Raw genomic sequence first — 72,089 nt, 5'->3', positions numbered from 1 at the left:
TATAATCTAAGACTCTAAGCTAAAAACTCGAAACTATGAATCAAAACTAAACCAAACTAAAACTATAACAAAAAACTCTATGCTAACAAACTAAGCTGAAATTATAAGCTCTTAACTAAAACTGTACTAGAATTAAAACTAAAAATATAATAAATCGATCTCATTTAAAACAACAAAATATTAAATATAAACATAATAAACTATAAATATAACAAAAACTCTAATATTAGGGTTTAATATAAAAAAAACCTCTAAAATCTTAACTAAAACTTTACCAAACTAAAACTCTAAGCTAAGTCTCGAGGGTAAAACTCCAAACGCTTAACTATATCTAAACTAGAACTCTAACAAAAACTCTAAGCTAAGACTCTAAGGTAAAACTCTAAACTCTTAACTATTACTAAACTATACTTCAACTCTAACAAAAACTCCAAGCTGAGACTCTAAGCTAAAACTCTAAACTATTAACTAAACTAAACTAGAACTTCAACAAAAAAACTTTAAGCTAGGACTCTAAGCTAAAAACTCTAAACTCTTAACTAAAACTAAAATAAACTAGAACTCTAACAAAAACTCTAAGCTAAGACTCTAAGCTTAAATTCTAAACTCTTAACTAAAACTAAACTAGAACTCTAACTAAAAGTCTAAGCTAAGACTATAAGGTAAGACACCAAACTCATAACTAAAAGTAAACTAAACTAGAACTCTAACTGAAACTCAAAGGTAAAACATCAAACTCTTAACTAAAATTAAACTAAACTAGAACTCTAACAAAAACTCTAAGCGAAGACTATAAGGTAAAACTGTAAACTCTTAACTAAAACTAAAATAAACTAGAATTCTAACAAAAACTCTAAGCTGAGACTCTAAGCTAAAACTCTAAACTCTTAAGTAAAATTAGAACTCTAACAAAAACTCTAAGCTAAGACTCTATGCTAAAACACTAAACTCTTAAATAGAACTAAACTAAACTAGAACTCTAACAAAAACTCTAAGCTATAGCTAAAACTCTAAACTCTTAACTAAAGCTAAGCTAAACTAGAACTCCAACAAAAAAAACTCTAAGCTAAGACTCTAAGGTAGAACTCTAAACTCTTAACTAAACTAGATTTTCAACAAAAACTCTAAGCTAAGACTCTAAGATAAAACTCTAAACTCTTAACTAAAACTAAACTAAACTAGAACTCTAAGTAAAACTCAAAGCTAAGGCTCTAAGCTAAAAACTCTAAACTCTTGACTAAAACTAAACGGAACTAGAACTATAACAAAAAACTCTAAGCTAATACTCTAAGGTAGAACTCTAAACTCTTAACTAAACTAAACTAAACTAGATTTTCAACAAAAACTCTAAGCTATGACTCTAAGATAAAACTCTAAACTCTTAACTAAAACTAAAACTAAAACTAGATTTTCAAGAAAAACTCTAAGCTATGACTCTAAGATAAAACTCTAAACTCTAAACTAAACTAGAACTCCAACAAAAAAAAATCTAAGCTAAGACTCTAAGGTAGAACTCTAAACTCTTAACTAAACTAAACTAGATTTTCAACAAAAACTCTAAGGTAAGACTCTAAAATAAAACTCTAAACTCTTGACTAAAACTAAACTAAACCAGAACTCTAAGTAAAACTCTAAGCTAAGACTCTAAGCTAAAAACTCTAAACTCTTGACTAAAACTAAACTAAACTAGAACTATAACAAAAAGCTCTAAGCTAAGACTCTAAGGTAGAACTCTAAACTCTTAACTAAACTAAACTAAACTATATTTTCAACAAAAACTCTATGCTATGACTCTAATATAAAACTATAAATTCTTAACTAAAACTAAACTAAACTAAAACTATAACAAAAACTCTACGATATGACTACAAGCTAAAAAAAAACTCTAAATTCTTAAATAAAACTAAACTAAAATATTACTATAAACCAAGTATTGGAGGTAAAACTCCAAACGCTTAACTATATCAAATCTAAACGAGAACTCTAACAAAAACTCTAAGCTAAGACTCTAAGGTAGAACTCTGATTTCTTAACTATTACTAAACTAAACTTCAACTCTAACTAAAGCTCTAAGCTGAGACTCTAATCTAAAACTCTTAACTATTACTAAACTAAACTTCAACTCTAACAAAAACTCTAAGCTAAGACTCTAAGTTAAAAACTCTAAACTCTTAACTAGAACTAACATCAACTAGAACTAAAACAAAAACTCTATGCTAAGACTCTAAGCTAAAAACCCTAAACTCTGAATTAAAACTAAACTAAACTAGAACTCTAACTAAAACTCTAAGCTAAGACTCTAAGCTAAAAACTCTAAACTATTAACTAAAAGTAAACTAAACTAGAACTCTAACAAAAACTCTAAGCTAAGACTATAAGCTAAAACTTTAAACTCTTAACTAAAACTAAACTAAACTAGAAGTCTAACAAAAACTCTAAGCTAAGACTCAGCTAAAACTCGAAACTCTTAAATAAAACTTAACAAAAATATAACTTTAAGACTCTAAACTCTTAAGTAAAACTAAACTAAACTAAAACTCTAAGATAAGTCTCTAAGGTAAAACTAAAAAATCTTAACTATAACTAAACTAGAACTCTAATAAAACCTCTAAGCTAAGACTCTAAGTTAAACTCTAAATTCTTAACTAAAACTGAAATGAACTAGAACTCTAACATAAACTCTATGCTAATACTCTAAGCTGAAACACTAAACTTTTAAGTAAAACTAAGGTAAACTAGAACTCTAATTAAAACTCTAAGTCTAAGCTAAAACTATAAACTAAACTAGAACTTAAACAAAAAATCTAAACTAAGACTCTAATCTAAAAACTCTAAACTCCTAACTAAAACTAAACTAAACTATGAATATAACAAAAACTTTAATATAAGAGTCTAAGCTAAAATTCTAAACTCTTAAGTAAAACTGAACTAAAATAAAACCCTACGCAAAGTTGCTCTGGTAAAATACCAAACTCTTAACTATAACTATAACTAAACTAAAACTAAGCTAAAACTCGTAGCTAAGTCTCTAAGGTAAAACATCAAACTCTTAACTATAACTAAACTAAACTAGAACTCTAACAAAAACTCTAAGCTAAGGCTCTAAGCTAAAACTCTAAACTCTTAACTAGAAGCAAACTAAACTTGAACTCTATCAGAAACTCTAAGATAAGACTCTAAGCTAAAACCTCGAGACTCTTAGCTCTTAACTAAAACTAAACTAAAACTCTAACAAAAACTCTAATCTAAGACTCTAAGCTAAAACTCTAAACTATTAATTAAAACTAAACTAAACTAGAGCTTCAACAAAAACTCTAATCTAAGACTCTAAGCTAAAAACTCTAAACTCTTAATTAAAACTAAAATAAACTAGAGCTCTAACAAAAACTCTAAACTAAGACTCTAAGATAAAAAACTCTAAACTCTTAACTAAAACTAAACTAAACTAAAACTCTAAGTTAAGTCTCTAAGGTAAAACTAAAAAAACTTAACTATTACTAAACTAAACTTCAACTTTAATAAAAACTATAATATATGACTATAAGCTGAAACTCTAAACTATTAACTAAAACTAAGCTAAACTAGAACTTCAATAAAAACTCTTAACTAAAACTCTAAGCTAAAAACTATAAATTCTTAACTAAAACTAAACTAAACTAGAACTCTAACAAAAACTCTAAGCTAAGATTCTAAGCTAAAAACTCTAAACTCTTAACTAAAATTAAACCAAACCAGAGTTGAGGAAAGTAAAAAGGTAATAACCCAAATATCCCAAATCATAGGTTTTAGACATCACACACCAGTGAATTACAAAGAAACCTAGTTATGAAAAGTCGAAAATAGCGAATTACACACCTCAATCATAAGCTTTAGTCAACACACACATATGAAATACTAAGATACCTTAGCTCAGAAAAGCCTGAAATAGCAAACTACTCATCCCAAATTATAGGTTTCAGACAACAAACACCTATGAGGGACTAAGAATCCTAGCTCTGAAAAGTCCAAAAACCAAACTACACATTCCAAATCATAATTTTGTGACAAGACACACCTATGAAAGGCTAAGAAACCTAGCTAATAAAAACCGGAAATAGCAAATTAACCATCCCAAATCATACGTTTCAGACAACACACACCTATGAATGGCAAAGAAATCCAACTCAGAAAGGTCAAAAATAGTAATCCACCCATCCAAAATCATAGGTTTCAGACAGCACACACCAACGAAAGACTAAGAAATCTAGCTCAGAAAAGCCCGAAGTAGTAATTTACATATCCCAAATCATAAGTTTCAGACAACATTCGCCTACGAAATACTAGGAAGCCTAGCTCATAAAAGGCTGAAATAGCAAGCTATTCATCCCAAACTAGGTTTCAGACAGCAAACGCCTATGAGAGACTAAGAATCCTAGCTCTTAAAAGTCCAACTTGCAAACTACACATCCCAAATCACAATTTTCTGACGACACACGCCTATGAAATGGTAAGAAATCCAGCTCAGAAAAGTCAAAAATAGCAAACCCCCCATCCCACATCATAGGTTTCATACACCACATACCTATGAGAGACTAAGAAATTCAACTCAGAAAAGTCAATAAATAGCAACCCATACACCCCAAATCATAGGTTTCAGACAACACACACCAACGAAAGACTAAGAAATCTAGCTTAGAAAAGCCTGAAATAGTAATTTAAATATCACAAATCATATGTTTCAGTCAACACACACCTACGAAAGGCTAAGAAACCTAGCTCATAAGAGCCTGAGATACCAAACTACTCATCCCAAAATATAGGTTTCAGACAACAAACAACTATGAGGGACTAAGAATCCTAGCTGTGAAAAGTCCAAATAGCAAACTACACATCCCAAATCATAATTTTCTGGCAACACACACCTATGAAAGGCTAAGAACCCTAGCTAATAAAAGCTGTAAAATAGCAAATTAACCATTCCAAATCATAAGTCTCAGACAATACACACCTAAGAACGGCTATGAAATAAAGCTCAGAAAAGTCATAAATAGCAATCCATCCATCCCAACTCGTAGGTTTCAGACAACACAAACCAACGAAAGACTAAGAAATCTAGCTCAGAAAAGCTCGAAATAGTAATTTACATATCCCAAATCATAAGTTTCAAACAACACACACCTACGAAATACTAGGAAACCTAGCTCATAAAAGCCTGAAATAGCAAACTATTCATCCCAAACTATAGGTTTCAGACAACAAACGCCTATGAGAGACTAAGAATCCTAGCTCTGAAAATTTCAACTAGCAAACTACACATCCCACATCATAATTTTCCGAAAACACACACCTATGAAAGGGTAAGAAATCCAGTTCAGAAAAGTCGAAAATAGCAAACTGCCCATCCCAACTATAGGTTTCAGACAACAAAAACCATAAGTGACTAAGAATCCTAGCTCTGAAAAGTCCAAATAGCAAACTAAACATCCCCAATCATAATTTTATGACAACACACACCTATGAAATGATAAAAAACCTATATAATTAAATCTGGAAATATCGATTTAACCATTCCAAATCATAATTTTCAGACAACACACACCTATAGATGGCTACGAAATTCAAGTCCGAAAAGTCCTAAATAGCAATCCACCCAACCCAAATCATAGGTTTCAGACAACACGAACCAACAAAAGACAAGGAAATCTAGCTCAGAAAAGCCCGAAATAGTAATTTACATATCCCAAATCATAAGTTTCAGACAACATTCACCTACGAAATACTAAGAAATCTAGCTCATAAAAGCCTAAAATAGCAAACTACTCATCCCAAACTATTGGTTTAAGACAACAATTACTTATGATAGACTAAGCATCCTAGCTCTGTAAATTCCAACAAGCAAACTAAGAATTCCAAATCATAATTTTCTGACAACACACACCTATGAAAGGCTAAGAAATCCAGCTCAGAAAAGTCATAAATAGCAATCCACCCATCCCAAATCATAGGTTTCAGACAACACATACCTATGAAAGACAAAGAAATCCAACCCAGAAAAGTCAAAAATAGCAACCCATACACCCCAAGTCATAGGTTTCAGACAACACGCATCAACGAAAGACGGGGCCCGGGGAGGGTCTTTGAGGGTCTGGGGAGGCCCTTGAGGGCGGGGTGGTCCTTTGGGAGCTTGGGGGACCTATGAGGACGGGGGGCTTCCTTCGGGGTTGGGGGCGAGGGATCGGAGCCCTTTGGGGTTGTGGTCGGGGACCTCACGACACTGTTCAAATACAACTTGTGTATTATAACGACCACAGAGTTTCACCCTCAAATCATCTTCTAAAATCATCTTTTAAAATGTCTCTAACTGTTTCGCCGAAATAATTCCATAAAATGTCTGAAAATGGTTTCGCCCAAATAACCCCTAAACGTAATTTTAACGTCTTCGTTTTGTTTTTTGGTATCTCTGCACTGTCATATTTCAAATTACTGAGAAACTTGATTCCCGCACTAAAGTTATTCATCGCTAAGTTGTTTTTTGGAGAGTTGTTTCCATGACGTTTGGTTATTATTATCTTTAGGAGTTCAACCAGTAGAATTGTTTCCGAGGCAAAGACATTAATGACATGGATCTATTCCTGGAGCAGTACCTGTCAGACATTATTAAACTTTGCCCGGAAACAATTTGATTAATGACTGACAGCAAAGTGAGAAAAATACTGTTTTTCCATTCTCACTGACAAAAACCATAAAACATACATAAATTGCTGTTGACATCCATGAAAGTGAGAAAGTTCCCGTTTTTTTATTCTCACTGACAAAAACCATAAAAAATACATAAATTGCTGTTGACATCCATTAAAGTGAGAAAGTTCCTGTTTTTCCATTCTCACTGACAAAAACCATAAAACAGACATAAATTACTGTTGACATCCATGAAAAACATCAAATAAATTGATCAACACACATAACCATTCAAGAAAACATCCATCAAAGTGAGAAAATTCCTATTTTTTCATTCTCACTGACAACAAACAGACATAAATTATGTAAAAAAAAGTTGTAGGTGGCAGCAGGGGTGGGCAATCGCGCTGGTACCCCCCCTTCTACTATTTTAGACAAATCAGAGACTACGCTATTGCGTTGCCTATAGTAAATTTCATAAGGCTTCAATGTTTTATTATTTATTATTTTTCCCCCAGAGGTGCTTCATATGGAAGCGGTGGTGTATAAACTCCAGAGGGGGCTTATTGGATTAGAAATCGGAATTTTTTGTGTCTTTTTTAAGAGTCAAAATGAACCGGAGAGCAAGTAACCCCCCCCCCGTCCAATTTTCTCCAAATGCATCCCATAAAAAATTTGAGATAGCCATTTTGTTTAAAGTAGGCCACAAGTCAAATAACTATGCCTCCAGGGTGGACAAAGCCCGCGGGGTTGTAAGTTATGCAAGTTGCCTATTGTTAACGTATAAGATTTTTATTAAAGGGGTAGTCGTATGACCTTCGGAAGAGGCTTATTTGATTCAAAATCAAAAGTCTTGGTTCAACCAGCTCCCCCCCCCCCACCCCTTCTAAGCTCTTTTTCCCCCAAATATTTCCGATCAAAACTTTAAGATCAAAATAGTCCAAAGATCAGGTAACTATGCATTCTGGTTAGAACCCCCCCCCCACACCTTAGGGACAAGGGCCATAAGTTATGCTTGTTGCTCATTGTTAACATAGAAGACTTTTATGGAAGGGAAGGTCTTACAAATTTTGGAGGAGGCTCATTCAACTGGATATCGACAGTTCTAGTGTTGTTTTCAAGAGTCGAAAGTGATCAGAGGGTAACCAGCCCCCTTTCTTCACGTAATTTTTTTCCTCAGAGGTATCTGCCATTAGATAGCCATTTGTTTAGGATAGTCCATAAGGCAAATAACTATAACTAAGTGGTTGAGATATCCCCCCCCCCCTACAGCACCCAGGGCAAGGACTGTAACTTATGCAAGTTGCCCATTGTTAATATATAAACTTTTGAGGCACTCAATCGATTGGAAACCGAAATTTCTAGTTCCTTTTTTAGAGTCAAAAGTGACCAAAAACCAACCAGCCCCCGCCTACGACTTTTCTCCTCAAATATATCCAATCAAAATTTTGTGATAGCCATATTTTCAAAACAGTTGAAAGCCCAAATAACTATACTTCCGGAATTAAACCCACGCCCCCTCGCCAGACCTGTAAGCTATGCAAATTTCTTATATTTAACATATAAGGTTCTTATAAAACGGGTGATCCTATAAACTTTGATTGGTAATCCAAAGTCTTAGTGTCCTTGTTAATGTGTCAGAAGTGATCAAAAGGCAACCAGCCCCCCCCCCCATTTCACGCTTTCGCCCCCTCCCCAAATGTATCACATCAAAATTTATGAGATATCCATTTGGTTTAAAATACAGCAAAGGTCGAATAACTATGTCCTTGGGGTTAACCACCCCCCCCCAGTCTCCGGGTAAGGGCTTTAAGCTCTGCAATATGACCCTTGTTAACATATAAGGCTTTTTATTGGAAAAGAGGGCATGTTTTATCCTGGGTCTCCAAAAAGGCTTAGCTCATTACGGCGGAACTCTAAGTTAATTTTGAGAGGGATGCCGAACATAATCAAAGCACTATGTGAATTTTGGTTGTGAAAAAGGAATAAAAGCAATATCTAAAGAAGGATTGAGGGTTGTTAAAAATCCCAAGGTATGTTTAGGAGATCTTGAAGATATATATATTAGGGTAACCATGCCCCCCTCCCTTATTTCTCTTTTTAGGTGCCCCCTCTGCCCAATACTGACCGAAGTTTTGGAATTGTCATTCTGTTCTAAATAGTCAAAAGGTCTAATAGCTATACTTCCATGACTGGTACGGTCTCTGAGGGCGATTTGAATGATGACGGGCTAGCTAAGCAATCTGCCTATCGCTTACAAGCAGGATTTATCATTACTAAAGGGAAAACATTTGATTCTGGGTATATCCTAGAAGACTAATTATATTACAAATATTTTCTTTTATACTCACAACATTGAAAATTTACCAAAAATTAGAGTGAAATAAAATCGTGAACTGATGAGCTTCCAGCAATTAAAATCATTATATAACAAATATTTAATTTAATTTATTAATTATTTCCAAGAACTGTTAAAATAGATAAAGTTTTCAAATAAACCCAAATGTCACAATAGGCTTTAGACTTTAACAATTAGGGAAAGGGCAGACGGGGGCAGTAACCAAGCCCTTATTTGTAGTGATTTCGTTCGTTTTACGTTTGATTTGAATATTCAATTTAAATTTCATTCCTTTTAAGATTTCCTTATTCATTTATATTAGTACCTATTGTATGTTTGTTTGTTATGATTGTTTATTTAATTTCTGGTTGTTTTGGGTCACAGTAGCAGCTACAGCTAGTAGCAGCCATATTTAGTCACACTCACTATGTAAAGCTTTCACAGTCATAGGGACAAGTAGTTGCATATGCGGTCGTAAGCAGTTACACACGCAAGAAGTTTTCTTATATAAACAGAACAAACAAGTTTTTCAAATGAGATTAAATGAAAAACAGAACAAATAAGTTTTTCAAATGAGATTAAATAAAAAACAAAACAAACAGAACAAATATGTTTTTCAAATGAGATTAGATAAAAAACAGAACAGACAGAACAAACAAGTTTTTCAAATGAGATTAAATAAAAAACAGAACAAACAGAACAAATAATTTTTTCAAACGAGATTAAATAAAAAACAGAACAAACAGCACAAATAAGTTTTTCAAATGAGATTAAATAAAAAACAGAAGAAACAGAACAAATAAGTTTTTCAAATGAGATTAAATAAAAAAACAGAACAAACAGAACAAATAAGTTTTTCAAATGAGATTAAAAAAAGACAGAACAAACAGAACAAATAAGTTTTTCAAATGAGATTAAATAAAAAACAATTGTTTTCTTAGCAACATTAAAACTTAAAAGGAACAAAAATTATTTTGTATGTAAGGGAACTGCCCCCTCCTCAATCCCTTGCTCGTTACGCTATAGTCTTAAAGTTCTTTCAAAATATTTATCATTCAGACTCAACAGCCCTCGTGTTTTAGCAGTCTTCTTTGTAAAACTGTGACAAAATGTGGAAATTAAGCGCAAAGACTGAAGGGTCGAGGAGTTGGACTTACTACTACCAAGGCTAACGGGATTGAGGTGAAAATTCCGGAAACATTGAGGGGGAAGCTTACCTAATTTAAAACACACTATATGCACATAGGCCGTCAAAAGAGCGTATCAGCAATATCTTAGGAACGGCTTAGGGTATTAAGTTGAAACTTACATGGCGTGTTTTGAGGGATGTTGAACTAACCAAAGGCGATTTTTGCATTACATTACTACTGATTCTTCGGATACAACCTGCACTACTACTGCTCCTACTGATACAGCCTACATTACTACTGCTCCTCCTACTACTACTACTACTACTAATCATACTACTGCTACAACTATTACTACTTCTGCTACTACTACTACTACTACTACTACCACTACTACTACTACTACTACTACTACTACTACTACTGCTACTACTACCACTACTACTACTGCTACTATTTCTACGACTATTACTGCTGCTACAACTTCTACTAATAAAGCTAAGGGTAAACATTTTAGGGAATGTTAAGGAGAGGATGAACTAAATCAAAACTACCCTCATATATGGAAAAATTTATGTTCGTTTTAAGTTTTATTGCTGCTAACTTACTTTCAGGTGAAATAAACTGATGTTTTTTTAATCAAGTAAAAAAATTGAAGCATTAACCGAATACCCAAAAAAACCAAATATCCGAAAATCAGGTATTAATGAGTTTTGAACATTTTGGGCTCAACATTTTGGAGCAATTTTAAAAAATAATGCTCTATACTTAATGCAAGACTTAGAAGTAGACCTAATGAATTGATGTCCATAATTTACTGATTTTCTCGAAGGCAACAGCAGAATCTCTGTTAATAGGCAAACATAATGCAATAGCCTACATATGTACAATAACAGCCCCAAATACTTAATTATGTTATTATTTCAGATGAAATTCCCCAGCTTTTACCTTTGTGTTTCCCCCTTTTCTAGTTTACAATATCTTTTTTTTGCCTTTTTTTTATTTTACTTATTTTCTAATCAGCATGAAGCACAGATTCCTCTGGTTTATATGTTCTCTTTTCAGAAATGACAAGACTTACTCATTACTTCCCGTTTATACCTTGTGCTTTTTCAATACAAAAGATTGTCATTATACTAGTTCGAGTTCTCCAATCTTATACTGACTGTACATAATAACAGTAGGGGAGAGGTAATAATGTAAAAAATTATTGGTTTTTGCAAATGCGTGGTTGGTAATAATAATTGAAAAGATTACGCTATCTTTACTTCAAATCACGTTAAAAGTATCCGATTGGCAATTAGCTATAAATTTTGTCTTGGCAATCTAAACCCTAATATCCCTTTTTTGTATGTTAGATATGTAAAAAAAAGACGTGAGATGTGTTGTTCCTCGCGTAACAAGCGAGGGATTGAGGAGGGGGTTAGTTTCCCTTATATACGGAATAATTTTGGTTCGTTTTAAGTTTTAATGTTGCTAAAAAAAACTTGTTTTTTATTTAATCTTGTTTGAAAAACTTGTTTGTTCTATTTATATAAGAAAACTTCTTGCGTGTGTAGCTGCTTATGACAGAGGACGCAACTACTTGTTACTATGACTGCGAATGCAGTCATAGTGACTGGACACCACAGGTTAAAACAGGACAGGGTAGATCAGAACAAGACAGGAAACGAGAGGACAAAACAGGACTGGACAGGATAAAACGGGACAGGACAGGACAGGACAAGCCAGGAGAGGAAAGGACAGGACAGGACAAGACAAGACAGGACAAGAAAGGACTGAACAGGACAGGAAAGAACAGGGCCGGACAGGACAGGACAGGAGAGTACATGACAGGACAAGACAGTACAGGACAAGACAAGACAGGACAGGACTGAACAGGAAAAGACAGGACAGGACAGAAAAGCCAGGAAAGGAAAGGACAGGACAGGGCAGGATAGGAAAAGACAAGACAGGACAGAACAGGACAAGACAAGACAAGACAAGACAAGAAAGGACAGGAAACACCAAGAAAGGCCAGGACATGACACGACAGGAAAGGACAAGGCAAGACAAGAAAAAACAGGACAAGACAAGAAAGGACAGAACAGATAAGGACAGGACAGGACAGGAAGGACCAGACAGAACAGGACAGGACAGAACAGGAAAGGACAGGATAAGACAGGACAGAAAAGGACAGGACAGGACAAGACAGCACAGGACAGGACAAGAGAGTACAGAAAAGGACAGGATAGAACAGGACAGGACAGACCAGGACAGGACAAGACAGGACAGGACAGGACAGAACAGAACAGGACAAGACAGGAAAGGAAAGGACGGGACAAGGCAGGAGAGGAAAGGACAGGACAAGACAAGACAGGACAAGAAATGACTGAACAGGACAGGACAGGAAAAATCTTAAAATTGATAATACTTAAATTGAATATTCAAATCAAACTTAAAACGAACAAAAATCACTAAAAACAACAGTTTGGCTACTTCCCCTTTCCCTAAACATACAATAGATATTAATGTAAATTAATAAATAATTCTTAAAACGAGTGAAACTTAAATTGAATATGAAAATCAAGCTTGAAACGAACAAAAATCACCACAAACAAGAGTATGGGTATGACCTTCACTCGCTATAAAAGTCTAAAACCTACTGCGTCATTGGCGCTTTACTGAAAACCAATTTTTTGACAAATATTTTCTTTTGTACTTCATATTGAAAATAGACATTAAAATTATAGTAACATTTTGAACTGATGAGCTTTCACCAATTAATATCATTATACGTCAAATATTCAGTTTAATTTATTAGCTCTTTTTAAGGTTGTTAAAGACGAATATAGTTTCACTACAAACAACTGCTTGGATACAGCCTCCTTTCCTAACTGTAAATAAAATCCAAAAGCCTACTGCGTCATTGGTGCTTAACTGACAACGGATTATATTACAAATATGTTCTTTTCCAGTTCTCACAGCATTGAAAATAAAAATACAATTACAGTGAAATAAATTCTTGAACTGATGGTCTTCCAACAATTAATATCTTTATACATCAAATGTTCAATTTGATGTTGTTTATACTTTCCAAGGCTGTTCAAGACGCATATAGTTTTCAGTAAAGCGCCAATGATGCCGTAGGTTTTAGACTTTTACAGTGAGAGAAGGAGGTCATACCCAAACTCTTGTTTTTGGTGATTTTTGTTCGTTTCAAGCTTGATTTGCATATTCAATTTAAGTTTCACTCCTTTTAAGATTTATTTATTAATTTACATTAATATCTATTGTATGTTTGTTTTCATTGATTGTTTATTTAATTTCTGTTCGTTTTAAGTTTCATTTGTACTTCAATAGGAAAATATTTTTTTCATCTTAAGCTTCATTTTCATATTCAATCTAAGCATTACTCGCTTCAAGATCTTTTGATTTGTTTATATTATTGCCTGTTGTATGTTTTTGCTATGATTTTTGTTTAATTTCTGTTCATTTTGGGCTTCATTTATACGTTAATAGTAATTTCTGGTCGTTTTGAGTTTGAATTTTAAAACGTATTTGTATCTGCTGAGCTTAACTTTAAAATGGCCTTTACTTTTCTTTGAAAAACTTATTTTTCTGAAATTTTTTTTAATTAATTTTTGTTCGTTTTCTATTGCAAAAAAATTCAAGTTTTTAAATTTCCTTATTTCAAAATCAAACTTAAAATAAAAAATCAAGTATTCAGCAAAGTATCAAAACTGATATCAAAGTAACAATATCAAAGGGAAAAATGGGTTTGTGTCAACTTCGGAGTTTTTATTATCTGATGTTTGAACTATTTTTAAAAAAAATTGCTATCTCACAATTTTTATCGGATGTATTGGCGTAAAAAGGGCGTGGGGGACTAGATTAAGTTTGGTCTCTTTTGACTCTTTAACAGTTAACTAGAACTTTCTATTTTCAATCAAATGAGCCCTCTCTGAAGTTTATACGAGTATCCCTTCTATAAGAACCATATATATCCCCAGAGTACAACTTACAACGCCTGTCCCTGGAGTTTTAATATCTGATGGTTGAACTATTTTTAACAAAATTGTCACGTGAAATTTTATCAGATGGGTTTATCCATCCGATACACCTAAGAGCGTGGAGGGTGGGAGGGGCTAGTTGCCCTCCGATATTTTTTCGCTATGAAAAAATGAACTACAACTTTTAATTTCCATTCAAATGAACCCTCTCTGAAGTTTATACGAGCATACCTTCCATAACATATATGTCCATAACATATGGACATAACATATATGGGTAAAAAGGGCGTGGGGGACTAGATTAAGTTTCGGTCTCTTTTGACTCTTTAACAGTTAACTAGAACTTTCTATTTTTAATCAAATGAGCCCTCTCTGAAGTTTATACGAGTATCCCTTCTATAAGAACCATATATATCCCCAGAGTACAACTTACAACGCCTGTCCCTGGGGTGTTTTAATATCTGATGGTTGAACTATTTTTAACAAAATGGTCACCTGAAATTTTTATCGGATGGTTTTATGCATCCGATACACCTAAGAGCGTGGAGGGTGGGAGGGGCTAGTTGCCCTCCGATATTTTTTCGCTATGAAAAAATGAACTACAACTTTTAATTTCCATTCAAATGAACCCTCTCTGAAGTTTATACGAGCATACCTTCCATAACATATATGGCCCCAGAGCAATACTTACAACGCCCGCCCCGGCCCTGGGGGGGGGGGGGTTGTGTCGACACAGGAGTTCTTCTTATCTGACCTTAGAACTAGTTTAACGAAATGATCATGCGTAAAGGAGTTTTTGTTATATGATCTTTGAACTATTTTTAACAAAATGACTACCTCAAATTTTTTATCAGATGTATTTGGGGAAAAAGAGCTTGGGGGGCAGTTGCCCTCTGATCACTTTTGACTCTTAAAAAGGGCACTAAAACTCTCGATTTCCAATTGAATGAGCCCCCTTTAAAGTTTATACGACGACCCCTTCTATATGAAGTGCCTCTGGGAAAGAAACAAATGGAGTGTGGGGGGAGGCTAGCTGCCTTCCAACCACTTTTGACTCTTAAAAAGTGAATTACAACTTTCAATTCCCAATCACATGAGCCCTCTAGGAAGTTTATACGAGCATCCCTTCCATAACAACCATGTATGCCCCCAGGGCATAACTTACAACGCCTACTCCCGAGCTTTGGGGGGCCGTGTCGACACCGGAGTTTTTTGTTATCAGAACTTTGAACTATTTTTAGCAAAATTTCTATCTTAAAACTTTTATCTGATACAATTAGGGCGTGGAGGAGGGGGGGCTAGTTGCCATCCGATCTCTTTTGACTCTTAAAAAGTGAACAAGAACTTTCAATTTCCAATCAAATGAGCCCTCTCCGAAGTTTATAGAAGCATCCCTTCCATAAGAACTATATATGCATCTACATCATTACTCATAACGTCTGTCTCCGGGCCCTCGCGGGTTCCGTCGACACAGGAGTTTTTCTTATCTGACCTTTGAACTCTTTTTAATGAAATGGCCCTTATAAAAATTTTATCGGATGGTCTTGGAGAAAAAGGGTGTGTGTGAGGGGGGGGGGCTAGTTGCCCTCTGATCTCTTTTGACTCTTAAGATCTGAACTAGAACTTTCAATTTCCAATCAAATGAGCCCCCTCTGAAGTTTATACGAGCATCCCTCTCATAAGAACCATGTACGCCCCCAGGACAACACTTACAACGCCTATCCCCCGGGCTCTGGGGGCGTTTTTGTTATCTAATTTTTGAACAATTTCCAAACACTGGCTATGGCTAAAATTTGTAGCGGACGGGTTTGGGGAAAAAAGAGCGTGGGGGTGCTAGTTTGACTCTCTTGACTCTTAAAAAGTGAACTAGAACTTTCAATTTCCAATCAAATGAGCCCTCTATGAAGTTTATACGGACACCCCTTTCCTAAGAACCATACATGCCCTTAGGGCATAACTTACTTAGAACGCCTTCCCCTGTGCCCTGGGGGGTTCTTTTGACACCGTATTTTTTCTTATCTGACCTTTAAACTATTTTTAATAAAATGTCTATCTCAAAATTGTCATCAGATGGGTTTTGAAAAAGAAGGCGTGGGGGGGGGGGGGCTAGCTGCCCTCGGATCTCCTTTGACTATAAAAAAGTGAGCTCGAACGTTCAATATCCAATCAAGTTTATACGACTACCCCTTTCATACGAACAATATAGGCCCCTGGGCATAACATACAACGCCTGCCCCCGGGCCAGGGGGTTGGTGACGACACCTGGGTTTTTGTTATCTGACTTTTGAGCAATTTTTAATTTAATGGCTATCTCAAATTTTTTATTGGATGCATTTGGGGGAAAAAGGGCGTGGTGGGGGGGGGGATGGGGGTTGCTAGTTGTCCTCCAATCTCTTTTGACTCTAAAAAACTGAACTAAAAATTTCAATTTCCAATCAAATGAACAGTCTCTGAATTTTACGAGTATCCTTTCAATAAGAACCATATATTCCCCCAGGGCATAACTTACAACACCTGCCCTCGGGCCCTGGGGGGGGCTGTGTCGACCCCTGAGTTTTCGTTATATGATCTTTGAACTATTTAAAAAAAATAACTCAAAGTTCTTATCGGATGGGTTTGATGAAAAAATTGCGTGGAGGGGGGGGGGCTAGGTGCCCTCCAGTCTCTTTTGACTCTTAAAAAGTGAACTAGAACTTTCAATTTCCAATCAACTGAGTCCTATTTTAAGTTAATACGAGCATCTCTTCCATAAGACCTATATATGCCCCCAGGGCATAACTTACAGCACCTGCCCCTGGGCCCTGGGGGTTTTGTCGACATCGAAATTTTTGTTATATGATCTTTGAACTATTTTTAACAGACTAGCTATCTAAAAATTTTATTGGATGTATTTGAGAAAAAAGGGTTTGGGGGGGGGGGCTGGTTACCCTCCAATATCTTTTGATGCTTAAAAAGTGAACTAGAACTTTCAATTTCCAATCAATTGAGCCCTTTCTGAAGTTTATACGAGCATTCCTTCCATACGAACCATATAAGCCCCCAGGGCATAACTTATAAACCTTGCCCCTGAAGACGGTGGGGGAGTATCCTGCTCAAACATATAATTTTCAGAAATTTCAACTACGTTGAACAAAATGGCTATATCAAAATTTTGATTGGATGTGTTTGGGGAAATGGTGGGCGTGGAAGGGGTGTCAGTTGCCTTAGAATCACTTTCGACTATTAGAAAGGGAATTATCTATTTAAATTTCCAATCGAATGAGCCTTTTCTGAAGTTTCTACGACAACTTTGTCAATACAAAACCTTATATGCCCCCAGGGCATAACTTACAACCCTTGCCCTGAGGGCTGTGGGGGAGTTTTCATCCTCAAAGACCTAAATTCCAAAGCTTAAAACTCCGTTTAATAAAATGACTATCTCAAAATTGTGATTGGATGTGTTTGGGGGAATGATGGGCGTTAGGGGGGGACTAGTTGCCCTCCAATCACTTTCGACTAATAAAAAGGGCACTAGCCATTTGAATTTCCAATCGAATGAGTAGTTTTTGAAGTTTCTACACAACGCCTTCTATAACAACCTTATATGCCCCCAGGACATAACTTAAAACCCTTGCTCTGAGGGTTGTTGGGGAGTGTCCTCCTCAAAAACATATTTTCTATTTGGAAATCAACTATACTGGACAAAATGGCATTCTCAAATTTTGATTGGATGTGTTTAAGGGAATGATGAGCTTGGGGGGAGAGGGCTAGTTGCCCTCCAATGACTTTCGACTATTAAAAAGGGCACTAGAATTCTCGATTTCCAATCGAATGAGTCCCCTTTGAAGTCTATACGATGACCCTTCCATATGAAGTGCCTCTGGAAAAAAAAATAATAATAATAAAACATTGGAGCCGTATGGCCTTTACTATAGGCAACGCTATAGTATTGCCTCTGGTTGCTTATATTCCTTTTTCACAACCAACAATCACATAGTGCTTTGATTATATTCGGCATCCCTCTCAACATTAACTTATGGTTTCGCCGTAATACTCTAAGCCTTTTTGGAGACCCAGGATCAAAAATGCCCTCTTTTCCCATAAAAATCCTTATATGTTGGTAATGGGCAAATTGCAAAGCGTATAGCCCTTGCCCCTGGGGTGTAGATCTGGCATTTTTATTGGGGGGGGGGACAATTTTTCGCTCTTCAACTTTCTTAAATTTTTGTTTTCAACGTAATGAATGTACAAAAATTATAAATCTTAGGAAAATTATACACAAATTGTGGAAAGCAGATTTCACCTTACAGTCATGCTTAAGACGATTAAGATAGACCAGCCGTATTCTTCTCTAAATTCTTAACCATTCTTATTCTTCAGCCAAAACCCATTTCTAACCTATAAGCTGGTATTTAGGTGAATGAGAAAATATATGGAATTCCACTTTAGCTTTATTAGCGCTATTCGTCTTACTTATACTTTAGCCAAAATTCAAGGACACGTTGGCCCAGGTGTCAAAGAACAGGTATGCGCAACTAGGGGCACTAATGCCATATTGGCTTATTTCCCACCAAACTGGCATATTTTGATAGTGACTGGCAGGAAAATTTTGAGTCATCCAGCCAGGCGTAAATGTTGGTGTATTTTAATTCAACTGGCGTATTTTTGGCGTGAAATGCTTTATCGGAAAGAAATTATTTTCCTCATTTGGACCCAATTACTTTGTGTCATGTAACAAAGCTGTAATAATTGTAATACAGAATTGATCAGTAGTAATGTATCTATTGAAATGAATTACACATGGAATTACACGAGAACCCTAGAAGAATATGCTCAAAAGTGTAATAGATACGAAGGATACATTGGAATTGCGCAAGAAAAACCCATGCTTGAGACACTGTATTTACGCGTGAACATTTTAAAAGTTGGCACACTAAAGTCGAGGTTTTTTTTTAAACTTGGCAATGTATAATGTAGTCAAGCATGTTTTTAGAGTTTGGTCGTAATAATATAATTTAAAGCAGGTTTTTTTCTGTTTTTGCTGACAAATGCACAATGAATGTACGTCATGAATTCACGTTTACATTCTTAAAAAAAAACAAAAACTGGTGTGATATAAAGAACCCACATTTTTTAATTGTTTGATTGACGTGTTTGGGGAGATTATGTTCCTTGGCACCCTTTCAGAGCATGTACTTATGTAATGCTTTATCAGCATCCTTTGTCGGATATGTCGGATAAAACTGACAAAATCTAAGTGTTAGAGCGAATAAATTTTTTTTATCAACATCCTCAGTCAGAAACATCGGATAAAATAGACAAAATGTAAGTGTCAGAGTGAATAAATTCATTATCAATATCCTTTGTCGGATTTGTCAGATAAAATTGACAAAATACAAGTATCAGATTGATTAAATTCTATATCAACACCAATTTCTCGAATACATGGGATAAAATTGACAAAATCTAAGTGTCAGAATGAATAAATGCTTTATCAACATCCTTTAAATGCATTATCAACATCATTTGTCGGGTATATCGGATACAATTGACAAAATCTAAGTGGCAGAGTGAATAAATTTTTTTATCAACATCTTTTGTCAGATACAACGAATATAATTGACAAAATCTAGTTATCAGAGTGAATAACTGCTTTATCAGCATCCTTTGTCGGATATGTTGGATAAAATTGACAAAATCTAAGTTTCAGAGTGAATAAATTATCTTTATCAACATATTTTGTCAGATACATCAAATATAATTGACAAAATCTAGGTATCAGAGTGAATAAATGCTTTATCAGCATCCTTGGTCGGATATATCGGATAAAATTGACAAAATCTAAGTGTTAGAGTGAATAAATATTTTTTTATGAACATCCTCTGTCAGATACATCGGATAAAATTGACGAAACCAAAGTAACAGATTGAATAAATGCTTTATCAACATCATTTGCTTTATATGTGGGATAAAATTGACAAAATCTAAGCATCCGAGTGAATAAATGCATTATCAACATCCTTTGTCGGGTGTGTCGGATAAAATTGACAAAATCTAAGTATCAGAGTGATTAAATTCTATATCAAAATCTCTTTCTCGGATACATGGGAAAAAATTGACAAAAATCTAAGTATCAGAGCGAATAAATGCTTTATCAACATCCTTTAAATGCATAATCTAAGTAACAGATTGAATAAATGCATTATCAACATCCTTTGTCGGGTATTTCGGATAAAATTGACAAAATTTAACTATCAGCGTGAATAAATGTTTTATTAATATCCTTTAAATGCATTATCAACATCATTTGTCGGATATATCGGATATAATTGACAAAATCTAAGTATCAGATTGATTAAATTCTATATCAACACCCCTTTCTCGAATACATGGGATAAAATTGACAAAATCTAAGTGTCAGAGTGAATAATTTTTTTTATCAACATCTTTTGTCAGAATTAATGAATATAATTTACAAAATCTAAATATCAGAGTGAATAAAGAGTTTATCAGCATCCTTTGTCGGATCAGTTGGATAAAATTAATAAAATCTAAGTGTCAGAGTGAATAAATGTTTTTTATCAATATCCTTTGTCAGATGCATCAAATATAAGAGACAAAATCTATTTATCAGAGAGTGAATAAATGCTTTATCACTATCCTTTATCGGATATGTCGGATTAAACTGACAAAATCTAAGTGTTAGAGTGAATAAATTTTCTTATCAACATCCTCAGTCAGATACATCGGATAAAATTGACAAAATCTAAGTATCAGAGTGATTAAATTCTAAATCAACATCAATTTCTCGGATAAATGGGATAAAATTGACAAAATCTAAGTTTCAGAGTGAATAAATTATTTTTATCAACATCTTTTGTCAGATAAATCAAATACAATTAACAAAATCTAAGTATCAGAGTGAATAAATGCTTTATCACCATCCTTGGTCGGATATATTGGATAAAATTGACAAAACGTAAGTGTTAGAGTGAATAAATATTTTTTTATGAACATCCTCTGTCAGATACATCGGATAAAATTGACGAAACCAAAGTAACAGATTGAATAAATGCTTTATCAACATCATTTTCTGGATATGTGGGATAAAATTGACAAAATCTAAGCATCAGAGTGAATAAATGCATTATCAACATCTTTTGTCGGGTATATCGAATAAAATTGACAAAATCTAAGTATCAGAGTGATTAAATTCTATATCAAAATCTCTTTCTCGGATACATGGGAAAAAATTGACAAAAATCTAAGTATCAGAGTGAATAAATGCTTTATCAACATCCTTTAAATGCATAATCTAAGTAACAGATTGAATAAATGCATTATCAACACCCTTTCTCGGGTATGTCGGATAAAATTGACAAAATTTAAGCATCAGCGTGAATAAATGCTTTATTAATATCCTTTAAATGCATTATCAACATCATTTGTCGGATATATCGGATAAAATTGACAAAATCTAAGTATCAGATTGATTGAATTTTTTTATCAACATCTTTTGTCGGATACAATGAATATAATTTACAAAATCTAAATATCAGAGTGAATAAGGAGTTTATCAGCATCCTTTGTCGGATATGTTGGATAAAATTAATAAAATCTAAGTGTCAGAGTCAATAAATGTTTTTTATCAATATCCTTTGTCAGATGCATCAAATATAAGAGACAAAATCTATGTATCAGAGAGTGAATAAATGCTTTATCAGCATCCTTTGTCGGATATGTCAGATAAAACTGAAAAAATCTAAGTGTTAGAGTGAATAAATTTTTTTATCAACATCCTCAGTCAGATACATCGGATAAAATTAACAAAATCTAAATATCAGAGTGAATAAATTCATTATCAACATCCTTTGTGGGATATGTCGAATAAAATTGACAAAATATAAGTATCAGAGTGATTAAATTCTATATAAACATCAATTTCTCGGATACATGGGATAAAATTGACGAAATCTAAGTATCAGAGTGAATAAATGCTTTATCAACATCCTTTAAATGCATTATCAACATCATTTGTCGGGTATATCGGATACAATTGACAAAATCTAAGTGGCAGAGTGAATAAATTTTTTTATCAACATCTTTTGTCAGATACAACGAAAATAATTGACAAAATATAGTTATCAGAGTGATTAATGCTTTATCAGCATCCTTTGTCGGATATGTTGGATAAAATTGACAAAACCTAAGTTTCAGAGTGAATAATTTATTTTTTACAACATCTTTTGTCAGATACATCAAATACAATTAACAAAATCTAAGTATCAGAGTGAATAAATGCTTTATCAGCATCCTTGGTCGGATATATCGGGTAAAATTGAGAAAATCTAAGTGTTAGAGTGAATAAACATTTTTTTATGAACATCCTCTGTCAGATACATCGGATAAAATTGACGAAACCAAAGTAACAGATTGAATAAATGCTTTATCAACATCATTAGCTGGATATGTGGGATAAAATTGATAAAATCTAAGCATCAGAGTGAATAAATGCATTATCAACATCCTTTGTTGGCTATATCAAATAAAATTGACAAAATCTAAGTATCAGAGTCATTAAATTCTATATCAAATCCTTTTCTCGGATACATGGTATAAAATTGACAAAATCTATGTGTCAGAGTGAATAATTTTCTTACCAACATATTTTGTCATATACATCGAATATAATTGACAAAGTCTAAGTATCAGAGTGAATAAATGCTTTATCAGCATCCTTTGCCGGGTATATCGGATAAAATGTCGGAAATGTCGGATAAAATTGACAAAATCTGTTAGGGTGAATAAATTTTTTTCCTCGACATCCTCTGTCAGATACATCGGATAAAATTGACAAAATCAAAGTAACAGATTGAATAAATGCTTTATCAACATCATTTGTCGGATATGTCGAATAAATTGACAAAATCTAAGCATCAGAGTGAATAAATGTATTATCAACATCCTTTTTCGGGTATCTATGTGTCAGAGTGAATAATTTTTTTAGCAACATCTTTTGTCAGATACATCGAACACAATTGACGAAGTCTAAGTATCAGAGTGAATAACCGCTTTATCAACATCCTTTGCCGGGTATATCGGATAAAATTGACAAAATCTAAGTATCAGATTTATTAATTTCTTATTAAATGATTTATTAAATATCAACATCCCATTCTCGAATACATGGGATAAAATTGACAAAATCTAAGTGTCAGAGTGAATAATTTTTTTTATCAACATCTATTATCAGATACAACGAATACAATTGACAAAATCTAAATATCAGAGTGATTTTATTTTTTTATCAGCATTTTTTGTCAGATACATCAAATATAATTGACACACTCTAAGTATCAGAATGAATAAACACTTTATCAGCATCATTTTTCGAATATGTCGTATAATATTGACAAATTCTATGTGTTAGATTAAATAAATTTTTTTCATCAACATCCTTTGTCAGATACATCGCAGAAAATTGACAAATATAAGTATCGGATTGAATAAATGATTTATCAACATCATTTGTCAGATATCTTGGATAAAATTGACAAAATCTACGTATCAGAGTGAATTAATTAATTATCAACATCCTTTGTCGGATATGTCGGATAAAATTGACAAAATCTAAGCATCAGATTGATTAAATTCTATATCAACATCCCTTTCTCGAATACATGGGATAAAATTGACAAAATCTAAATATCAGAGCGAATAAATTTTTTTATCACTATCTTTTGTCAGATACATCGAATAAAATTGACAAAATCTAAGTGTCAGAGTGAATATATTTATTTTATCAACATCACTTGTCAGATACATCAAATATAATTGAAAAAATCAATTATATTTGAAATGAGGAAATATAATTTTCCTCAACATCCTCTGTCAGATACATCGGATAAAATTGACAAAATCTAAGTATCGGATTGAAATAAATGTTTTATCAACATCATTTGTCGGGTATCTCGGATAAAATTGACAAAATCTAAATATCAGAGTTAATAAATTCATTATCAACAGCCTTTGTCGGATATATCAGATAAAACTGACAAAATCTAAGTATCAGAGTGATTAAATTCTATATCAACATCTCTTTCTCGGATACATGGGATAAAATTGACAAAAATCTAAGTATCAGAGCGAATAAATGCTTTAACGACATCCTTTAAATGCATAATCTATGTAACAGATTGAATAAATGTCTAATCAAGATCTTTTGTCAGGTATGTTGGATAAAATTGACAAAATCTAAGCATTGGGGTGATTAAAGTCTATATGAACATCCTTTTCTCAGATAAATGAGATCAAATTGACGAAATCTAAGTGTCAGAGTTAATAATTTTTTTTTTCATATGAAAAAAAATTGTAAGTAAGTAAGTAACAAACTCTTTGTTGAATTCGCACCAGGGACCAAGGGAAAGAGACACGCAAAAAGCTAGGTTCATTTTTTTACTAAATCAATTGCTACCATCCATTTCAATTAAGCAATAAATGGCTGCGCAACTGATTTTTCCTTCACCCGGGCAAATGCAGCCAACCTACAATACCATCTTTTTTAAATAACTGCATACACGTTAGGTTCATTTAGGTTCACTTACCGTGGCGCGCCACGCTAAGTGATTCTAAATGAACCTAACGTGAATGCAGTGCCCGGGTTAAGTAAAAATGGGTCAATTTTATCCGAGATATCCGTCAAATGATGTAGATAAAGCATTTATTCAATCTGACATTTAGATTTTGTTTATTTTATCCGATATTCCCGACAAATGATGTTGATAGCGCATTTAAAGGACGTTGATAAAGCATTTTTCACTCTGATACTTAGATTTCGTCAATTTTATCCCATGTATCCGAGAAAGGGATGCTGATCTAGAATTTAATCACTCTGATACTTAGATTTTGTCAATTTTATCCGATATATCTGACAAAGGATGTTTATAATGAATTCATTCACTCTGATACTTAAATTTTATCCGACAAAAGTACCCGACAAAAGATGTTGATAAATAATTTATTCATTCTAATGCATAGATTTTGTCATTGTTATCTGACGCATCTGACGAATGATGTCGATAAAAAAAATTTTGAATAATTTCGAAGTCCGAAACAAATTTAGTTTTAAAAAAAAGTGCTACTACAAACATTATTTTTATAATAGTAAAAGTTACGACTAACATTTCTATATCATTCTCATTTTGAATTTGGAAAATATTAAATGTGATTTTTTTATGTTTTAAGTATGTTACATGTCATTCTAAGAGATGTAAAAAAAGTTGAAAAAATATATCATGTAAAAAAAAATAATAAAAAAAGAAGTTGAAAAAAAACTTCAAAAAAAGTATACAAAATTATAAACCAATGGGGACCTTTGGAGGTTAAGGTCCCTGGTGGTTAGGGTTATTGGTGCTTATGATCCTTGACGGTTCACATTCATATACACTTCACTACTTGATTTGCAAGAATTTCCAAGGGTTGTTCTGAATTTCATTATTAAAATTCTTTTCTTGACATCTACATCTCTATTAGTATCAACTTTTTAGTATACTATAACGTTAGACCGTAATTTATATTGACAACATTGTTCAAACGGTACTTGTGTATTTTATAGAACACATCGGTGAAGTAAAGCTAGGTCAACTCACAGGGCCATTTTATCATCGTTAACCATTCCCATAGATAGATGCTATTCCAAATTTATAATATATTGAGTACGAGTTAACAACCCCTTCAGGGCTACCTTAACTGGCAATCAGTTTAACCCTTTTCTACCACCTTCATACAATCCGATCACTAATTAGGATCATTCTCACCCCTATTATTCAATCAACAAATCAGATCGTTCATAAAGTCCAATTCGCAAATGCTATACCTTTTTCGCAAATATAGTTATTTTTTGACGGTTGACGGTCAGATCAACAATTCAGAAGTCAGAGCTTTATAAGATGGCTTGCAAAAGTCTTGATCCTGATGATTTATCAAAATATAAGCATTATAAGAATGTGTTAACATCAACAATTAGACTAGCTAAGAAGAATTATTTTTTGTTGAAAATTCAGGAATGCAAAGGTAATGTACAGAAAGTTTGGAGTGTATTTAATGAAGCTTTATCTCGTAGGAAACATTCAAAGAAACAGCCTACTGCCTTCAAGAATGCAGATAGTTCAACTATTGAAAAAGCAACTGTGCCTAGTGCCTTCAACTCTTACTTTACCAACCTAACAACTGTTAAGACCCCCTCCTTTCCTAAACTAGGTAAATCTTCACCAACTGAGAGAAGTATTTTTCTAACTCCTTGTACAAGCATAGAGATCTGTGATTTTATTTCTTCTTTAAGTAGCAGTAACACAGCTGATGCGCTTGGACTAACAAACCATGTACTTAAGTCTGTTTCTTCTTATGTTGCTGAACCTCTTACACATATTTTGAATACATCTATTTCAAAAGGTGCATACTCTGGTTCGTTTAAAATTGCCATAGTAATCCCTCTTTTTAAGAAATATGAGCTCAAATTAGTGTCAGATTATCGACATATATTACTTCTCCCAATTTTCTCGAAATTAAATGAAAAAGCTGCGAATAAGAGGCTTTTTTTCATTCATGTTAGCTGGTGCTTCAATTGGAAGCGGTTCTGTTCTGTCTGATCACCAGTATGGCTTCCGACCTAAATTCTCTACTGCATCTGCTCTAGTTGACATTACAGAATTCCTGCGTGTTAACATAGACAAGGGTCGTTGTGTTCTAGGACTATTTCTTGATTTTTATAAAGCTTTCAACATGGTAGATCATTTTGTCTTACTGGGAAAACTGTCTCTACTTGGAATTTGGGGAATTGCCTTTGAATGGTTTAAATCTTACCTGTCTAATAAATCACAGTTTGTGTGTTATGGTGAGAATTATTCTGATCTAGCCTCGATTTCTAAAGGGGTACCTCAAGGTTCAGTTTTGGGACCAGTCCTCTTTCTTATTTACATTAATGACCTTCCTCCATCTCCCAACCTTGATACCCACACTGTTATGTTTGCAGACGATAGTAATTTTTTCGTGGTTTCCAATGATCTGCCCTCTGCTGTTGCTAAGGCTCAGCTTCTGCTCAACCATGTGCGTGATTGGTGTGAGCAGAACGGATTGCTGTTGAATAGCTCTAAGAGTCGTATTATTCATTTTCGAACCCCATACCACATATCTGAACCTTCCCCAACAATCTTTGTTTTTTATGGTACTGATATAATTCCCTAGTGCTCTTGTGTTAAACTTCTTGGTGTGCATGTTGATTGTTTTCTTTCTTTCAAAACTCCTCTTATTTCCTATACACATTCTATAATTTCTCGTCAAGTGTCTATGCTTCATCGTGCCAATCAATTTCTTCCTCCTGATGTAATGCTTTCTCTTTACTATGCATTTGTCCTTCCTTATCTTTCTTATTGCTTCAGTGTATGGGGCAATACTAACTATTCTTCCCTTCGGCAACTCCGAACAGCACAGAATAGAGCGATAAAGGCAACTTTTCGCCTACCCCGACTCTATCCTACAGCTGATCTTTACAGTGATACAGGTCTAGATGCCTTAGATGTGGTTATCAAGAAGCAGAACCTAAAACTAGCTCATAGCTCATCGAGCCTTCAATTTCTCACTTCCTCCAAACATCTTATCCTACTTTGATCTAGCATCAACACGTAAGTGCCTGACTTTGCTTCGGAGCTCTGTTCACCAATTTCGGCTGCCTAAAAGGGTATCCTCAGCAGCTCAGAGGTCACCAATTTATAGAGCAATTACTCTTTGGAACTCTATTCCCAATGAACTTTATCTTATCAAAAACTCTTCTTCCCTTTTCAGAAAAATATTCTCTAAGTCTTGAAGTAATTTCTTTTTTTTCTTTATTCATTTTGCTTTATCTATTTATTCCGCTTTACTTTTTATAATTTTTTTTTCTTTTCTCCTCTCTCAATATGTTGAATGAGATTCGAACCCTGCTGTTTAATAGTATTATTATTGGTTTGGAATTTTAATAAATTACAGGACATTTTCAGTTCGTATAAAATTAAGTCAAAGGTTATTGTGTAGCAGTTGCTTTTTTTTTGTTGTTTTTTTTTTGTTGATTTTTATAGCATTGTGTTTATATTTTGAGATATGGTTGTATTTTATTTTACTTCCCTGATTTTTTTTGTATGGATTTTGTGATTGATACAAGGTCCTATACAAGCCATGCTTCTTGTGACCTCTAGCGCTCAAGTGTATTTATGTAATTATTGTAGTATTTAATAAATTGAATTGAATTGATTGGTTTTGGGATTTTGACATGGATAAGGTCATCAATGCAACCATACCTTTGATAAAAAAACAAAGGATCGGCGATGTATTTATTGTAGTATTTAATAAATTGAATTGAATTGAATTGAATTTTAGATAAATGTTGCAACTTTTCATCATTCACAGTTCTGTAATTATCCCATGATGCATTCTTAACCAAAACCGATGAGATGCCTTTAAGCTAGAGATTATCAAACTCTTTGACAGGTTTTGTTCATTGAACTTGATACGCTTCGGTGGTTCCTATACGTCTCTGCAAAGTATAATAGAGTATGACCTAGTATAATAGGGGATGACATACATTAAGTTCATTCAACTTTATACGCTTCATTGGTTGCTATACGTCCCCGCAAAATGGAACCTCAATAGAGAATGACCTACATAAAGGTCGTTCAACCTCAAGAGTGCCCTAGGGGATGACCTAGATAAAGTTCATCTAACTTGATACGCTTCAGTGGTTTCTAGTGCTTCCATAGAAATGGAACCTCAATAGAGAATGACTTAGATAAAGGTCATTCAACCTCAAGAGTGCCCTAGGGGATGGCCTAGATTAAGTTCATTCAACTTGATACGCTTCAGTGGTTCCTATATGCCCCCGCAAAATGGAACCTCAATAGAGAATGACCTAGATAAAGGTCGTTCAACCTCAAGAGCTTCCATAGAAATGGAACCTCAATAATGAATGACCTAGATAAAGGTCATTCAACCTCAAGAGTGCCCCAGGGGATGACCTAGATTAAGTTCATTCAACTTGACACGCTTCAGTGGTTCCTAGTGCTTCCGTAGAAATTGAACCTCAATAGAGACTGACCTATCTAAAGGTCATTCAACCTCAAGATTGCCCTATGGAATAACGTAGATTAAGTTCATTCAACTCGATACGTTTCAGCGGTTCCTAAATGTCCCCGCAAAATGGAACCGCAATAGAGAATGACCTAGATAAAGGTCGTTCAACCTCAAGAGTGCCCTAGCGGATGACCTAGATGAAGTTCATTCAACTTGATACGCTTCAGTGGTTCCTATACGTCCCCGCAAAGTATAAGGTCACATTCTACTACTTTCAAAATTGATCTGCAGTTTATATGGGGCAGAATGAAAGTGTTTTGAGCCTCACGTCTTTTCTAAATCCTGAATTTTACGGTTTTAAAGACTTTTAATTTATTTTTCTTAAATTGGAAAAAAATCCTGGTGTGGCTGTGGCTTAAAGTTCTACTGTGACCATAGGGGTTATTGTATCAAAAAGTTAGCTAGCTAAAGAAAAAGTTTCTAAAACACAGAATAAGCTAATACCTTTAAAAATTGTCAGTGTTGTTCAGGAGAATAGGCTAGGCTTAGGACTAATGAGGCCTTATAGGCTTAGGCTATATAACGAACTGTTACAAAAAAGAAATAGGCATAAAAAAGTAATGGCTATATTTTTAAAAATCACTAAACTGTCGTATATAGCCATAATATATATCTATGCTATAAGTGGTGTTATAAAATGTGGTGTTATAAAAGTGGTGGAAGAAAATAATTTATATATTGTTAATCAGTTTAACACAATTTGGAAATTGTGCAAAACGTATTCGGAAAGAGTATTGAATGGGGAAAGAGAATATGTATTTTTTTTTTCTCTGGCTTCTTTCCTATAAGTCTACATAAGCCACCCTATTATTTTTTTTGTATAAATTGGAGCCAAATTTAGATTTTTTTTTTTGTGTGTAGGCTATATTGTGACCCTTATATATTTTTATGCTCAGTGGTCGGTATCGCTAAATTTGGCAATTTGTTGGGAGGTTTCTTATCCAAACTGAACGCTATAATAAAACAAACTTACTCCATAGAAAGATTTTAATTGTTGGGAGTTCATATTCGCATCCAGTATACCCTCCCCCCTAATTCCGGGACATTGCGCTAGACTATGGCCTATTTTTTCAGGTGGGTCTTATTTGGTATCGTGAACCAGCTGTCGACCAGAAATAAATAACTTTAAATTTAAACAAAGGTAGCTCGAGTGGTTGCCCACTTAATGAAGTCTAGTGTACATCCTCAGAGTGACATATGTGCCGCAAAGTTCTGCCAGGTCTTACACTGTTCTTCTGCACATGGCGTAAAGGTTTAGAATCTGGCTTCTCCAGAAGCAGACAAGAATCAGAAGAAGAAAAAACAAAAATAAAAATTGACCTAAAACTAATCCCACTACACATAGCGGGCCATGCGCGTGTCGTGGCTCAAGCCACGACACACGCAAAACTGTTTTTGACTGTAGCCCCGAAAATTGTTGTGAAACACTCAAATTTGAGCAATTTTGGCACTTTAGGAACTGATCGTGATGGCAGAAATGGTTTTCAAAGGTGCTGGCGTATTTTTGGCGTGTTTTTCAAAGAGGCTGGCGTATTTTTGGTTACACCTTCTGGCATTACTGACTATGGGTATCTAAACTGGTCAGTTTAGTGATTAAGCTGCTATTCTCTAGCAAACACAATTTAATTATTAGTTCAAGTATTGTTTTTTTTTGAAATTATAAATCGACTGCAATGATTTTTTCAGCTATAATTGTGTTTAAACATAACTATAGGGAAATAGAAGAAATACTCCAAAAAATGTACCAGTAGCAGACACGTCAGGAACTCCACTTCAAGAAAAAAGATTTGATAAGTTTTTAGCATTGATCTTGTCCGTCGTGGAACTACAATTGTCCCTACAAGTCTTAAAGCCCTCTCGACATTCGCAATCGAGACCAAGGTTCTTGGGTGCAGTTAAAAGTTGGGAGAGGTTCAAAAGTTTGAAATGTGCCAATAGTTTTTACCCAGTAGGTTGCTAGGCAACCAGTTTCGGAAGAAAAAGAAAATCAATAACATCTTAAAGTACAAAGAAATCAAAATAAAAACATTTTTTGCCCTATATTAGCTTTACTAATACCTGAAAACCAAAACGTTCTATGATTTTTCTTTTGATAGTTTTGGAAATATGAAGTTTCCAGAGTATTATCACATTTTTTCAGTGTTGCCACTTTAAACTGTAGAAGAAAAGACGAAACTAATTAAATTTTACAGTACTTTTTGTTTGTGGATTTTCATTGACTATTTGTTGATACCCAAAGAAAACCTTCAAAAGAAAACTACATATTCTTGTAAGCTGTTTGTTGCCATACGTTCTTAGCTTATTTTTTGCTGATTTTCACCCATGCTTCCTTTTTTTAGTTTGGCACCCGCTATTAACAAAATCGGCATATGAAATTCTTTTCCATTAAAAATTAAAACACGACTTTTTTTATTCTATTCGATATATATGGGTGAAAACATTTTTATATAATCGATTTAAAACTTGGTATTAGCAAAATCACATAGTGAATGGGCTTTAAGTAAGCTGGAAATATGATGGAACAGGAGGAATCTTGAAAGGAGTTTTCAGGAAATACAATTCACATTTCCGTTGTTTTACCTGGTACGGGGGATACTGCAGAATGCCGAAGAAATACTGAGGATTGTCTTTGGCAAATGCAAGAGATTTTGGACTTTGGTGCCTCATCGGGTATCAAGCAAGGGTTGCTTAAAGCGATGCGGCGCATCGTTAGTGCTTGGAATACTGCATTATTTTTTTTTTGTTTAACGCTCAATCAGTGCCTCACTTGTCTCAGTTTAGTTACCAACTGTTGCCGTACAGCTTAGTTACTATCGATTATTATAAGTGTACACTTAAAAGGAATCTGCTGGCCATCATTTTAGAACATCAGGTGGTAAGTATAATCTTGTAACAAACTTCTGAGGCTGCGGGTTTGCAGCATAATAAAGTAAAAGGTGCTCTTAATCGCAAAAAGGAAACGCACTTCCCCATGGCAATGTCTATACAAGGAGAATACAGTTTAGGGTTAATTCTTTGCAGTTCATATTATTGACTTACAAATAAAGTAAACATACCACTTGATGCCTTTTTTATGCTCTTTCCAAATATAATTATCATTTTTGTCGCAAATGAATTTTACCCCAACCCCTATATATACCAATTCAGGGTATATATTTGCATATTAGGGGGGTGGGGTTAAAGTTTATTTCTGATGCAAATGAGAGGTAAGTTTAAACTTTACCCACCCCCTAATGTACAAAATAATGTAAAATTCCTTTGCGACAAAAATGATTATTATATTCGTAAAGAGCATAAAAAAGGCATCGTTTGGATTGTTCACTTTATTCGTAAGTTAATAAAAGGAACTGCGAAAATTTTACCCAATTTGGTACTTACATATTATATCGACCACATTTGGACAGTGTCACTTGAAATATAGCCATAAAATTCATTTATTTTGCAATGTTTAGTGATATTGGAAAGGTGAGGTTAGGTTAGTGCACTAGGTTACTTTATCCACATTTATGCCACATATAGTCCACATCTAGGAAAAGAACATATCTAGTAAAAAAAGAACCGGGTGTCCGCTTAGGGCCCATTTGGAATGAGATTTTATTAAGACCAAGATTTAGCTTTTCACTATCACTATACATCAGTGTCGCTGTCCAAGTGAGATTGATAAATTGTGTAAGTACCTAGAATTTTTACAGGAAGCACGTTCTGGTCTAGTATAATAGCTGTTTTATTACATTGGGGACATATATAGAATTTTGAAGTTTTGGGTACTCACCATGCGGTTATTGCGGTAAATTTCTAGGTGGCACCATAATATAGCTAGGATGAAAGTAAAAACATTATTTGATGCCTTTTTTTATGTTCTTTCATGATTCAATAATTGCTTCTGTCGCAAATTGCATCTTGAGGCCTTAAAGGGGCCCCGAAGGTATTTTATATGAGTTAAAAAAGAGCATGAAAAAAGCATTAAATGATGTTTGATTTATAAACTATAGTGATACGTTTTTAACCACTTTTCAATAACTTAACTAGTGTGGATAACTTCTTTGTGGGGTCATAAAAATGAAATACCTTCGGGACCCCTTTAAGGGCTCAAGATGCAATTATCCCCAGAAGAAATTATTGAATTATGAAAGAGCGTAAAAAAGGGCACCAAATGATGTTTTCACTTTCATCCTAGCTAAATTATAGCGCCACCTAGAAATTTACCGCTATTGCAATAGGACAGAAATCAGATAGAAAAACAGGAAGTACACCAGTGGATTTCCCATTAAACGATCTTTCCAAATTTAATAATCCCTTCTATTGTAATTGCGCCCCAAACCCCATCTGATGGGGCCATGTATTGTTCACGCTATACTGTATGCAAGTTTGCCGAATTTTTCTTCAGATTAGCTCTATTTGTATTGTGAATCAACTGTTGACGGAAAACGAGTTTTCATTCCTCTTCATCTACATTTTTATGAAAATACTATAATAGCAGAAGTGTAGTACCAATCAATTCCCCATCCAACACTGGTACGATATAGTATCTTTTCTACCTTGACAACTACGGTCCACCCCCTCTAATGTGGCCAAATATAGCCCTAGACTATATAAAAAAAACTTTGATTTTCTGTTGGTTTGCTTTTTGGGTTCCGGCTCTTATTCCTTATTAACAGTCGCTTTGTAATGCAAAACTGTGCCAAACTGAAAAAAATGGCCAAGTTTTGCATATGACCTAAGGCAATATGTGGCACCATAAGGGTACTGGGGGTATTTGTGCATAGTTGTGATGGAGACCATTATCATATTTGATAATAGCCTTTAATGGATGATCTAATGGTATATTTGTTTTCCATTTTTGCGTTTCCCCATAACCCCTCGGGGAATTATCGGTTTAACTTAGAAGGAAGGGCTGACATTGTCCCCTTCCTTTTAAAAGTCACGAACTTCCAGAGAACCCTCAAAAGAGAGGGCAGAGCTAACCTCTAAGAGAAGACAGTATGTTTTTAACTCATCCCCTAGATAGATAGTTTTCCCGAGTTTTCCTCCAGGAAGGATCTTTAGGGATGATAATGATTGTGACTGATAACAGCTCTCTGTTACTTTAAGAACAGAGCCATCTTAGTAGATGGTGCAGTACTTTGTATGAAGACTCGCTGAATTCCCATTTCTGTATCAAACAGTTCCTGATTGCGAACTGTAAGTAAGGAGCGACCCGGCTCAATAGTAACCGAAACTCTAAAAACAGAATTTTGATACCAATAGATACATCAGAAGAATCATAATTTTATGCTGATTTCAAATATATAAGTTTCATCAAGTTTAGTTTTACCCGTCAAAAGTGACGCACCAGAAAAAAAATGCCTTATTTTTGAAAAAAGGGGGAAAAAAATCCTAAAAGTCGTAGAGCTCAAATGAAAATCACACCACCAAATTCAGCGTATCAGAGAGTCTTACTATAAAAGTTTCATGTACTTACCTACAAAAATATCGAATTTTGTATTTTTTGCCAGACGAAAAATCACGGATGCGTGTTTATTTGTTTGTTTTTTTGTTTTTTTTTTATTTACCCAGGGGTGATCGTATCGATCCAGTAGTCCTAGAATATCGTGATAAGGTTCATTCGAACGAAAATAAAAACTTCTAGTGCCCTTTTGAATTGACAAAAAAAATTGGAGGGCAATTTGGCCCCCTCCCACGCTCATTTTTTTCCGAAGTCACCTAATAAAAATTTTTAAATTGTCTTTTTGTTTAGCATGTCCCAAAACATGATAAAAATGTCTTTGATAATAACTTATTCCACAACTGTCTCCAGGGGAAAGGCTGCAATTTATGAACTTTGCCAATTGTTTATACATAGCATTAGTTATTGGGATACATACAGGCGTTTTCAGGGGGATTTTTTTTAGTGGGGGGCCGGGGTTGGAGTAGGGGTTACGGGGGAGGATCTTTACATGGAGGATATTACATAGGCAGAAGGGACGTTTCGATGAAGGGGGTGCCAGATTTCCCAGCATTATTTAAAAAACGATCAGAAATTAAATAAAAAACAAGTTTTTTTCAACTTAAAGTAAGGAGCAACATTGAAACTTAAAACGAAAAGAAATTATTACGTATATGAGAAGGTTCACCCCCTAGTCAATACCTCGCTCTTGCGCTAAAGTTTTTTTTAGTACTTTCAAAAGAGCTATCTATTCTAATTAAACGGCCTTTGTGATTCAGGGGTTTGTGATCCGAACAAAATTCGAACTTTGGTGTAAAGAGATTGACTATGGAGTGAACTCCCTAATATACGTAATAAAACATGCGAATATTGAAATTCGTTACGTAAGTTAATTCGTAAGTTACGTCAGAACAAAATTTCGAGAAAGCCAATTAGCCAAAAAAAGGAAAATTAATAAGCAAATTTCGTTTTAATTATTCATGTAGGGTGAGCCAAAATCAAAGCTGCATTAATTCAAAATCGTTCAGAAATTAACGAAACAAAACAAGTTGTTTTAACTGAAAGTAAGGAGCGACATTAAAACTTAAAACGAACAGAAATTATTCGTATATGAAACGGGCTGTCCCCTCCTCAACGCCTCGCTCTTTACGCTAAAGTTCTTTATTATTTAAAATAAATAGTTTTAAGACAGAGTCAAACTTTAGCGTAAAGAGCGAGGCGTTGAGGAGAGGGCAGCCCCTTTCATATACGGTATAATTTCTGTTCGTTTTAAGTTTAATGTCGCTCCTTACTTTCAGTTTAAAAAAATTGTTTTTTTTAGTTAATTTTATGAAAGAAGCAGATATAGTAATTAGGATATTTTTCATCTTTAGGAAGGCTTTTTATTAATTTTAAATGCTTTCGTTAGATGTACAATACAGAGTGAATTATAAATCAAATGACGAACGAGGTCAATAGCTCGTAATTTATATTCTCTAATAGAAATTTATTTGCTCGCGACCTTTTAAACAAAGTGTTACAATTCAAAGGAAGGGACAATAAAAAAAAACGAGCATAATCAATAAGACAATGGAAAAAAGAAACTGTTTCACTACTATTTGTGAAAGCCCCAAAATTTTGGCTTAAGGTCCCGAAGCAGATTCAGATTTGTACACTTTTCACATACTTCTAAGTGACATTTAAAACTGACAAACACCCTTAGAATTTGATTGTGGGGAGGGTATCATAACTTTTGTTTATCAATAACCTTTCAATTGGGAGAGGGAATAGGGATGGGGAATATTCTAAATCTAAAGTTGGTGCCCTGATACCCGAGTGAGGGATCATTGGATCAAAATTCGTGGCAGCAGTTTGCTAATTTCATTACCAAAGAAATTTGACGGTCAAATCTAAAAACGGTGATACGGGTATCTGTGCTTTGGATTGTCAATTAATTTAGAAAAGCTTTTTCCACAAAATAAGTTTTTCAAAGAAAAGTAAAGAGCTTCATTAAACCAAAAGTGAGCAGAAATTAAGTCAAATAGTCTTCCAAGCGTAAAACTACCACAAGTCACCCATCAATGAATAAATGAAACCCAAAATGAATAGAAATTACAATAAATGACCGAGTCAAACTAAAGCGAGCAGAAATTAATATAAGTAGGGCTGAAAACCCCCTTTCGTTCTCAAGGCCAGAACCAAATTTGCACTTCACTGAAAAATAAAAAAAACAAAAAACAAATGAACTTGGATCGTCAGTTTAATATAGGCCTACGTATGATGATATTTATTCAATAAGGTCTTTATAATTTTTGATTTATTATAGCGAACAAAGTGAAACAATTTAAAATGTATTTAGTTTTCAGTAAATTGCAAATTATGTTTTGTTCTGGAGAAGACATGAGGATTTTCAGCCCTATCCATGCTAATTTCTGCTTATTTTGAGTTTGACTCGTTTATTTATTATAATTTCTAGAGCAGTTTTACACTTGTAAGATTATTTTACTTAATTTTTGCTCAATTTTGGTTTAATGGAGCTCTTTAGTTTTCTTTGAAAAACTTATTCTGTGGAAGAAGTTTTTTAAATTAATTTCTGTTCGTTTTTTATTGGCATAGTCTTTTTCATGGACAAGGAAAATAATATTTTATATGTATTTGGTTTCTTTCAACTATTTTTTCAACTATTTTTAACAACATACACATTTTTGAAAATCTTGAAAAATATCGCATTTTTAATTGATCAATTAATATATTAATTGAGTTTTGTACCTCCTCAAGTTGTTGGCCTTAAAAATAAAACCTAATATCATTCCCAAAAAATCCTATCTATGCTCTACGGTGATGATGGTATCTCTGCTTTTGAAAGTCAATAAATTAATGTAGATGGCATGATAATGCCTCCATGTATACAGAGTAATAATGAGATCATTAGTCGTAAAATTGTTGGGCAGGGAATGCAAAAGTCAACAGTATATTTAGAAGACAATAGGGATGAAATTCGTTGATGCAGTACCCCCACCCCTCTTCCAGAACAAAACTGTAAAGTCACAAAAATTAAGGATTGATTTTTCCCAGAAAATAATAATACCTGCTGTACCTTAAATGCGGGTAAGCTAAAAGATAACAGGTCTATCGAAACAGGTAAACAAAAAGGATGTACCTTAAACAGGTAAACTATCATCTAATTAATTTTATTCTTTATTTTCAAAGGGAGGCAAAATTGGAAAGCTGGGTGTCTGTCTGATTTAGCCAAATTGGTACATGTGCACTAAATGGTACACACGAAAAAAGTCAAGTTTGGTTAATGGTAATAAAAAAAAGCAATAGGATGAATATATAAAAGTTTAGAAACAAATTCGGGTTATATATTTACATATTAGGGAAGGGGGGGGGGGGGGTTAAAGCATAGTATAAATTAAATACGTAACCTAATCTAGGTACCGCCCCCCCCCCTAAGCCTAAAAAAACAACAGTTTAAATACTGTAAACGCAATGAAAACCACGCTTTGTATTCCATTTCTCTATTGCAAATATCCGTTAGCGGGTTTCGTGTCTGGTTTCCTCGATACAGTCTGTAGCGGTGTGTACCAATTAGTGCACAAGTACCGCCAAATTCAACTCATGCCCATGCAACTCAACCTCAATTTAAACTAGCCACGCTCAAATCAACCCCATGCACACCAAGCCCAAGCAATTTAACTCAACCCTCATTCACCTCAACCCCCGTGGAACTTAGCCCCGTTTAGCTCAACCCCCTTGCAACCCGACCCCAGTTCAATTCAATTTACATTCAACTCAACCCTCATTCAATTCAATCCCTTGCAACTCCATCCCCGTTTAACTCAGTCGTATTTAGGTCAATCCTATTGAACTCAATATGATACAGCTAGGCTAATTTTTGTAAAATACACTTAAGCACTGTTTGTAGAAATCTATCGCCAGCATAGAAAAAAATTTAACTAGTGCTCATTAGAAGCTAGAAATTTACTTTTCTCTCACTCGCAGTTTGCATATAGAATTGCAATGCCCTAAACCTAAGGACATATTTGACATTTAAATAACTTTATAGAGATTAAGCTTTAAGTTAAATCAAGCTTTCTATGGTTTTGTGAATTCATCTTGTTTTCGGATTTAGATGAAAAAATATTTAAACTTATCTTTAAAAGTATTCAGTTGACAAATAGAATTGTTGAAACACAGTAAATTTATCGCGCATATTCAATATCCAATAGAATAGAATTTATTGACACAAAAGCCCAAAAGGCAGTGGTCACAAAAAAAAAACACTTTCATACAAACTTAAATTGGCACAAAACTATAATCTAGGCTAGTCGACTATCACCGTTATCCCTAATCTTCAAAAAACTTTTCTCTATGTTCTATACCCATCGCCAGGAACCTTCCGAATCTGTTCCGAACCTTCGGAAAATTCCTTAAATATATTAATTCACTGCACTTCCCCACAAAATGAACCAAATCTTCCTCTTTCTCGCACATGGGACAGAAGTAAGAACCAGAAGCTTGCCTAACCCCTCCCAGATACTTTCTTCTCTCACCTAGTGGTAACCCATCTGACCTAACACAAATAATAAACTTTCGTTGCCTCTTTTGAAGCCCAGCCTTAAAATACAATTCTTCTCCCTACTGCTTATTAGCCTTTGCATATAACCCCAGTGATAGGGTCTTATTCACTCGCGTATGCCACATCTGGATCTTATGATCCCTTAACCTGTCCCTTACCCTACTTGCAACTGCTCATTCCTTTAATCCAATCCCTAGCCCCCCAGTCCATAGCTCTGAAAATCCACAATCATCCAATATCTTCTTTATTTGAGATGGCCATGTATCACTCTTTGGGATCCTCAGAGCTTCTAAATATGCTGCTTTTGTTATCCTTACTCTGGGCATACTCAGGATTTTCTCCCATAGTCTTATCATCCTTACTAGCCTATCAATTCTTAAAGAAAATAAACCTAGATCTCCTCTCAATACTAAACTATTCGTTGGAAAACATAGACCTAAAACTCTCTTAAAATACTGAAGCTGAATCTTCTCCATCATCTCACCAGCTATGTATCTCCAAACTTTAGATCCATAATGCACAGCCGATTCAATCTTTACCTGAAATTAAATAAAAAAAACACGTTTTTTTTAACTGAAAGCAAGGAACGACGTCAAAACTTAAAACGAACAGAAATTATTCTGTATATGAAAGGGGTAAATAATTTCTTAGACCACACTGCTTTTCCATTAAAAACAAAAAAAAATTTTTAAACACGAAAAACGGGTTTTAATTTTCTAACAAGCAGTGAACTACAAAACAATTAATTATGCACAAAAGATCCTAATATTTCGGCCCCACATCCGGTAGCATTTCTCAACGGAAAAAATAAATAAATAAATAAAGCAAAAAAAAACAACTTAAATTACATTACAATAAAACATACTAAACACATAAAGAGAACAAAAAACAAAAACGAAAGAAAAATATAAATAAATAAGAACAAAACTCACATATTAATTAAACACTTCCATGCACTGAATGTCTTTCAACTGGCCTCCTCTCAGTATATAAATGGAAATATATTAAATAAACACTTCCATGTACTGAATGTATATATTTATTCTACTCGACTCCTCCCAGTATATAAATTGAAATCTATCAAAAATTAAGAATATATTTATACTTAGACCAAAACAATAAAAGTTCAACTAACCCCCCGGTCCATAACCCTTAATTAAATTTCACAAGTTCATCAACCATTTTATTACTTATAAATTGAATGGATTCGTTTTGTTGCAAGCTTAGCTGCAGTTCGTTTACTTTTCTCATCATTTAACCCATTCTGACCTTTGTTCGCAAGGTCATCTTTCGTTTCAGAAATATTATTAAAATCAGTATTGGTTGAATATCTTGCCTGCATTTTAATTTTCCACATGTTCTTGTGGAAAATTTTATGTGGGTAGAACGCAACAAACTTTAGAAAATAGGCTAGAACAACACAAGACTGCAATAGATTACGCTCTAAAACAAAACAAAACACCAGAAACGTTTGAGTCAGCGGTTGCAGAACATCTTTATAATTTTCCTCATCACAGTATTTTATTTGATCAAACAAAATTAGTAGATACGTCTGTAGGACTTTTACAAAGCTTCAGGGAAATTATAGAAATAAAAAAGATAATATATGGGGGTACTAGTATCAATAGAGATAAAGGGGAATTTGGGATCAATTCAATTTATAATAGTTCAATTAAAATGCAGGCAAGATATTCAACCAATACTGATTTTAATAATATTTCTGAAACGAAAGATGACCTTGCGAACAAAGGTCAGAATGGGTTAAATGATGAGAAAAGTAAACGAACTGCAGCTAAGCTTGCAACAAAACGAATCCATTCAATTTATAATTCATAAAATGGTTGATGAACTTGTGAAATTTAATTAAGGGTTATGGACTGGGGGTTAGTTGACCTTTTATTGTTTTGGTCTAAGTATAAATATATTCTTCATTTTTGATAGATTTCAATTTATATACTGGGAGGAGGCGAGTAGAATCAATATAGACATTCAGTACATGGAAGTGTTTATTTAATATATTTCCATTTATATACTGAGAGGAGGCCAGTTGAAAGACATTCAGTGCATGGAAGTGTTTAATTAATATGTGAGTTTTGTTCTTATTTATTTATATTTTTCTTTCGTTTTTGCTTTTTGTTCTCTTTATGTGTTTAGTATGTTTTATTGTAATGTAATTTAATTTGTTTTTTTTTTGCTTTATTTATTTATTTTCTTTACGTTTATAAATGCTCCCGGATGTGGGGCCGAAATATTCGGAGCTTTTGTGCATAATTAATTGTTTTGTAGTTCACTGCTTGTTAGAAAATTAAAACCCGTTTTTCGTGTTTAAAATTTTTTTTTTTGTTTTTTATATGAAAGGGGCTCTCCCCTCCTCAACGCCTCGCTCTTTACGCTAAAGTTTTTATTGTTAAAAAAATAGAGTTGTGTGAAAGTCCAACTTTAGCGTAAAGAGCAAGGCGTTGAGGAGGGGACAGCCGCTTTCATATACGGAATAATTTCTGTTCGTTTTAAGTTTCAACGTCGTTCCTTACTTTCAGTTAAAAACTTTTTTTTATTTAATTTTTGAGCGTTTTTGAATTAATGCAGGTTTTGATTTCGGCTCACCGTACATGAATAATTAAAACAAAGTTTGCATATTAATTTTACTTTTATTTGGTTAAATGGCTTTCTCGATACTTGTTTAATTTTATTTACGAACGTTTTTATTAGTAATAAATATACGTAACTTACGAATTAACTTACATAACGAACTTCTATATTCATATATTTTAATACGTATATTAGGGGGTTCGCCCCCTAGTCAATACCTCGCTCTTTAATCTAAAGTTCAAATTTTGTTCCAATTCTTTAAAAATGACCGCTTAATCACAAAGGCCGTTAATTAGAATAAATAGCGCTTATGAAAGTACTAAAAAATCTTTGGCTTAAAGAGCGAGGTAGTGACTAGGGGGTGAACCCAATCAAATAGGCCTACGTAATATTTTCTGTTCGTTTTAAGTTTTGATGTTGCTGCTTACTTTCAGTTTAAAAACTTTTTTTTATCTAATTTCTGATATTTTTTCAAATAATGCTGGGAAATCCGGCATCCCCTTCATAGCAATGTCCCTTCCCCCATGAAAACTTCCTTCATGGAAAGATCCTCCCGCATAAACCCCGACTCAACCCCCTCCCCCACTACCAGAAAAATACCCCCTGAAAACGTCTGTATACTTCCCAATAATATGTGCAGGTCTTACTGCGCACCATAATTTACGTCGTTTTATTTTAATAATTGTTATGTGTGCGAGTTTGCTTTTTTTTTTTTTTTTTTTTTCTTAATGTACTCCGCTTCTTTCTTATAGTGGGTAATAAATAAATTACTATTATTATAATAACTAATACTATATGTTAACATTGGGTAAGGTTCATAACTTTCTGCCCTTCCCCCGGGGACTTCGGGGGATTAAGTCATCCTGAAAGAATACTTATCATATTTTCGAACATGCTGAACAAAATGGCTATCTCAAAATTTTGATCGGGTGACTTTGGGAAAAATAATGAGCCTGGGAGGGTGCCTAGTTTCCCTGCATTTTTTTGTCACTTAAAAAGGGCACTAGAACTTTTAATTTCTATTCCAATGATTCCTCCCACGATATTCTAGGACGACTGGGTCGATACGATCACCCCTTGGAAAAAAAACAAATAAACACGCATCCGTGATCTTTCTTCTGGCGAAAAATGCAAAATTCCACATTTTTGTAGATAGGAGCTTGAAACCTCTACTGTAGGGTTCTCTTTTACGCTGAATATGATGGTTTGATTTTCATTAAGGTTCTATAACTCTTAGGGGATCTTTCCCCCTTTTATCGAAAATCAGCCAAATTTTCTCAGGCACGTAACTTTTGATGTGTAGGACTAAACTTGATGAAACTTATATATTTGAAATCAGCATTTAAATCTAATTCTTTTGATGTATCTATTGGTATCAAAAACCCGTTTTCTAGAGTTTCGGTTACCATTGAGCCGAGTCGCTCCTTACTTATAGTTCGTTACCACGAACTGTTTGATATCTGATTATGCATCTTCAGATTCTGTATGTTTGCCAGTTGGCTAGCAATCACAGCATAGGCGCAAGACTTTCCTTTAGCAAGACTTAGCTTGAGCTGTTTTCCAAACTTACCATTTGACGAATACTTACATCCTAAACACGTAAACTCATCCCTACACTCTGAATCTATTCCCTCCCATTTTACTCTATCCCTACTTGTAATCTTACCCCTTTTTCTAAAAACAATAACTACCGACTTCTTTACATTAAGGCATAGTTTTTTCCTATCTGTACAATCTTTAGTTCTATCCAACAAGAGCTATAAAACCTCTCTATACTTCGCTACTAGTGCCAGGTCATCTGCGATCATTAGCATGCATAATTCAAAAGACATCTAATGACACCGTTGGGGCTCTTTGCTTCCTAAGAAAATACGGCAAATCATTAATAAACAACAAAAATAACCGCGGAGACAGGGGGCAACCTTGTTTAACCCCCTTTCTAGAACAAATTATATCTGAAAATTTTCCTACAACTTTAATAACAAACTTTGTAGCTTCATACATACTTATTAAAATCCTTACAAGTGGGTATTGCAGGCATGGGCGCCCATAAGCTGAATTCCAGGGGGGGCAAACTTCGTCTAATTGCTACTTTTAATGCTATATAATAAAAATCTCAGAACAAAAATATAAAAATAAGGCAGCATCATTCAGCCAGGGGGGGGGGGCAAGAGCCCCCTGCCCCCCCATATGGGTGCCCATGATTGCAGGCCAATATTCTATTTTGTCCCAAGAAAAACATTTCTCACGTGGATAATGTAAAAAGTTTTTACACGTCCACAATGTATTTTCTCTTTCTTCGGCTAAAGTAATTCAGAACATGCTCTTATACCTATTTGTTTAAGTGTATAGCTCTTCTATTTAAGGGGGTCTAAAGGGGGCATGCCAAACAGTATCCCTGACACTTGAACACCTAACAGTACAAAGTTTTGAAGTTTTCTAATTTTCAGTTTAGGGATATTTGACTGTAAATTTGTCAAGGCTCCAATTGATTCGCTAGGTGAAAAATAAATATACCATTCGATTTACTATTCTATACTCTCTGTAAATATAATAATCATTGCTATATAATTGCGTCCCACCTCCTCTAAGGACTGGATGTAGCTCTATGCTATATACTGTATATTAAGTGTTGCTGATTTGGTTGTTTTTATTTTCTTAATTGGCATTATTTGAGCTTATTGAAAATTATCTGCTTTATTTGTAACTGCCGATGAGAAATAAATAAATAAAAAAGATAATAATAGCGCAAACCAACAAAATCAGCAAAGTTTTCTATATAGATTAGAGCCACATAATTGAAATACGAAAATGTTAGCTCCTGGAAGTCCCAGCGATTTTTATTTTCCAGTGTTATAATGATAAATGACTCTGATTCTGAAATATAGTTTGTGTCCAGTAAAGTGGAAATGACACCGTTTTTGGGTGTTTAGGGGAGTGGTATTCTTGCTCTTATTTGTGGTAAGTTCTACTCACTTAAGTTTGAATTGGTTATTGTTTTCATTTTCTGTTCGGTTTAAGATTCATCTATACGTCGATAGGAGTCAGTATCCGTTATGTTTATAATTGATGCGATTATTCATTTTAGCTTATCTTTGTTTTCGGTTCTATTTGTTCATTCGCAGTCATTTCTTTTCATTCTAAGAACAGAGTATTGCATGACTTTATCCTTGTTCGTTTTGGGTTTTAACGTGGAGCTTTTTTTTCCTTGTAATTTTTTTGGGGGGAAATATTCTATCAAATCAATGGCATAAAGAAACCTTTGTTTTTCCAAATATGATATTTTTTTTATCCATGGAATACAAACCTATTAGTTAACATATTCCTCTGTACCTTTCCTGAACGAAACCAAACCAGAAAACCAGAGTTACAAATGAAGAAAGACATTTCATTTGAGTCAAAATTTTACTACTTCTGACCTTAGGCGTTCTTAGGGGAGAGACAGAGGGGGCACTTGTCCCGGGAGAAGACATTTTATAATTAATGAATAATTAACTAAAATTTTATTAATTAATGAATAAAATAAAAATAATCTAAGAAATAATTAAAAAATAATAATGAAAGTAATTAATAATAATTAATTAATTTAAAAAATGAATTAGAAATGAACTATGAATTAATTGGTAAATTCCAAACAATTTATTTATAAATCAAAATTTTGTTAAAATATGGCCTGAAATTTTTTTGGGGAGGTAGAGGAGGGGGGGGGGATGGGATCAACCACGATTTTGCACCGGACGCACGAGAGCCTAGTATTGCAACTGCTTCCGACAAAAGGGTTTGAGTTAAATTATAAAAAGGGTCTGAGAAAAAAAGCTGGGCAAGAGTTGAAACGAATATATGTTGATTTTAATTAAATTTCTGACGAATTATGTTAACTGGAGCGGGTTTGACTTGCCTATAGGTTAAATCAAGCTGGGGTTGGGGCGTATGGCGTTGAATTGAACGGGGATTGAGTTGAATGAAGTTAGTTAAATGACGCCGAGTTGCATGAGGCTGATTTGAAATGGAATTTAGTTGCACGGGGCAGTTTTATGTCAGGGTTGAGTTGCTTGGGGCAGCCTTGAGTTGGCGTTAAATTGAAATGGGTTGAGCTGCGTAGGCTTGATTTGAATGAGAGTTTCATGGAGTTTTAAATGCACGAAGGTCAAACTGAATGGGGAGGAGTTCAACAGGGTTAAATTGAATCAGATTATTCTGCAATTGAACCTGCAAAATGATATCCTGACTACAATTACTTTTGGGTCACTAAATTAGGAAGCTACTACCTCGAGATTAGATCCATAAGATTACCGACCCAAGTACCTAGGCCCACTTTCAATGAGAACGGGGTCTTACAAAATTCACTATTGCCCTTCATTCCAAATTGCTCAATGTTGTCCTTGTATATACCATTATTCATTTTAGAGGGTAAGGTTCATTTTCTAAATTTTTGCAAAACAAGCTGAATTTAGAGACGCAGACAAAATCAAAATTTCAAGATACTTTTGGGGTATCTTGAAATTTTAAAAATTGCTGTGTCGTGGCCATTATATTCTCCGTGTCCATACTTTTGCTGCTCGAGTTAAAGATAAATCACCCTTTTCTTTTTCGTGTTTTCTTCTTCTTTACGATGTAGGGTAGCCTACAAATCTTCTCATTTGAAGAAAAAAGAGCTGGGATGAAAGTTCTATTCAATAAAAGAATATTTAATTAAAAGAGGATTTTTCCTTCAATCCTTGGAAGACGCCTTGTTTGTACCCCTTTCTTTCGAGTGTATCCTTTGTGTGTATCCCTTGTTGTACCCCTTTCTTTCGAGTGTATCCTTTGTGTGTATCCCTTGTTGTACTCCTTTCTTTCTTTCGTTTCAGGGATTCATATGAAATTCATGTTCTCATTCAATAGATTTTAATAGCCTAGATTTTTATCATGAAATTTAAGGACATTGATTCAATTACTAGAATTTGTATCAAGTGTGCTGCTGGTCTAATGATTCTTTCACGCTGTGCCGCAGAACATTTCACACTAGCATAACTTGAGACTTTACGATAAGTTACGTGAGTGGACAACATTCTTTTTTTACAAAATGTGGCACCCGAAGGAAAAATATAAATTATTTTTTTTTGAAATCAACAGGCTATAGAAAATTACATGGTGATCATTTTGCGATAGTGGTGTCATTTCAGTAAATGTAAAGGGGATGTGCTTTTTTAATCTAGGGTGGAATTTGTTGCTTAATTCAATTTTTCAATTATAATACCAAAAAAATGTTTGCCAATGGTAATAATTAAAAAATTACATTTTTCAAGATCTAGTGGGCAAGAATTTAGAGGGACAAAAATCTAGATGGAGCCCACTGGAATATGTTCACTCCTCCATTATCTTTGTTCTTGCAAAGTAAAGTAATTAAGGAAGAATTTGAGCAATAATTTTGAAACAGCATTAGAAAGTTACATAAGGAACAGTTCGAAACATTCGGGATGCCAAAGTCATTGAACATTGAGTTTGGTCCTTTTTCATTCATGCCTGAGAACTAAAGCCTAAATGCTGAAAAAGAGAAAGTGGGTTTGGTTTCATAGCAGAAAAGCTAAGCCTCGATGACCCAAAATGTAAGGTTATTAGTAAGAATTGTATTTTCTTTGTCTATTCTTAATTTTGGATGTATAGGCGTACTTTTTATTCTTTTTTACAAAATCTTTAATGTATTTCTATCCCCTGTCAGTTGGAAGAACTAGAAACAAGAAAGGAAATAAAAAGAAACTGGACGTAAATAGAAGCACATGTAATCATTTTCAGAACTAAGATTCGTCTGTTTTTGAATAGAATCTTTTGACAGTCAAAATTGCAGATTGACAGAGTACAAATGGAAAAAAAAATAGAAACAGGTGTTTCAATTTGATTGATCTCTCCAAGCACAATGAAAATAACATGAAATTTTAACTAGTGCATTTTTGATCTAGAGTAGGCTAACTACTGTATATTTCATTAGACAGCTTGATCTATAGGGCTTTGTTTTCTAACACCTTGGAATATTTCAAATTGATATATGCTGATAATTGACTTAAATTGTAGTGTAAATAAGTTTCATTCAATGTGATCTAAATTGTGCTTTGAATTATATTATTTGTTGATTGTGATCATACCTGCAATTCCTCCCTAGGATTTGTCGGAAGAACGCTTCCCCAGCTCTGTAAACCATGGGACTAAACACAAACTCCTTGGAGTTTTCTAATATCCTTCCTGGAAAAACCCTCTCGCCCCTCCAATTTCTATATCACCCCTCCTATATTCCAATTCATCTGAAGACTTAAAGGGCAAAAGCTTGAGGTACATCGGAGGTAAGCCCTTCCTCCCCTCTATGACCCCTTTCCCAAGTCAAACTTTCAGGTCTAAACTGATTCACAAGTAAGTAACAGCTTAAGGTAATGTATTTGCAAGTAAACCCTCTATATTACTGCGGTGTGGCCCTCCCTTATGCCCTTTCATTATACATTTACCATTTTACCCTTGTTTAGTATTGATGACTCGAAAACACATTTTGCGACTTGCACTTTCAAATAACATTGACACTATCATCAAATCCTTTACCTTTGTCTACTCTGTACACTGTACAGGACTCCTAACAGTTTTTAAACAAGAACAAACAGAACTGTAAATAATAAATAATGTAAGCGGTAAAATTCGAGTAATATGAATAGATTAAAATACAATAGCAGGCAATAATTATTAAACAATAAATATGAACTAGTATAAAGAAAGAGTTGCCAAATTATTTCATAAGGTAAAGAATATAAGATAAAAAAAACTAGCCGAGTTAGATGAATTAAACCATCAGAGATTTTCAGGAAACGATGTCTGGGTGGAAACGAATTCCTGGATTCAGGAAACGAATTCTCAAAATTCGTTTACCCGACTTTGCTACTTTCTTTGAAATATCAAAGAAAGTTAGTCCGGAAAGCACTTGTTTATCCTAACCAAGAAATGTGTACGAGGACCTCAAATACCAGCTACTTGGCGACCACTTGGCGACAATATGGTGTTTACCTTCGTGCCAATATGTAAATTCAATCTTTTGATCTTTTTATTGCATCGATATCACACTATGAATCTTGAAGTGATTACTTTTTTTCGTCAGTCTTGTGCATTATTTATGAAACTACAAGGATTTTAAGTAAAATCTAACTTATAAAAATGAATTGGTCAAAATTTTAGAAATTTAATATTGCAAGTCCAGCAGCTGCCCTAACGGGTAATAACTAATGTTATTACCCACTAAAAACAGGACAGTAATGTAGGCCGTTTCTCCAGACACTTTTGAAGTCAATAAATGCAAAACTTAAAATTTTAATTACAGTTCGTGTCATCTGTGCGATAAGGATATACATGTAAAAATTCTAAATTTTAAATGAGAACAAAATGAGCGATTAAAAAAAAAATAAATGTCGAGGTTATAATAAACCTTGTAGTGAGGGAAAGACACTGTCATATCATATTGACTTGGCCATAGGTCAATGGATAAGAAATAGACGACTGTAACATAACAACTTAGTACTGGATTTTGGATTTATATTTCTATCTTAGTTTTGGTAGCCAAAAAAAGGAACAATGTGTTATTTTAGGGTCCTTTTAAAATCTGAAATGTAATTAGTGAGGACAGAATTAGGGTTTAAAAAATTGCATCGAATGGTATGTTCATCTTCTAGCTTGTGAAATAAAGTAGAAAATGGGAAATTTATCCCAAAACTGATGAAGCGGCAACCGAAATTCAAGGTTACTAAGAGATCGGCTACTTTAAATGTCAAAATTTCCGTCAAAAAATTGCTTTTAGGTTGTCCTTGGTACAAAAAAGATGCTTTTGGTGTAATCTCATTTTCTCTGTGTCTTACCGTATCGAAAAAAAATATCATACCATATCTACGTCAAACTTCAATATCGAAAAAAAAATGGAATTACGGCAAAAAGGAATACATGTAAAAGAAACTTACTAATTTTGCCTCTGATAAATGATACTTATCTCTTCCTGTTAAATGAAAATTCGCAAAAATATTTAAGGTCAGTTTTCTAGCATAGAGCTGATTAAAAAATTTATTAAAGGAACTTATTGTAAAGACTCAATCATTTTAAAGAAATTTTAACGCTTGGCTGTCATCGAACATGAAATTCTCTTCCATAGCTGGTTATCAGTGCAAAAAAATCTCATTTATTCGTTAATCAGGTAAAAACGAAATAGGAGGGCTTGTTCAGGCAAAAGACCGTCAAAATGTTGGGATATTCGTAATTTCCCTCCAATGTCTAATATTTCAGGTATGTTTTACCCTTTTTGGAAGTAGTGTATCCCTCTTAAATGCACGCCCCTCCTAATGTTGCATATGTGCCTGGTCATGGCTTTAGAAATTTTTACTCGTATCCAAACAATTTCAAAGATTAAAATTAATTGATTAAGCGGCAAAAATATATCACCGCAAAGCTGAATAAAGATATTATCAATTTCACTGATGGATTAGGGAACGGGAGCTTTCTTAAAAAAAAAAAAAAAAAAAAAAAAAAAAAACAATTTAATTAGACGCAAAAAAAAGTAAATAACAAAAAATTCAGTTGTTGTAAACAACATGTTAAACACTTAATGTAAAACCTGCAACTGATCTCTCATAAAGGTATAATGAAAGTAGAAATAAACCAAGAAAAAACAAACACCTTTTGAATTGACGTGTTCATTATTAAGTAATTAATAAGGAACAGCTAATTAAATAGTACCAGCTAATTAACAGCTAATTAAGTAGTACCACTAGATGCAAATCCTTGTGCAAAAATTGGATTAAAACAGGCTGAATCAAAATTTGTCAAAATTGGTCAACCCAAAAAGTTTAGACAATGACACCTTCAGTACAGTAGACCAAAAAGTGTCCTTTTTCGGCCTAACAGTACTATTATCGAGAAAAGTCGTCACTTTTTTACAGAACAGTGTCACCAAGTTTTAAAAATGTCACAAAGCACCGCATTTTCAAATTATGTCAAATATGGCTAGTTTTATTACTTCCTGGTTCATGTAATTTTGTGATAAAACGATTTTCATTTGCTAAGAATTGATTGTCTTGCCTTTTTTGGTATTTTCCTCGAAAAAATTTAAAAAAGGTGACAAATTTACTTCTCCCTAGATATGAAAGATATCAAATAAGTTTTTCGTGATTGACGCAAATACTTGTATCCAAGGGTTGAGTAAAGGGGGATTGACTAAGCTCTGAATTCTTAGCCTTTCTAAACTTATCCGAAGCTGTCTTCTCTCAGATATTGGTAAGTAAATAAGTACGTAGAATGGCACTAGACCCTTAAGGTCCAAACCGGCGGTTCTGATCTCCGTTTCATGGCCCTTCAGCCAGGAAGTGCAATGGGGGGGGGGCGTGGAGGCCAGCCATCTTGTGCTCTCTCACACCCTTCCTACTTACCTTACCCAGATTTCTCCAGATACCCATTTAGAGCTGGGTCAACTCTGGCTAAGCTTACAGAGTCATACCACTGACCTGCGTCCCAAACCAAATAACTGGCCACACCAGGGATCAAACCCGTGCCCCATGGACAAAGAATGCTCAGCCCAGCACATGTCCACTTAGCCAGGACGGCTTTCTCCCTGGCTAAAAGTGGGATAGTGCTACGATCTTACATCTCAAATATTGCTGCGATCTTAACTCCTACCATATCATAGCGCATATTGACTGCAGCCATTTTTCACTACTCTCCTTCTTCAAGTCAAGTGCTGATTAAAATGCTTCCTTGGAGCAATTTTGCAAGGCAACAAGCAGAATGCTACTCTGTATCAAAAGGATTTCGGATAAAATAGAAATTTGGTTACGATCATTGAACGTTAAAATTAGATCATTAAAAATTAGATCATCGGAAACAAAACTTCTGATAAAAAGATACTCATCAATACGTGTTTTTACGAAGGATTTAACGATGGAGAAGTACTGAGCTAAATTAAGTTTAGTTTCCCTGATATATTCAAATCACTCTCACTTCGTCCTGAAACATCCATTTACAGACACTGAATAGCTACCGGAGCTTCATCTAAAAATTAGCTGCAGTTGCCTGATGTATCAAACAGTTCGTGGTAACGATCAGTAAGAAGTGACTCGGCCCAATAGTAACTGAAACTCTAAAGAAAGAGCTTTGATAACAATGGATTTTTCAAACAATTGGCTTTTTTTGCTGCTTCCCAGTACATAAAATTCATTAAGTTTCATGTTACCCATCAAAGTTACGAGCTTGAGGAAACTTGCCTGATTTTTGAAAAAGGTGGGACAAACCCCCAAAAAGTCAAGCAAAGGTCAAGCAGTCTTAACGAAAATGAAACTCAGATTCACCATATAAGAAAGCCCTACTGTAGAAATTTCAAGCTACTATGTACAAAAATGTGTTGTTTTTTTTCTTCCAGAGCTCATCGTATCGAACAGATGGCCTCTGAAAATCTGCAGAGGAATCATTCAAACAAAATCAAAAGTTTCACTGCCCTTTTTAAGTGATCAAAATGATTTGAGGGCAACTAGTCCCTCTCTGACAGCGCTTTTTTCCCAAGAGAGATCTGAGATAAACAAAATAAAATTTTGAGATAGCCATTTGATTCAGAATAGCTGAAAGGTTCAACAGCAATGGCTTTGGAGATGGCGTGACCCCTATAGTCCCTGAAGAAAGGGCTGTAAGTTATGTAATTTGCCCATTGTTCACATATAGTATTTGTTATTAGGAAATATATGGGATATTTTTGGGGGTAAATTTTCTGTGGAGGGGGAGATTTTCCACGAGGAGAATTTTCCGTTGAGAGGAAAGTCTCCTGAGTGAATTTTTCAAGGGAAGTTTTACCCGGTGCGCGGGAAGGGAGTTTCCTATTGTGATTTTAAAAAAAATAATGCGATTTTAAGTTTTATTAGCTAAAAGTAAGGAGCTAAATTAACACTTAAACCGAACAGAAATTATTCCGTACATTAGGGCGACTGTCCTTTCATCAACCCTCAGTTTTACGCTAAAGATGACCTTTTGTCGCAATGATTATAGGAACATTACTCTAATAGAAAAGCCGTTGAATTTGAATAAGAAATATTTTTAAGGAACTTAATAAATTTAGCGTTAAGAGAAGGTTGAGGAAGGGACAGCCCCCCTAATAAATGGAATAGTTTCTGTTCGTTTTAAGTTTAATGTTGATCCTTACTTTCAGCCAAAAATACCTTTTTTTCTATTACTAAAGTTGACAAAAAAAAATTTTATATACAAGACTTAAACTGGTTTCAAACAATATTCCCCTTATCCAGGCGTGTTAATTCACGGAAGGAAATAATTCACGTAAATACCTATAATACGCCTCTATTTTTTGTGTTTTTTTCAGCGTAAATACCTAAATATGTATTTTTAATGAAAATACAGAAAAAAGCTATTTTTTCCAAATGTAAGGCATAACCCATCCTCCTAAATGATGTCCCTACCCTTATCCTCTCTCGTCCTTCTGTCCCCTGGTTAACAAAACTGTGTAACAAGTTTTATTATGTCGCTTGAACCAGGAGTGTATATTGCGGGGAAGTTGGCTAGCCCTTCCCAGTAGGGTTTTTTGCCTCCTTGTTTTTTTGTGTGTGTGTGTGTACACAAAAACATTTTTTGGCGTATTTTTATTGAAAATGCCTTTTTGAATTTTTTCACTGAATATCTGGCGGGAGTGATTCCACCACTCCGAATCCAAATAATCTTTTCAAATCATGATATTTTCTAAGATTTTAGGCGATTATAGCTTCAGTCTAACAACGATACTGACAATAGACAAATTCTTCAGCTATAATGAAGATTTTTTTTATCTAGGTAAGATAAAACCATCGAAGTCAGATGTAACTAAAATAAGATTCGGCTTAAAAATCCCTAGATAATCAGTGAGTCGAGCAATAGACGAAGCAAATGGTTTTTTGTTTCGTTTTGGATACTTTGTTTAGAATTAGCATACTTGTTTATAGACCCATCTAAAGTTGTTTTCGGCTAAATAAACATTGTTATGTCTTGTTAAAAACAAACGTTGCCTAATTTGTCTTTAAAAGTATATATTCTAGTTTGTTCTTTTATAATTCAACCCTAACTATCTCTGGCGACTTTGAAAGGCTACTACATTCACGCACAATTTTCTTTTCCGAAGGTTTTCCCAAAAATTATATTTAATTAAAAAAAAGTGCTTTTGTGCAATGGGGATATTTTCAAGAGACATTGGTCAGGGGTGTCAATTGGATGGACAGGAGGATGTCAACCATCCCCGCGCAATATTTTTTCAGAGATGCCCTTTTTTTACGGTATTGTCATCGAAAAACTGAACAAACAACAAGCTTGCCCCGCCTATATTTTGGAAAATACATTCCTACCTAATATTATCGTGAATTGGAACTACTGATAGGGATTAAAATAAAACATTACGAAGTATTTACGCTATATCACCAATAGATTTACTGAGTGAAATGGTGGCTAGCGATTACCCCCCCCCCCCACACACACGGAAAATCCCCTCCCCCTTGAAAATCCTTCCCCTACGGAAAATACTCCCCCGCGGAAAATAACCTCCCGGAAAATAACCTCCCGGAAAATACCCTCCCCCGCAATTCCCCCTCCCCCCTGCGAAAAATACTCCCCCGGAAAATACCTCCCGCGGAAAATACCCCCGGAAATACCCCCAGTGGAAAATAAGGCTTTCTAAATTTGAGAATTTTTTTTTATTTCCGTAGGGGGAAGGAATTTTGGTACTAGTGTATTATGCGCCACTCACTCAAGTCTACGCTGTGTAAAATTCGAGAACTCACCAGTTTTTTCTATAGTTTCTTCGTTACTTTAGAAATAAATTTGGGCTATAGATTTGCATATTAGGGAGGAGGGGGTAAAGTATAGCGGGTCTGTATGCAAAATATGTTTGGTACCATTATTCTGCATATTAGATAGATAGACAGAGAAGTGTATTTTAAAGCCAAATATACGGCTATGAACATAGTAAAATAACATAAATGAAATCATAAATAACATAAACTTTGATCGGCGATCATCATAAAACACTTAAGTGAAACACTACATTAACATAATAACAGTACTGAGTACTTGGAAAACGGTCATTTAAAAAAAAAAAAAACAGTTAACACTTGGAAAAAAAACACTTAGATGAAACATTACATTTTCTTTATACTGGGATTTTTCTTTTTTCCTTTTTTTTTTTAGTTAACAAAATTTCCAGATACCTCGCTATACTTTTGTAATTTTTTAATGGCTGCATAACTAGAAAGAATTATTTTCTGACTTCAAACTGTCCAAATACTTTGCTTTCCCGGTAAATTCTCCCCGCGGAAAATATCCCCCCCCCCCCGTGGAAAAGAAGGCTTTACAAATTTGAAAATTTAATTTGTGTTTTACTTTTTTATTTCAGTAGGGGAAAGGAGTTTTGGTACTTGTGTATCATGGGCAACTCACTCAATTTTACGCTTTAAAACTCGAGAACAAACCGGTTTCTTCATTAGTTTTATTCAGCTTAGCGCGAGACAAGACAAAGACAAGTGACAATATATATGGGAAACATATAGTTTGGGTTATATATTTGCACATAAAGGGGGGGGGGGGGTGTGGTTGTAAATTATTTGGAAAATTTTAAGTCATAAAACAGTTATCTATAGGTAAGGTCACTTTTTTTTAACTAAAAAAAAAATAAAATCCCAGTATAAAGTAAATATAGTGTTTCATTTAAGTGTTTTTTTCAAGTGTTAGGTGTTCTTTTTTTTCAATGACCGTTTTCCAAGTATTAAGTACTATTATTAGGTTAACGTGGTGTTTCATTTAAATGTTTTATGATGATCGCTGATCAAAATTTATGTTATTTATGCCTTTCATTTATGTTATTTTACTATGTTCATAGCCGTATATTTGGCTTTAAAATATACTTCTCAGTCTATCTATCAAATATACAGAATACTTGTACCAAACTTATTTTGCATACTGACCCGCTATACTTTACCCCCCCCTCCCTAATATGCAAATCTATAGCCCAAATTTACTTCTAAAGTAACGAAGAAACTAACGAAAAAACTGGGGTGTTCTCGAATTTTACACAGCGTAAACTTGAGTGAGTGGCACATAATATAAAATTTACGGGGGGGGGGGTAAACGCCTAGAACTGAGTGAAATAGATGAACCTAAAACAAAGAACTGAATCTAACTAACAATCAAAAAGCTCCTCAATGAAAACCCACAAAAAACAATATTAGAATTGCCTATGGGCCCAACATTTTGAGAATTTGCTTAACCAAGATAGAGTTGCAGGAAAAGATTGGATGTGAAGGAAGATTTGTTTTGTGAGGAAGATTTAGCGACAGTACTAAAAGGATTAAAAAATAATAAGGCTCCAGGTGCTGATAGGGTGGTAAATGAGTTTCTTAAATATGGTGGCTCTCAGGTTAGAAATAAGATACTGAAGATTATGAATATGATTTTTGAAAAAGGGGAAGTACCTAGCGATTTTAGGAAAACCTTAACTAAGCCACTTTATAAAAAAAGTGATGAAAGCAAGCGTGGTAATTATCAAAGGATTAGTCTGGTCTCTGTAGATAGTAAATTACTCAGTAATATGATACTTCTTAGACTGAGAGATGCCGTTGGCAAAGTTTTAAGAGACGAGTATGGCAGTTTTAGACAAAGTAGAGGATGTGTCGACCAATATTTCACTCTTAGGCTAATAATTGAGAAGCGCCTGAGTTTTCACACACCTTTGGTCCCCAGTTTTATAGATTATGAGCAAGCGTTCGATTCTGTTGATAGAGGAGCTTTAGTAAAAGTTTTATCCTTGTATGGTATATCAAACAAATACATTCAAGTGAGTAGTGCTATGTACAAGAATAAAACTGCTGCGGTTAAGGTAGAAAATGAGGTAAGCAGCAGGTTTTGTATTAAATCAGGAGTTAAGCATGGTTGTGTTCTATCCCCCTTTATATGGATTATTTTGATGGACTTTGTCTTAAGGAGCACAGGAAAGGCAATGGGAGACCACGGAATCAAATGGGGAGGAAAAAGTCTCCTGGACTTAGATTATGCTGGTGATTTAAGCATCCTAGATGAAAGTGTGAGCAAAATGAATTAAGTTTTAGAGGTTTTGCGATTACAGGGTGCTAGAATAGGTTTGAAAATTAATGTTAAGAAGACTAAGTCACTAAGGCTAGGAATAAGTGAAGATGAAAAGGTGACGCTGGGTAATGAAAAGATTGATCAGGTGGGCAGGTTCACTCACCTTGGTAGTATTATTAGTAAAGACGGTGGGAGCAGTGAAGATGTTAAAAGTAGAATAGACAAGGCTCAGGGTGTTTTTTCATAGTTAAAAAAAGTTTGGAAGAATAGGAAGATGAGTCTGCAGACCAAGATTAGAATATTAGAAGCTACAGTGATGACAGCGGTCAGATATGGCTCTGAAGCATGGACGCTCCGAAAAGCGAATGAAGATTTGCTAGATGTTTTCCAGAGAAATTGCTTAAGGATTGTTCTGGGTACCCGGCTGACTGACAGTATTTCAAACAATAGTCTATACGAAAAATGTGGCTCTCTAGGGCTATAATGAAAGAAAGGTTGAGGTAGCTAGGGCACATTGTGCGGATGAAGGATGACAGATTTCCGAAGATTGTTCTTTTCGGCCAACCGTCTAGGGCTAATCGAAAAGCAGGTCGTCCTCGTCTGGGGTGGGAGTACGTCATAAAGAAAGATTTAAAGAAAATGGTAACTTCGTGGGTGGGTGTAAAAAGGGAGGCTTTGAATAGATTGGGGTGGAGGAGAGGCGTGCGTAGCTGTGTTGGCCTCAGGTGGCTATGTGCTGCGGTGAGTTGTTAGTAGTAGTAGTAGCAGTTGTTACCTTCACCACTTTGCAAAAGTTCAGCTAAGACTGACAAAAAGATGTTATTCGTTCATACTAGTGTTACCAGATGTCTGTTTTAAAGTTACACCCCCCCCCCCAAAAAAAAATTAAAGTTTTTTGGAAACTCTATTTTCTAGTGAAAATGTGCAAAATGAACGATAACCCCTCCCCTAAAAAAATGCAACAATTTGAAATTTTAATGCGTAGGCTAACCGCAGCTCCAAGATGGTGCAATTGCATCCCACCTGGCCAACCTTATTCATATTACAAGCTTTTTTCCGCCATGAAAATAAAAACAGTTAGCTAACAATTTCCCCAACAATTCCAACGATAACTTCTTTTTGTCAGTCTTAGCTGAACTTACGCAAAGTAGTGAAGGAAAGTCAATTGTAATCTTGGTTTTTGGTGTGTTTTATGTCATCCAAACAAAACTGTTTAACTAACACTGTTAGATAATTTCTTTTACAAATGAAATCATTGTTGAAGAATTTAAAGCACAATATTCAAAAACCATGTTTATTACATTAATAGACAATTTAGTACTGCTAATATTTCTTAAACAAATTTTCGGAAAAATTAGAGACAAGATTTTCTCAACTAAATTTGAGACACGTATTTTTTCAGCTATTTTGAACTGGCCAATGAATTCACGAATCTGTTTTTGCCACCCTGAGGTCCTCTTAGAGACACACAATTAATCCCTGAAGTTTTCAAGTTTTATTTCCAAGCTTGCGTTTTGAATATCCCGCTCAATTATTACGTTACTACGAATACTACGAATGTTAACAACTTCTGTTATCTAACATTTCTGTTTCCACTCTCCAAACAAAAACGGTTGGCTAAAATTGCTAGCTAACAAATGGACAGTGGAAAAAGCCTTTTTTGTCGTTGCACCTGGTCTGGTATGGTACAGTTTCAACGTAGAAGTTCGGGAGCATATTTTCTAGTTGTTTTTTTTTTCATTATCATTCTAGAGTACATATTTAAACAAAGATGTGAAAAATTCTGGGTGGAATTTTTTCACAAAAAAGAACTAAGCAAGTGAAAATATTGCAGTCAAAAGTTGGTACAGGGATTAACAACCGAATGGTTGATCGAGTCAAAACTTACTAAATTCAGTAGGACGAATGTATACGAATGCATTGGGTAGAGGGGATCGGGCATAATCCACCCTTCAGTGGAACTCCTAAGTCTAATGTATGACTTAAATGTCACATAATTGGTAATTTTTATCGATTTATGTTATACAAACTTACGAAATTATAAAATAAAGTTTTATTTCGATTCAGTTTCTGTTGTTTGTTTGCCATTTTGTATTAAAAAAAATATTCTAATCTTTCGAAGAATAGACATGGTCAACTTTAAATTAGCAATGAGCATGCTGGAATGATGAATCCCTGTTTATCTCTAAGGGGAATATATATATATGTATATATATATATATATATATATATATATATATATATATATATATATATATATATATATATATATATATATATATATATATATATATATATATATATATATATATATATATATATATATATATATATATATATATATATATATATATATATATATATATATATATTCTTTTAATTTTTTCGTTATTATTATTACTATATTCACCTAATAATCCCCCTAGAGATATACGCATCATGGCTCAAGCCGACGGTAAAAAAGAGAAAAAGATACTAAAAATAGATTGTACTCATCTTGTCACGGCAAACACGCAAATATTCACCGCAACAATTACAAGAATTATTCCCTTCAGCGCAGTTGTTTAAACGAAACATCCGTGACTTATAACTTTAAGTAGTTTAAGATGAAGGATTTGGCTGATAAAGCACTTACATAAAAAGAAACAAACCGTCCCGCTCAGATGACCAGTGAAAATTTGAAACTAGTAATTTTGCCATCGCTAACTGTCAGGGTAATCGGAGCGGAGTGTACCAGGAATTCAGCAACGGGCTAATTAAAGGCGAAGCACCTTCCGTGATTTGATAGTTGATAGGTGATAAATGGCTTCATTGAGACTACTTAAGTTTGCAATTCCACTTTTCTTTCCAGCTTTTTTTCCGCCAGGGGATAAGAGCTTCCCTCTTATTGCGGACATTTTGAGCATTAAATAAAATATAATATTTACAAGCTTACCTGCACGAAGGGGGGCACAACCAAGAAAAACTTTGTTCATAAAATTCTTGTCTTGAGAAATTTCAAAATTACTCACCCGAAACTTCCTTTTTATTTAATAAAAAAATAATTTTGTATAAAATTGAAAGTAAGGAACACCATTAAAACTTAAAACGAAGATAAATTATTCCGTATATGAGGGGGCCTACCCTTTCCTCACGCCTCGACCTTCACGCTAAAGTCTTTAAAGTTCTTTAAGTATACTTCTTATTTAAATTCGATGGCCCTTGTATTTTATCAGTCTTTCTTAAGGAATTTTGATAAAAAGTAAACGTAAAGGATAAAGAGCGAGGGCTGAGAAAGGGGTAGCCCCTCATATACGGAATAATCTCTGTTCGTTCTGAATTTTAATGTTGCTCCGTACTTTGGATTGAAAAAAATTAGTTTTCTTTTCTAATTTCTAACTGTTTTACATATAAATATATATATATATATATATATATATATATATATATATATATATATATATATATATATATATATATATATATATATATATATATATATATATATATATATATATATATATATATATATATATATATATATATATATATTATATGTAGTGGTTCCGAGGTAATGCGCCTTTGATGTATAAATCTTGACCCATTCTTTGTCTACTCATGTTAATAATAATAAAAGTATTTATAATAGCTAATCACAATAATATCCTTAGGTATGTGGGACCCTCCCTTAAATACACAAAACATTAAAAAAAATCCACCTTTTTTTTTAGTGTGTAATGACTGTAAAAAGTTCATTTCCATAGTTGGAGCTAAAACAAAATTAAATAAAGAAAATAAGTTTTTTTTTTACCTGAGAGGCTAAAGTTTTTTAATGTTTTAAAAAAATAGAATCAAACAGTTCGTGGTAACGAACTGTAAGTAAGGAGCGACCCGGCTCAATGGTAACCGAAACTCTAGAAAACGGGTTTTTGATACCAATAGATATATCAAAAGAATCAGATTTCAATGCTGATTTCAAATATATAACTTTCATCAAGTTTAGAGCTACCCATCAAAAGTTACGCGCCTGAGAAAATTTGGCTGATTTTCAAAAAAAGGGGGAAAGACCCCTAAAAGTTATAGAACCTTAATGAAAATCACACCATCATATTCAGCGTATCAGAGAACCCTACTGTAGAGGTTTCAAGCTCCTATCTACAAAAATGTGGAATTTTGCATTTTTTGCCAGAAGAAAGATCACGGATGCGTGTTTATTTGTTTGTTTGTTTGTTTGTTTTGTTTTTTTTTTCCCAGGGGTGATCGTATCGACCCAGTGGTCCTAGAATATCGTGGGAGGGTTCATTGGAACGGAAATAAAAGTTCTAGTGCTCTTTTCAAGTGACCAAAAAATGGAGGGCAACTAGGCCCCCTCCAACGCTCATTTTTTTCCCAAAGTCACCCGATCAAAATTTTGAGATAGCCATTTTGTTCAGCATGGTCGAAAATATGATAACAACGTCTTTTAGAATGACTTGATCCCCCAAAGTCCCCAGGGGGAGGGCTGAAAGTTATGAACTTTACTCAATGTTAACATATAGTATTGGTTATTGGGAAGTATACAGACTTTTTCAGAGGAGATTTTTTCTGGTAGGTGGGGGAAGGAGAGGGTCGGTGGCTATATGGAAGGATCTTTCCATGAAGGAAGTTTTCATGGGGGAAGGGACATTGCTATGAAGGGGGCGCCGGATTTCCCAGCATTATTAAAGAAAAAGATCAGAATTAAATAAAAAAAACAAGTTTTTCAACTGATCAACTGATTGTGATTAAGAGGTCATTTTTAAAGAACTGGAAAAAAATTCGAGCTATAGTTTAAAGAGCAGGGTATTGACTAGGGGGCGAACCCCCTAATATACGTGTTAAAAATTTATGAATATAGAAGTTCGTTACGTAAGTTAATTCTAAGTTACGTATATTTATTACTAATAAAAACGTTCGTAAATAAAATTAAACAAGTTTCGAGAAAGCCATTTAACCAAATATAATATGCAAATTTTGTTTTAATTATTCATGTACGGTGAGCCAAAATCAAAACCTGCATTAATTCAAAAACGTTCAAAAATTAAATAAAAAAACAAGTTTTTTTAACTGAAAGTAAGGAACGACGTTAAAACTTAAAACGAACAGAAATTATTCCTTATATGAAGGGGGCTGTCCCCTCCTCAACGCCTCGCTCTTTACGCTAAAGTTTGACTTTCTCACAACTCTATTTTTTTAAACAATAAAAAAACTTTTAGCGTAAAGAGCGAGGTGTTGAGGAGGGGACAGCACCCTTCATATACGGAATAATTTCTGTACGTTTTAAGTTTTAACGCCGTTCCTTACTTTCAGTTAAAAAAACTTGTTTTTTTTTATTTAATTGTGAGAAAGAGTCAAACTTTAGCGTAAAGAGTGAGACGTTCAGGAGGGGACAACCCCTTTCATATACGGAATAATTTTTGTTCGTTTTAAGTTTTAATGTCGCTCCTTACTTTCAGTTAAAAAAAACTTGTTTTTTTATTTAATTTTTGAGTATTTTTGAATTAATGCAGGGTTTGATTTTGGCTCACCGTAGATCAATAATTAAAGCAAAATTTGCATATTATTTTTACTTTTATTTGGTCAAATGGCTTTCTCGAAAGTTGTTTAATTTTATTTAAGAACGTTTTTATTAGTAATAAATATACGTAACTTACTAATTAACATACGTAACGAACTTCTATATTCATATATTTTTAATACTTATATTAGAAGTTTCGCCCCCTAGTCAATACCTCGCTCTTTACGCTAAAGTTCGAATTTTGTTCCAATTCTTTAAAAATGACCCCTTAATCACAAAGGCCGTTAAAGAGATTAAATAGCTCTTATAAAAGTACTAAAAAAAATGTTTGGCTTAAAGAGCGAGGTTTTGACTAGGTTCGTTTTAAGTTCTGATGTTGCTCCTTACTTTCAGTTGAATTTTTTTTTTTTTTTAATTTCTGATCGTTTTTTAAATAATGCTGGGAAATCCGGTGCCCCCTTCATAGCAATGTCCCTTCCCCCATTAAAACTTCCTCCATAGCTCCCACGTAACCCTGACCCCCCCCCCCCAACTATCAGGAAAATTCCCCCTGAAAACTTCTGTATACTTCCCAATAACCAATACTATATATAACATTGGGTAAAGTTCATAAATTTCAGCCCTCCCCCCGGGGACTTGGGGGGATTAAGTTATCCTAAAAGACATATTTATTATATTTTTGACCATACTGAACAAAATGGCTATCTCAAAATTTTGATCGGGTGATTTTGGGAAAAAATGAGCATGGGAGGGGCGTTGCTGCCCTCCATTTTTTTTTGTTGACGTAAAAGGGCACTAGAATGTTTCATTTACGTTCGAGTGAGCCCTTCCACGATATTCTAGGACCACTGGGTTGATGCGATCACTCCTGGGAAAAAAACACAACAAAAACACAAATAAACACGCATCCGTGATCCTTCTTCTGGCAAAAAATACCAAATTCCACATGTTTGCAGATAAGAGCATAAAATCTCTACAGTAGGGGCATCTGATAAGCTGAATCTGATGGTGTGATTTTCATTAAGGTTCTATAGCTTTTAGAGAGTATTACCTCCTTTTTTCGAAAATCAGGCAAATTTTCTCAGGCGCGTAACTTTTGATGGGTATAACTAAACTTGATGAAACTTATATATTTGAAATCAACATTAAAATATGATTCTTTTGATGTATCTATTGGTAACAAAATTCGCTTTTTAGTGTTTCGGTTACTATTGAGCCGGGTCGCTCCTTACTTACAGTTCGTTACCACAAACTATTTGATGAATTGAAGTCAAAGAATCCAAAACGAAATGAATGAATTCAAATTTGATGCATGCCCTCCTCCCACCTTCAAAATGTGAAAAATTATATGACAATACACATTCCCTTTGTCTTACTACGTAATGACCGTAAGGATTCTAAGAAGACCCTCTTTGCAATAAGTACACACTCAAAATGAATTGAACCAAGATGGATCGAGTTTGTGCATTTGTCCAAATAACACATAACATGAAATGTGCGAACATAACGTCTTTGTCAATAAAAGATTGTATTTTGATTTTATCAAATCAATAAAATAAATATATAAAGCTCGTTCTGACTGTACAAAGAAAAGCACTATGTTACTGTCAGTGTAAATTGCAAGATTTGGCTTGGAACAACTTAACCAATTAATGTCTAAAAAATTCTTTTCTATACCAATTCGAAGCAATAAATGCTAATCTAAAAAATAATAAAATTATCAAGAATGTTTCAGGTTGAAATTTCTTCAGTAGCCTAATAGATTTGCAGTGGGTCTACGTTTAATTCCAGCAAGAACTGTATCCGATTTTTGGATTTTAAATATGTTTACCTTTAAGGAGTAACAGAAAACAAATATGAAGTTCCCAACAAATATTGACAACAGAAACAAATGACAAATATATATATATATATATATATATATATATATATATATATATATATATATATATATATATATATATATATATATATATATATATATATATATATATATATATATATATAAATTCAATGCCAATGCGACTGTACTTTGATTGTAGTGTGGAGAAGGTGGTCTCTGTACCTGCGACTGTGCGGCTGAGGTTCAGAATGTCATCGGCTATCATTGTAACGTCTATGCCACGAGCTATGCATGTTGTCTCGATAGTAGACTGTGGTTCAATAATACAATTATTAAAAGCACAAGGAGATGTGACTGATCCTTGTCGAGCACCCCTTTTTACTGGGACTACAGGAATCCCGGTGTATATTCAGCGAGGGCTCGACCATGGCCAGGAAGTAGGAGTTCAGCCTGTAGGTGGTCGTACATGTCTTAAATGGGTAGTAGGATGGGTAGTAAGATTTTGCAAAGCGTTGGTGCTACTGTGATCGGTCTGAACGAAGCTCATTCCGAAGTACTATTTCCTTTCTTCGGGAGTGGCCTAAGCGACCCAGTACTGAATGCCGATGGTAAGAGTTAAGTAGCGAAGATCATCTGAAGGAAAAGAGTTAGGTGTCCCATGAAAGTTGGGCTGCAATGGCTAAGGTGAAGGGCGGATACACGGTCAATGCCAGCCGACTTCATCTTTTTCAACCGTCGGATCGCGGACGCAACCTGTGATTGGGGAACTAGGAAATCAGTATCTGGAATTGATGCGAGGAGGGATGAAAGCTTTTCTTGAACAGAAATGTTAAGATCCCGTTTTGGGGCTGAAAACTCATCAAGGTAATAGTTTATCCATATTAAAGATGGGATATCTTATTCGAGACCTGCTGACTCCTTCTTATCAAACATTTTCCATAACAGATAAGGATTTTTAATTACTTTTCAGAAAGATCAGATTTCAACTGCGCACGGTGACGAGCAAGTATATATATATATATATATATATATATATATATATATATATATATATATATATATATATATATATATATATATATATATATATATATATATATATATATATATATATATATATATATATATTTATATATATATATATATATATATAACTTTAATTTTATTATATATATATATATATATATATATATATATATATATATATATTTTATATATAATATATATATATAACTTAATTTTAATATATATATATATATATATATATATATATATATATATATATATATATATATATATATATATATATATATATATATATATATATATATATATATTAAAATTAAGTTCCTATATCTTTCAGGGGTATATGTATCTGCAGTAGCTCAATGGGTGTTATGTTGCACAAGATAACTCATCAGTAATTAGAAAAATTCATTTATCGTCTGTGTATGTTTTTTTTTTTTTTACCGCTATGAAGGACTAATTTATAGTAAAAGAAAGTTTTTTTAGGTACATGCAAAAAAAGTTCTGACGTTAGATAAAAATTTGGCTCCAAGATTAAGTACAATTCAGTTTTTAGCTCAAAAGGAATAATACTAAATTACATTTATTGTACTGAAAAACGAACCAATAGATGATCGAGCCTTAATTGTTGCTGTTAACCAGCAATTGTTTTTTCTTTTTAGGGTTTTTCTTGAATAATGGCTTTTCCTCAATTTCTTTCTTGTAAGCTTTTTTCATTTTGTTTCGATACTCAAACAAAGGACGAGGGGGCACCCTCTAGTAGAAATTATATACAACTGGTGGTGCGTGCCAAGCTTGGTGGATGTGTGCCAAGCTTAGTGGAAACTGTGCCAAGTGTGGCGGAACGGTGCATCACGCATGGCGTTCTGAGATATGCACCAGGTGACGATGTGGGTGTGCCCTTGACAAGGAATGTTTATATCCAAGTTCAAATTTTCAGGAGTTACTCCAAACGAGAAAGGCGATGTAATATATTTCAGAAAAACTTAAAGCAACCAAGTATCTTGAGCAGGGGCTATGTAGTAATTTAATTCAAGGGGGTATATCGTAATTCACAGGAGGGTTATTGGTCAAGATTTGGTGCTCCTTCCGAATTGATAAAATACATGAAATACATAGGGAACTATAAGGAAAATCGTAAGCTTCTCGAAATTTCGGTAGGCTAGGGTGAAAAGCCCCCCCCCCCTTTATGTACTTCCTGGAATTTAGAATTAAGAACATTAGTGATATTGCGTAAGCACTTTTCTAAATCCTCTCTCATGAAAATGCCGGATTTCTTTACATTATTTTTCCCCATTTTTCTATATTTCCTGGCAACATCTAATTTGCCACTTTTGGTTTTTTTTTGGAAATCTTGTTTTCTCCCTCCCTGAAATTTTTTTGTGTAAAGGCTTGGTCGTGATCCTGTAAAACGTACTTCCTCGCACTATTATCTGCTGTATATCCTTATAGAAATGATGTTAATTTTATTTTATGTACATTTGTTGTCTACCTACAACAAGAGAGCCTTGTTTTGAACTGTTTGAAAAATTTCAAGACATATTATTCAACTAACTAATTACTTTTGCAGGTTTTCTGAAAGATGGGAAGTGAAGATTCTATACCTAACGCTGTAGAAGAGGCCATTGGGGATATGAATAATGAAAGTGGAATGATTAGGAAGTATTCACTTCGTGCCAAATCCATTCAAAAGAGGCTTGAGGTGGAACAGCGGCGATCTCAGCCTAAACAGCGAAAACCTCGGAGCCGCCCTCCTGCATTGTCAAAATATAGACGTAAGTCAGCCAACGCCCGTGAACGGTTTCGAATGCAAGAAATGAACGATGCATTTGAAACATTAAGACGGGCGGTACCCAAGTCAGAGTTTTTGTACAGGACGTCAAGTGAAAAAGATACTAAAATTGCTACCCTTCGTCTGGCAATGGACTATATCCAAGACTTATGCAGATTGTTAGGCGAAGATACGAATCAAAAGGACGACGTTGAATCATCTGAATATCACCGACAAATGATCCAGTCTTGCAGCAATGCGTCCAGTTATTCAATAGACTTTATGTTTGACAGTGACTCAACATTTGATGAAGTTCTCGGACCCTTTTCTAATATACCAAGTTTACCTGACGCCTTTGACTTTTTTGGTTTGGAATCAGATGGGGATAGCCTCAATTTTGATTCAGATTTAAGTGATCAAGCTATTACTCCATGAAATAATTTCAGATCTTGTTTTAAGATTAAAAGAGCTTATAATAATACAGGATTTATATTGACTGAGTATTTCATAATCTCTGTCCAGTTTTGATCACAAGAACGGAAAGTGTCTGACTTTTACAACGATTATCATTGCGATCCAGTAGCTGTTTTATATTATAAATGTTGTAAGACAGTGTATGTTTTAACCATTAACCCGTGCTGCGAGCAAAAATTGAATCTATTAGACTATGTATGCGATTTTTCTTCATTTCTAAGTAATTGTTAAGTAATGTTTTATCTATACATATTTGTTTTGGCTACATTCGGCGATATTATATTCAAGCCTATTTGTTTAGCTATATTTGTTTTTGTTTTTCTCTTTGGCTGTGTTTCTATTAAATGCAGTAGATATTTTGGCTGATATTTCTACTGCATGAATTTTGTCATTTTTCAGTGCAGAAAGTTTAGCAGTGGCTCTCATGTCGCTGGAATTTGTGAGCCATTCAAATATTTATGGAGAGGGGAGCACCTAGGCTTCCTGAGTTTGTGCTTAGTTGTAGGAAGGGGTCTAGCTATGCCTTGTTAATGGAAGGTTATTCCAGGATTTAGGATAAACGGCTTAATCAGCGTAATCATCAAATATGCATTCAGGTTCTGGCTAAGGACTCACCTTTAGTTTTGAAATGCATATATTTCAGCAACAAGTTTTGATATTTCTGTTTTGTATATATAAAAAAAAGAAAAAGAAAAGATTTTATCCACTGAAACTTTTTTTTTAATCCGTGGTGTCAATTCACACAATTTAAGGAGCCAATTTGTCATTTTTTCAAACTTTTTCAATGAAAATACCAAAGAAAGACATTTTAAATGAAAATACCCCCAACAGGAATTTTTTTCGAAACCTTAAAGAATCAAGGGGTTGAATCTTGCCCCTGCTTCCCCTCAATTGGCGCCTCTAATGTATTAATATTAGTGTATCAAAATAGAATATTATGACAAAACTATACAAGATTATTATATTCTTTCATATTATTATTTTTTTTATGTAGTTTTAATATCAAAAGTAGGCGAAAATAAAGTGTTTGGGTAAAAGTAAGGAGCTAAAAAGCCATAACCGAGTGGACTCCAACCCTCCACAACCTACTCAACTTATACAACTTATTCAGTCAGTCACAGCACAGTTTGTGCAATATGTCAGACACTTCCATATGGCCTCGAACCATAAATAGTACACTTCCACCAGAGGTGTCAAGTGTCAAATGGTGTACACCGTTTCTCAAAGTGGGTTGCAGCTTCCCTCTAGCATTGATAATGTGCTGCTTACCGAAACTCCTAAAAATGCGTAATTAGAAATTGCACTCATGATAAATTAGAACACAATTCCATTGTCAAAAGAAAGAGTGTTAGACCAAAAATTCCTCTTATCGCTGTTATTAAGCAGTTCAGATTGAAAATCTTGCGAAAAATAAACTAGAATGAACAAAAATTGGAGATCCTACAGTTCTTACTCCTAAAATCTTGGGTATCCGTTTCTGTGCTTTAAGGACTCAAAATGTTGAATTGAAAAAATATAAGAGGGAAGGGGGATCCCTCCTCCCGAAATATCAACCATTTTTCACGTCCCCACATTTTTAGCGCCGTATTTGCAAGTTCTGACAATACTAGATAGTCATTTACAGGGGGAGGGGCTTTGGAGTTGTCTTCATCGATATAAAAAATAACCTATTTTAATTTTTTCGCTTGGAACTTTCAAACTACTCAAAGTTTGAGCTCTCCCTCCCGCGTCACCTAACAAAATAAATTCCTCATGTGTTCCTGATTGAACACCATAACTTTAAAAATGCTCACTTTAAAAACTGCCAAGATCATTCATGATGACGACACGATTCACGATGACGACACGATGACGACAAAGGTTGTTAATAACTTAAGCATACAGTAGTGAATAAATAGTGTTAGCAAATCACTAGTGATTTTGTAAATACTAATTTTCTAGTCATGGATTTTGTTAAGGCTTTTGTTCAGGTGGTTACGGCATGTAATCTTTTGTGTTTATCCTATTGTTTGTATATAGTCAACATATCAAATGCTGTTACCAGTTTCTATTTTATTACATGTTTAAAAGAATCTTCCGTGTTGCAACATTTTTATGAAGGCATTATTTTTATGAACAATAGAGCTTCTCCTTTCGCTATGTTGATTAATATTGTTCAACTTTAAATGGTTTAGCATTTCGTGAGGACTCGTAAGTCGTGAGGTAAAAAAAAAGTTAAAGTTGCGCTAAGTAGTTGTTGTATGTCACCCATTCATTCTTTTTGTATTGTTCATTTATTTACTAAATAATGTTTGCCTCTCATTCATTTATTATATACGAATTGACATGTATATCAATGGGTGTCAGATGCGTTCAATTATATTAAACAAAGTAATTTATCTAATTGAAAGTAAGGAGCAATATTAAAACATGGAACGAATAGGAATTATTGGGGCTGCAACCATATCTACCTTTCAGTGCTTATATACTAAGGTTTGTCTAGTGCTTTTATAGGAAGCAAATTATTGTTCAAAATAGTACTTACTAGCGTTTTATTTGTGCCTATGGAAACATATAAAACCGGAATAAATAAGCTTTTTCACTCTTGAAGTATTGTTATAAAAATGTTATACAAATGAACATTTCTATGACAATGTTCTTGGTTAGGAGTATTGAGCACTCATTTTAAAGTGCTGAAAATAGTCACTTCATCATAAATATTTGTCTTTACCTTCATTCGAACAAAAATTGTTTTTCATTAATTTGATTTCTGTTCGATTTCAATATCTTGTAATCTAAATATTAGTGGAGCTCCCACTCAAGTCCCCGGTGGACTTTGCACCAAATACTGACTTCTGCATAACCAGAGTGGCGAATGTGGTCCACACGTCTCATTTGCGTAACGTCCCATTCTCGCTATCTTTGACCTATGTGCTTGCTCGCTGTATTATGTTCAAAACTGTGGCAAACGTCTCAACATTGGAATCAACGGTCCCATGAAATTCTGATTTTTTTTTTTTTTTTGGTAAATAAATATACATCTCCTTATTTTTCTCTTCAATTACCTTATAGCTGTCAGTTGGGTGTCAGGATTTAAATATAATGAGAGCTTAACTTTTCATAAATAAACTAATTTCAATTATCAGTTTAGCCATTTCTCAGGTATTAACAACCAAGAATAAACAGGAATGTTACACATAAGGTAAATAATTAAACCTTTTAATTTTTCTTCAGTTACTTTATAGGTATCACTTGGTGATAGATCCGAAATAGACATAAAGCTTGGCTTTCCATAGATGTACAAATTTTGACCATAGGTTTAGCCATTTGTATATTATTATTTTTTGAACAAGCAGACATTGCTAATATGACATTTGTTATGATTTCCTTGTGTGATTTCTCATCAACTGGCCCATAAAAACAGATAAATTCAATTTTCAAAAAGTAACTTTTCCAGATATTCTAGGGCTATATTTGGCTCGTTAGGGTCTCCCATTTATCCTAATTTCAATAAAAAAATGTATTTAAATATTAACTATTTTTATCTTTCGTCGTCTAAAAAATGCATCGACTGGGTGGGAATCCAAGACCAATCGTCCTTGTGGTAGGTGAACACTCTACCACTAAATAATCGATGGTTAGTATAAAATTGTAGAAAGTTCTACAGAAAGTTCTTTTTGTGAGAGCAATTGAATTTTTCTTGGATTCTGACATTTTAGCGGTTTGTTTTTATCCATGAGGGCAACATAAAGTAAGAGTTTGCATATCTATGAAAAGCCATGCTTTCATTAAATCTTCAACATGACACCTGTTGAAAATTATAAGGTAATTGAAGATAAAAGCAAGAAAAATCATGTTTGTTTACCTTACACACATACATACACACTTACACACACACACACACACACACACACACATATATATATATATATATATATATATATATATATATATATATATATATATATATATATATATATATATATATATATATATATATATATATATATATATATATATATATATATATATATATATATATATATATATATATATATATATATATATATATATATATACTTAATTGTTCTGGGTCATTAGTACCAGAGAATTTGCTAGACTTGTAGTCATAATTAGGATACATATGAAAAGCCAAGCATATATATATATATGTATATATATATATATATATATATATATATATATATATATATATATATATATGTATATATATATATATATATATATATATATATATATATATATATATATATATATATATATATATATATATATATATATATATATATATATATATATATATATATATATATATATTATATATATATATATATATACATAAATAATATATATATATATATATATATATATATATATATATATATATATATATATATATATATATATATATATATATATATATATATATATATATATATATATATATATATATATATATATATATATATATATATATATATATATATATATATATATATATATATATATATATATATATATATATATATTATCAGAAGAATCA

At 33.9% G+C, this 72,089-nt stretch overlaps 1 protein-coding gene across 2 annotated transcripts; it reads left to right on the top strand.

The window, feature by feature from the left end:
- The first annotated feature begins 26,247 nt into the window (after nucleotides 1-26,247).
- On the top strand, nucleotides 26,248-70,053 carry LOC148950653 (uncharacterized). 2 transcript variants are annotated; one of them, XM_089092539.1, is made up of 2 exons: nucleotides 26,248-26,351; nucleotides 66,872-70,053. In XM_089092539.1, exon 2 carries the CDS (start codon nucleotides 66,884-66,886, stop codon nucleotides 67,505-67,507), a length of 624 nt encoding a protein of 207 aa, XP_088948665.1. In that variant the 5' UTR covers nucleotides 26,248-26,351; nucleotides 66,872-66,883; the 3' UTR covers nucleotides 67,508-70,053. The 2 variants fall into 2 exon arrangements, with proteins under 2 accessions (XP_088948665.1, XP_088948664.1); XM_089092538.1 differs by lacking the exon at nucleotides 26,248-26,351 and adding an exon at nucleotides 31,995-32,127 and having other exon boundaries at nucleotides 66,872-70,051.
- Nucleotides 70,054-72,089: the final 2,036 nt, after the last annotated feature.

Source organism: Artemia sp. Qi Xiang Cuo, chromosome 7, assembly GCF_049724085.1.
Source record: "Artemia sp. Qi Xiang Cuo chromosome 7, ASM4972408v1, whole genome shotgun sequence".
NCBI lineage: Eukaryota > Metazoa > Arthropoda > Branchiopoda > Anostraca > Artemiidae > Artemia > Artemia sp. Qi Xiang Cuo.
Note: the sequence above shows the minus strand (reverse complement) of the source record. Positions and strands in the feature narration are given on the sequence as shown.

Excerpts from the sequence above, each read along its gene's own strand:
- LOC148950653 (XM_089092539.1), top strand. The coding sequence starts at position 66,884 with ATGGGAAGTGAAGATTCTATACCTAACGCTGTAGAAGAGGCCATTGGG.